Genomic DNA, 72,089 nt, shown 5'->3' with positions numbered 1-72,089 from the left:
TCCTCTTAACAACTTTCCAAATCTAGTCCACGCCTCATATAGAGTTTCATTTGGCTTCTGTGTAAACGTAACAATTTCTGCTTGAAGTCTTACGGCTTTAGATGCCGGAAAGAATTGTTTAATAAATTTTTCAACTAAAACGTCCCATGTATCAATCGCCCCTTCAGGTAACGATTCCAACCAATCTTTGGCTTCTCCCTTTAAAGTCCAGGGAAATAACATGAGATATATCTGTTCATCCTCCACTTCTCGAATTTTAAATAGTGTGCAGATCCTATTAAAGGTACGTAGATGTTCATTTGGATCTTCCTTCGGCGCACCACTAAATTGGCATTGATTAGTCACCATGTGTAGAATTTGTCCTTTAATTTCATAATCTGGCGCATTAATGTCTGGATGAGTAATTGCGTGACCTTGGCCAGTGCGTTTAGCTCTCATTCGGTCTTCCATACTTAAAGGTTCCAGATTCTCCATAATTGAATTTGTTGAATCGGAATCACTAGAGGATTCTGATTTAATGGTTCGTTCCTCAACAATCTCTGTTTGAATGATTGGTGGTTCCAGAGGAAAGTTTAGTGGTTCAGGATCTACGAATCGTCCTTGAATATTCTCCGGATTCTCAATTGTGAGGTCGGGTTCAAAAAATGGATTATCGGAAATTTAAACTGGAGTACTTGGTCGACTGGATGACGATTCTAAAGAAAAATCAACGGCAGTAATATTTTATAAATGTCTTGATCTAGTTACAGGTGGTGAACGTACAAAAGGTGGTGAACGTCTTGCACGGTGCATTCACTGAATATCCTATTAGTTTTTAAAAGGAAAGAAAAATTATAATAAGTTATCCAATCAATAGACTTTTCTGATTTTGCCCACGTTTCGAATAGCCAAAAGATGCAGCAGAGGGGCAGGATTCGTTTGGTCTCAATATAATTGAGGACTGTTTGGCTCCAATAACCCGGTCCACGTACAAATCCAACTATTACTACGAACCAGAAAATTTTGATGTCTATTAATTTAACCATTTAAAATAAATTTTCGCAATTTTAAGAAATTTAGATAAGAAGTAGATTAAAAATCTATGTCCTAAAAACTAGAATGGCGAGAAATAAGAAAGAAAAATAGTTCGTCAGAAAAAGATCGAAAAAGAAAAATAAGAAAGAAAAATAAAAGGTGACGGAAAAATAAAAGAAACTTATAAAACTTAAAAAACACTTGACTAACCTAACCTTATTACTACAACTAACTTAAAATTATAATCGCAAATTGAAATTACTAATTGGAATGATAATTGATACATAGGTAAAAGGCGTCTAAAAATATTAAAGCTTACAAGTAAAACTATATCCCAAATGGCAATATCTTATAAAGGTACTAAAACTTAAAAAGGCGTCGCAAAATTCTAAAGCACCTAAATCTTAGTCTAAAGAAAAAGCACTTAAGGGATTTTACGGCAAAGCCTAAAAATCTAGAAGTAAAAATAACTATGGCAAAAACTATGAGTTAAAAATAAATACGAGCGAAAAATACAAAAATTACGCTAAAACTATTAAAAAGGGACAAAATATAAAAATATACAAAAAGTTGTAAAAAGTACAATTTTTATAAAAATATTATTTTTATATTATTTATTTATTAAAACTATTAATTTTATAAACTAATTAACTAAATAATACAAATTAAATAAATAAAACTAAATTAATTATTTAAAATACTAACCCTAATTAGGGTTTTAATTAAATAATAATAATAATAATTATTACACCGTAATTAATGCAGTTGACAGACTAATCAGACGTGTCAGGTGAGCTCATGCGATCGCATGAGTTCTATGTTACCCAACCATGCGATCGCATGGGCTAGGGTTTCGGGCCAGTTACTGGGCTGCTACAGTACTGGACTCGAGTGTTTTATTTTTTTCTTCTTTGATTTGTGTTTTATTTTTCTGTTTTATATATTTATATAATATATTTATATAAATTAAATAAAACTTATATTTTTATAAAATAAAGATAAAGAAACTTTTATAGAACTTAAATATTTAACAAACTCTTAAAAATATTTATATTTTTCTTTTTCTTTTTATATTTTAGAATATTTAAAAAGTATTTTTACAAAAGCGTATTTTTTTATAAAAGTAAACTTAAAAATAAAAACCTTTTTTTTTATATATATATATAGCGTTGCGCTTCCGGCTTTTAAGCAAGAAATTGAGTTCCCCGGCAGCGGCGCCAAAAATACTTGATGTTTGAGCAGAGTGGTATAAAATACTATTAATTTTTGTAGCGACCCCGACAAATCGTCAAGTGACGGCGTCGGCTACGTGGGTCCCATTACCTGATTATAAGTCTTTAAGATAACGTTTGACCAAAATATGTCGCCTTCATTTCAAAATAAGGATTGTTTCAAAGTTTACAAGAATTGTTCAACCACAAGTTAAGTTACAACGTTATAAGTACGATTGAAATCTAGGCGACACGGTTTAAAGTAAAGTCAAAAGACGCTCCATGAAATGCATGTATACTCGACATCGGATGCAAGTATCAAATAGTGAGCGGAAGCATGTATCACATATCGTGCAAGACCTGAGAAAAACATAGAAATCTGTCAACGAAAACGTTGGTGAAATCATAGGTTTAGTAAGTATTAAACGTTGTTTTTGAACCACAAGATTTTGTATTTCCATAACGTAGATTATCCAAATCATTTGCATTCCAAAAGTGTTGTTATACGCGAGCACTCAATTATCAAAACTTAACCAACGTTACCCCATCACACAGTGCTAGAACCCACACTAAAACACAAAAATATATTTCATCCGCATAACGGTAGCGAACCGTCCGAATGAGGGTTTGTTAAACCCGTATGGCCACACAATATAAGTTCTCGCTTACACCCTGCAAGTGTAACTAATGATAATCGAATTGAGGCATTTTTGTTCTAACTCGCACGTGGAATGTTTGTTTTCACACTTGTGTTCAAAACATAAAAGTAAGTAGTACAAGATGTAACAAAGTATATGTTTTCTCAGCCCACGATGTAAAAGTATAAAAGTTGTTGAAAAGGTGGGACTATGATCTCACCTTGAGCGCGAGAGTTAATAAAGTACTTCAACAAGTAAACGCGTGCAAAGACGAAGCTAGTCTTGACCTAAACATATAGGTTATATCAATATCGGTAAGCACAAACGGTCAAAGATGTTCAATTAGTCCTATGGCTCGTTACGACTCGATTATATTAACACGTGAATCAACTAGTCAAGTTTCATGCAAGTTACAAGTAAATAATCATGTTAGAAAGGTTGCATAAGTATTTGGTTAAGTTTGACAAAAAGTCAAACTTGGTCGGGTCAAAGTCAACGGAAAAGTCAACGGGGTCGGGTTGGGTATCCGACAATTTTTCTAAGTTATATAATCATATATGAGCATGTTGGCCAAGTTTCATGTTAATCGGAGGTCCGTAGCATAGCAAACATTTTACGTCAAAAGATCAAAGGAAACAGCCCATTTTAGTGTATCAGGACGGGGTCCCAAAAATCAGGACGGGGTCCTGATATGAAGAGTGGGACGGCGTCCCAATTGTCAGGACGGCGTCCCAATATGAAGGGTGGGACGGCGTCTAGGTTGTTGGGACGGCGTCCCAAAAGGCTTACAGGTCCTGTTTGCAGAAAACACAAGGCACGAGCCAAACTTCAATCAATCCGAGTTTATGATCCGCAAACAATTAAGACATGTATTTCATATCACCGGAAAGCTCTTTCGACAAGGAACACAACTAGATACATTTCCTAAATCAAATTTATCATTTTAGACAACAAAAATCTCGTCGAAAGTTCGTTAAATGTTCCAAAACAAGGTTTCAAGTTCATCAATTGCAATTCAAGTTTCGGGAATCCAATTTATACATATGATATGCCGTTTTGAAGGTAATGAAATGTGTAATACAACTAAACACTTATCAATAACATTAACAAGCATTCAACGCATCAAAAGTTCTTTTTAAGAGTTGTCAAACCCTAACCAAACCTCAAAATCACTAATCATGTTAATGTAAGGTTTTCATGTCAATCAACACATCAAAACGAAGCTATTGAAGTAACTAACACTTTGAACACACAAACATTAACATCTAAACACATTTCATCATCCAAAATCAAAGATTAAGCATACACTTTTCATTATCAAGCTAGTTACACCTAAACATCAAGATCGAGCATACAAATCATATATTCATGTTATACACGAGCCATAGACACTAACTAACAACATATCAAGTCAAAAACACGAATTTGAGAAATCTAGAGTTTTAGAAATGTTACCCAAAATCGATGAAGTTAGTATCAAATCGTAGAGAATGACGAGAGGATTAAGAATATGTAGTCGGATTTGTTGTGAGCTTCCAAGATTGAATTTAGATGATGAATGAATGGAATGGGTTTGTGTGTGTGTTCTTGAGATGGAGAGAAAAGAGATGAGGGAGATGATGGAATGAAAAATGGGTTGACTAGTTGACCTAGTCAACTAGTTTGCCCATTTGGCAACTCCGGTCCCTCGAGTTTCAAGGCGGGTGCGGGATTTAACCGATCGAATATTTTAAGTTACACGGGAGTACGGGAGATATTGAAATCCGATAACGAGAATATTTAAAACGTTACATAACAAAGGATACGAACCTAGATACGAAGGGTATTATTTAAAAAGAAAAAGACGGGCGTTAAAATAATTTAACGGAAAAATGCGGGATGTTACATTATCCACACCTCAAAAGAAATTTCGTCCCGAAATTTAGTTGGAAGTAGTAGTCGATATCTCTTACTCGAGACTTTACATTGTCAATGTTATGAATAAGTGAAGGCACGTCCTTGAGTGTTCTCATGAATTTGGATAGTTAGGGTATTTCGTTGTATTAAGGTTCGGTTTTTACGATACCTGGTTTCAACAGGTTTTCCTATGAAGAGAAGTTTGTCATCGATAGTTGATGTATCTAGCAGGATTGCACGTTCCTGTTCCGCAGGACACGTTTCTAAGTTTGTTACATGGTACACAGGGTAAGCGGAAACTTAATTGATTCAGAAGTTCCAAACGGTAGGAAGCGGTTCCAATACGCCCCAAGGTTTCAAAAGGGTTAACGTGTCGCGAGTTTAACTTTCCCTGATTCCCGAAACGGATTACACCTTTCCAAGGTGCGGGTTCTCAATATTACACTGTTACAGGGATTTTGTGAGGTTTTCATCTAAGTTTGGTATAACTCTTTTGGTGACTATGGGTTGTCTCGAGCCCTTCTCGGACTTGAATGATCTCAATTGTTGTTTCTTGATGGAGTTCAGATTTCGGTGGTTGATGCTTTGGTTAAATGAACAGGGGTATGACATTAGCGGTCATATAGGGTTTCGGAAAGTGCGTGTGAACACACGAGTGGTATCTACTGTTGTAAGAGTGATCTACTAAAGGTGACAATGCGAGTTTGTGACATGTCTTTCCAAGACGTAAATCATTCGTTTGCTCGGTTCGTCGGTTTGTGGGTGGTACGCGGTACTCATGTCTAAACGGGTCTCCAAGGTTTCTTGTAAAACTAGAAGTGAAACGAGTATTTCGATACGGAATAATTGACAAAGATACACCGTGTTGGAATAGAATCTCTTAAGGTACGTTTGAACAAGTTAGTTAGGGTTCGAGAAAAAAATGTTCGTTAGGACTATTCACCCTCGTGGCGAATACTTAGGTAATATGAGGAATTTCTCTATCCATGGAGAAATGTCACAAGGAGTTTCCTTAAACGGAAATGCGAGCGATAAAGATAGGAGTGAAATGAGGACTGAGAATAGGATGAGCTTACATCTCGAGGTTGCCATAACGTGCCTCTAGTTGTCGAAAATTGAAGTCTGGAAGAGAAACAAGATAGTACACGTAATTGTATAGTTCGGGGTTGAATAATAGTTGGCCGATTATCAGAAACACAAGGACGTTAAGTCAAAGAAGAGTGAAGTATCGTTGGATTGTGTGTTATCTTAAATTCCAGTAATATCAGACAGTAACGGTGAAATAACAGAGGTATGTGTATGGTACGTGATGACGAGAAAGTTGATCGGATCTACAGTTTAGTATTCGAATTCTTCGTGCAAAATAACGAATTTTAGTTACGTAAATTTTGAGTCGAGAGAGTATGCCTTTCGGCGTTCATGTAGAAATATTTCCATGTTTGAGTTCCATCTGTTGCTATACGATTTTAACTAGAAATGTTGGTGTGAAGAATCACGCTCAAGGTTCGAACACGGAGAGGTTTAAAGTTTTCCCTTAGTGAGTTAACGAGTTTAAAAGTCGGGTAACACGAGAAAAGTCAGAAATGAATCTTCGGTGATAACAGGCGAGATCTAAGATTTTACGAATACAAGTCTGAGTTGAGAGAGTTTCATGATTACGTGTGGCTTGATTTCGAGATTGATTGTAATGCCTTGACCATTAACATCATGGTCTAGAAAATTTGACTTCGTTTAACATAAATTCTCACTCGGAGAATTTGGTATAGAGTTGCTCTTTTCTCAAAGTTCGAGCGTAAGATGATGATGTTGTTCGTTTGCCTTCTTTACTTGAATAAGTTAAGATGTCATCTATAAATATGATAACAGATTTGTCTAGATAAGTTGCATACGTGGTTTAGGAGGTTCATGAATACGGACGAAGTCCTAAATAAATCAAACGGTACTAAGAGGGATTTACAACTAACGTTGCGAGCTCGGAAAATGGCTTAGGAGACATCGTCTCCCTTAACCCCCAATTGATGATAACCAGAACGAAGGTCGATTTGGAATACACGGGATCCACGCAAATAATCATGAGGTAATGGATACGAGGAAGAGAGTATTGGTTTCCAACCGAAAGTTACTTAGTTCACAATAATCTATACATAAATGTAGGGCAACAATTTCTCCTTAATGAATAGGTTTTGAGTTCCTTAGTTCTATAGGTGTCGAGTCCCATTTCTTAACGCATATCCTCCGATAAAATTTATAGGCACACAATATTTTCCGTCGGTCACTTAAATCGTCTAAGTAGTATCTGGGGGAAAGAGGTGGAATATAAAGAGCACGAGTCAAATCCTTGGTTATAAAACGTCTAACGGTACTCGAATCGAATAAGTATGAAGTATACGGTTTGTTGTGAAGAAACGTACCCGTGACTAGTCCATCATCGTCTCGGGCATCCTAGGTGTCGATGTTGTAAGTTCAACGGCGCGCGTTGGTTTTTGCTTTATTCTTTGGGCATTCATTCCTAAAATGACCCGATTGGCCACATTTGTAGCAAATACTCGGCTTTGGTGCGTCGGGCCCCTTTTGAGTGGCGGGGGCAGTACTTCCACAATACTTGGCAATATGACCACTACCTTGGCACCGATGGCAAATTAGCTTGCCACATTCACCAAAATGATGCTTGTGGCATTTGTTGCAAAAAGGTCGTGTCCCGGCATAACTTTTCTTGCCGACGGGGGTGAGAGGTTCCTTGGCAAAGTTGTTGTTGTAGTTGCTCGATTGGGGGGCTTCCCATTTTCTTTTGTTGTCACCCGACTCATCCTCAGCTTTAGGTGCCGGCACTTCAATCTCGTCTACCGTTTTGATCAATTGACGGGCCATATTCAGGGCCTCTTGGTGATTACTGGGTTTGGATGACATTACTCCTTGTTTGATGCTCTTGGGAAGACCATCCATGTAAAGTTCAACCCTTAGAGGTTCGGGGGTCACGAGGTTTGGGCACATCAAGGATAGCTCAGAAAATCGTTGATTATATGCCTTTAGGTCGTTCCCGACCGCTTTTAAAGTTCTTAGTTCGTGTTCGAGCTTACGGGTCTCTTCGCGCGGGAAGTATTCGGTGATCATCTTTTTCTTTAAGTCGGTCCATGAGAGAGTGTGAGCTTCATCGATACCCACCGACAGCACATACGTATTCCACCATGTGAGGGCGATACCGGTAAAAGTGTGGGTGGAATATTTGACTTTGTCTTGGTCCCGACAACCGCTTATGCTAAAAACGGCTTCTGTTTGCTCAAACCATCGGGTGAGCACAACCGGTCCTCCGGTCCCATCGAAGGTGTGAGGTTTGCACCCCATGAAAGTTTTGTAGGAGCAACCCTCGTTTGAATTACCGGCTCCATGGTTGTTGTGGTTGTGGTTGTTATTGATGTCGGAGGAGATACTAGCCATAGCCGCACCTATGGCGGTGGCTATCATGCGTTGAAAAACTTGTTCGGAAGTTTCATTACGTGGTCCGCGACGGGGAAGCATTGTTCCTTCAAGACACAAGAATATCGTTGATTAGTATTCTCAATAATACTAATCATGATAGGGAAAGATGATGTAGAGAAAATTTTCCTTGACTCGCCTTAAATTCTTTATGTCATAATGTCGGAATGTCCATATGAATCACCGTAATATAATCCCGGAAATTATATTACCCTGATTCTCATGTGCATTTAACATTACCTCATAAAGTCAAGGTGGCGCGTCAACAAAATTTATCAACGTAAGATCAAGATCGAATACGAGTTAGTTATGATTGAAGAGTTCGAGTATAAATGCACAATAGTCAAGTAATTCCTACTTCAGTCTATATGCCGGTTGTAGTCTAGATTCACCTATGTACCCTATGACTCGGGGTGGACACAAATGAACTCTAAATCCCTACAACCAAGGCTCTGATACCACTTGTAGCGACCCCGACAAATCGTCAAGTGATGGCGTCGGCTACGTGGGTCCCATTACCTGATTATAAGTCTTTAAGATAACGTTTGACCAAAATATGTCGCCTTCATTTCAAAATAAGGATTGTTTCAAAGTTTACAAGAATTGTTCAACCACAAGTTAAGTTACAACGTTATAAGTACGATTGAAATCTAGGCGACACGGTTTAAAGTAAAGTCAAAAGACGCTCCATGAAATGCATGTATACTCGACATCGGATGCAAGTATCAAATAGTGAGCGGAAGCATGTATCACATATCGTGCAAGACCTGAGAAAAACATAGAAATCTGTCAACGAAAACGTTGGTGAAATCATAGGTTTAGTAAGTATTAAACGTTGTTTTTGAACCACAAGATTTTGTATTTCCATAACGTAGATTATCCAAATCATTTGCATTCCAAAAGTGTTGTTATACGCGAGCACTCAATTATCAAAACTTAACCAACGTTACCCCATCACACAGTGCTAGAACCCACACTAAAACACAAAAATATATTTCATCCGCATAACGGTAGCGAACCGTCCGAATGAGGGTTTGTTAAACCCGTATGGCCACACAATATAAGTTCTCGCTTACACCCTGCAAGTGTAACTAATGATAATCGAATTGAGGCATTTTTGTTCTAACTCGCACGTGGAATGTTTGTTTTCACACTTGTGTTCAAAACATAAAAGTAAGTAGTACAAGATGTAACAAAGTATATGTTTTCTCAGCCCACGATGTAAAAGTATAAAAGTTGTTGAAAAGGTGGGACTATGATCTCACCTTGAGCGCGAGAGTTAATAAATTACTTCAACAAGTAAACGCGTGCAAAGACGAAACTAGTCTTGACCTAAACATATAGGTTATATCAATATCGGTAAGCACAAACGGTCAAAGATGTTCAATTAGTCCTATGGCTCGTTACGACTCGATTATATTAACACGTGAATCAACTAGTCAAGTTTCATGCAAGTTACAAGTAAATAATCATGTTAGAAAGGTTGCATAAGTATTTGGTTAAGTTTGACAAAAAGTCAAACTTGGTCGGGTCAAAGTCAACGGAAAAGTCAACGGGGTCGGGTTGGGTATCCGACAATTTTTCTAAGTTATATAATCATATATGAGCATGTTGGCCAAGTTTCATGTTAATCGGAGGTCCGTAGCATAGCAAACATTTTACGTCAAAAGATCAAAGGAAACAGCCCATTTTAGTGTATCAGGACGGGGTCCCAAAAATCAGGACGGGGTCCTGATATGAAGAGTGGGACGGCGTCCCAATTGTCAGGACGGCGTCCCAATATGAAGGGTGGGACGGCGTCTAGGTTGTTGGGACGGCGTCCCAAAAGGCTTACAGGTCCTGTTTGCAGAAAACACAAGGCACGAGCCAAACTTCAATCAATCCTAGTTTATGATCCGCAAACAATTAAGACATGTATTTCATATCACCGGAAAGCTCTTTCGACAAGGAACACAACTAGATACATTTCCTAAATCAAATTTATCATTTTAGACAACAAAAATCTCGTCGAAAGTTCGTTAAATGTTCCAAAACAAGGTTTCAAGTTCATCAATTGCAATTCAAGTTTCGGGAATCCAATTTATACATATGATATGCCGTTTTGAAGGTAATGAAATGTGTAATACAACTAAACACTTATCAATAACATTAACAAGCATTCAACGCATCAAAAGTTCGTTTTAAGAGTTGTCAAACCCTAACCAAACCTCAAAATCACTAATCATGTTAATGTAAGGTTTTCATGTCAATCAACACACCAAAACGAAGCTATTGAAGTAACTAACACTTTGAACACACAAACATTAACATCTAAACACATTTCATCATCCAAAATCAAAGATTAAGCATACACTTTTCATTATCAAGCTAGTTACACCTAAACATCAAGATCGAGCATACAAATCATATATTCATGTTATACACGAGCCATAGACACTAACTAACAACATATCAAGTCAAAAACACGAATTTGAGAAATCTAGAGTTTTAGAAATGTTACCCAAAATCGATGAAGTTAGTATCAAATCGTAGAGAATGACGAGAGGATTAAGAATATGTAGTCGGATTTGTTGTGAGCTTCCAAGATTGAATTTAGATGATGAATGAATGGAATGGGTTTGTGTGTGTGTTCTTGAGATGGAGAGAAAAGAGATGAGGGAGATGATGGAATGAAAAATGGGTTGACTAGTTGACCTAGTCAACTAGTTTGCCCATTTGGCAACTCCGGTCCCTCGAGTTTCAAGGCGGGTGCGGGATTTAACCGATCGAATATTTTAAGTTACACGGGAGTACGGGAGATATTGAAATCCGATAACGAGAATATTTAAAACGTTACATAACAAAGGATACGAACCTAGATACGAAGGGTATTATTTAAAAAGAAAAAGACGGGCGTTAAAATAATTTAACGGAAAAATGCGGGATGTTACATTATCCACACCTCAAAAGAAATTTCGTCCCGAAATTTAGTTGGAAGTAGTAGTCGATATCTCTTACTCGAGACTTTACATTGTCAATGTTATGAATAAGTGAAGGCACGTCCTTGAGTGTTCTCATGAATTTGGATAGTTAGGGTATTTCGTTGTATTAAGGTTCGGTTTTTACGATACCTGGTTTCAACAGGTTTTCCTATGAAGAGAAGTTTGTCATCGATAGTTGATGTATCTAGCAGGATTGCACGTTCCTGTTCCGCAGGACACGTTTCTAAGTTTGTTACATGGTACACAGGGTAAGCGGAAACTTAATTGAGTCAGAAGTTCCAAACGGTAGGAAGCGGTTCCAATACGCCCCAAGGTTTCAAAAGGGTTAACGTGTCGCGAGTTTAACTTTCCCTGATTCCCGAAACGGATTACACCTTTCCAAGGTGCGGGTTCTCAATATTACACTGTTACAGGGATTTTGTGAGGTTTTCATCTAAGTTTGGTATAACTCTTTTGGTGACTATGGGTTGTCTCGAGCCCTTCTCGGACTTGAATGATCTCAATTGTTGTTTCTTGATGGAGTTCAGATTTCGGTGGTTGATGCTTTGGTTAAATGAACAGGGGTATGACATTAGCGGTCATATAGGGTTTCGGAAAGTGCGTGTGAACACACGAGTGGTATCTACTGTTGTAAGAGTGATCTACTAAAGGTGACAATGCGAGTTTGTGACATGTCTTTCCAAGACGTAAATCATTCGTTTGCTCGGTTCGTCGGTTTGTGGGTGGTACGCGGTACTCATGTCTAAACGGGTCTCCAAGGTTTCTTGTAAAACTAGAAGTGAAACGAGTATTTCGATACGGAATAATTGACAAAGATACACCGTGTTGGAATAGAATCTCTTAAGGTACGTTTGAACAAGTTAGTTAGGGTTCGAGAAAAAAATGTTCGTTAGGACTATTCACCCTCGTGGCGAATACTTAGGTAATATGAGGAATTTCTCTATCCATGGAGAAATGTCACAAGGAGTTTCCTTAAACGGAAATGCGAGCGATAAAGATAGGAGTGAAATGAGGACTGAGAATAGGATGAGCTTACATCTCGAGGTTGCCATAACGTGCCTCTAGTTGTCGAAAATTGAAGTCTGGAAGAGAAACAAGATAGTACACGTAATTGTATAGTTCGGGGTTGAATAATAGTTGGCCGATTATCAGAAACACAAGGACGTTAAGTCAAAGAAGAGTGAAGTATCGTTGGATTGTGTGTTATCTTAAATTCCAGTAATATCAGACAGTAACGGTGAAATAACAGAGGTATGTGTGTGGTACGTGATGACGAGAAAGTTGATCAGATCTACAGTTTAGTATTCGAATTCTTCGTGCAAAATAACGAATTTTAGTTACGTAAATTTTGAGTCGAGAGAGTATGCCTTTCGGCGTTCATGTAGAAATATTTCCATGTTTGAGTTCCATCTGTTGCTATACGATTTTAACTAGAAATGTTGGTGTGAAGAATCACGCTCAAGGTTCGAACACGGAGAGGTTTAAAGTTTTCCCTTAGTGAGTTAACGAGTTTAAAAGTCGGGTAACACGAGAAAAGTCAGAAATGAATCTTCGGTGATAACAGGCGAGATCTAAGATTTTACGAATACAAGTCTGAGTTGAGAGAGTTTCATGATTACGTGTGGCTTGATTTCGAGATTGATTGTAATGCCTTGACCATTAACATCATGGTCTAGAAAATTTGACTTCGTTTAACATAAATTCTCACTCGGAGAATTTGGTATAGAGTTGCTCTTTTCTCAAAGTTCGAGCGTAAGATGATGATGTTGTTCGTTTGCCTTCTTTACTTGAATAAGTTAAGATGTCATCTATAAATATGATAACAGATTTGTCTAGATAAGTTGCATACGTGGTTTAGGAGGTTCATGAATACGGACGAAGTCCTAAATAAATCAAACGGTACTAAGAGGGATTTACAACTAACGTTGCGAGCTCGGAAAATGGCTTAGGAGACATCGTCTCCCTTAACCCCCAATTGATGATAACCAGAACGAAGGTCGATTTGGAATACACGGGATCCACGCAAATAATCATGAGGTAATGGATACGAGGAAGAGAGTATTGGTTTCCAACCGAAAGTTACTTAGTTCACAATAATCTATACATAAATGTAGGGCAACAATTTCTCCTTAATGAATAGGTTTTGAGTTCCTTAGTTCTATAGGTGTCGAGTCCCATTTCTTAACGCATATCCTCCGATAAAATTTATAGGCACACAATATTTTCCGTCGGTCACTTAAATCGTCTAAGTAGTATCTGGGGGAAAGAGGTGGAATATAAAGAGCACGAGTCAAATCCTTGGTTATAAAACGTCTAACGGTACTCGAATCGAATAAGTATGAAGTATACGGTTTGTTGTGAAGAAACGTACCCGTGACTAGTCCATCATCGTCTCGGGCATCCTAGGTGTCGATGTTGTAAGTTCAACGGCGCGCGTTGGTTTTTGCTTTATTCTTTGGGCATTCATTCCTAAAATGACCCGATTGGCCACATTTGTAGCAAATACTCGGCTTTGGTGCGTCGGGCCCCTTTTGAGTGGCGGGGGCAGTACTTCCACAATACTTGGCAATATGACCACTACCTTGGCACCGATGGCAAATTAGCTTGCCACATTCACCAAAATGATGCTTGTGGCATTTGTTGCAAAAAGGTCGTGTCCCGGCATAACTTTTCTTGCCGACGGGGGTGAGAGGTTCCTTGGCAAAGTTGTTGTTGTAGTTGCTCGATTGGGGGGCTTCCCATTTTCTTTTGTTGTCACCCGACTCATCCTCAGCTTTAGGTGCCGGCACTTCAATCTCGTCTACCGTTTTGATCAATTGACGGGCCATATTCAGGGCCTCTTGGTGATTACTGGGTTTGGATGACATTACTCCTTGTTTGATGCTCTTGGGAAGACCATCCATGTAAAGTTCAACCCTTAGAGGTTCGGGGGTCACGAGGTTTGGGCACATCAAGGATAGCTCAGAAAATCGTTGATTATATGCCTTTAGGTCGTTCCCGACCGCTTTTAAAGTTCTTAGTTCGTGTTCGAGCTTACGGGTCTCTTCGCGCGGGAAGTATTCGGTGATCATCTTTTTCTTTAAGTCGGCCCATGAGAGAGTGTGAGCTTCATCGATACCCACCGACAGCACATACGTATTCCACCATGTGAGGGCGATACCGGCAAAAGTGTGGGTGGAATATTTGACTTTGTCTTGGTCCCGACAACCGCTTATGCTAAAAACGGCTTCTGTTTGCTCAAACCATCGGGTGAGCACAACCGGTCCTCCGGTCCCATCGAAGGTGTGAGGTTTGCACCCCATGAAAGTTTTGTAGGAGCAACCCTCGTTTGAATTACCGGCTCCATGGTTGTTGTGGTTGTGGTTGTTATTGATGTCGGAGGAGATACTAGCCATAGCCGCACCTATGGCGGTGGCTATCATGCGTTGAAAAACTTGTTCGGAAGTTTCATTACGTGGTCCGCGACGGGGAAGCATTGTTCCTTCAAGACACAAGAATATCGTTGATTAGTATTCTCAATAATACTAATCATGATAGGGAAAGATGATGTAGAGAAAATTTTCCTTGACTCGCCTTAAATTCTTTATGTCATAATGTCGGAATGTCCATATGAATCACCGTAATATAATCCCGGAAATTATATTACCCTGATTCTCATGTGCATTTAACATTACCTCATAAAGTCAAGGTGGCGCGTCAACAAAATTTATCAACGTAAGATCAAGATCGAATACGAGTTAGTTATGATTGAAGAGTTCGAGTATAAATGCACAATAGTCAAGTAATTCCTACTTCAGTCTATATGCCGGTTGTAGTCTAGATTCACCTATGTACCCTATGACTCGGGGTGGACACAAATGAACTCTAAATCCCTACAACCAAGGCTCTGATACCACTTGTAGCGACCCCGACAAATCGTCAAGTGATGGCGTCGGCTACGTGGGTCCCATTACCTGATTATAAGTCTTTAAGATAACGTTTGACCAAAATATGTCGCCTTCATTTCAAAATAAGGATTGTTTCAAAGTTTACAAGAATTGTTCAACCACAAGTTAAGTTACAACGTTATAAGTACGATTGAAATCTAGGCGACACGGTTTAAAGTAAAGTCAAAAGACGCTCCATGAAATGCATGTATACTCGACATCGGATGCAAGTATCAAATAGTGAGCGGAAGCATGTATCACATATCGTGCAAGACCTGAGAAAAACATAGAAATCTGTCAACGAAAACGTTGGTGAAATCATAGGTTTAGTAAGTATTAAACGTTGTTTTTGAACCACAAGATTTTGTATTTCCATAACGTAGATTATCCAAATCATTTGCATTCCAAAAGTGTTGTTATACGCGAGCACTCAATTATCAAAACTTAACCAACGTTACCCCATCACACAGTGCTAGAACCCACACTAAAACACAAAAATATATTTCATCCGCATAACGGTAGCGAACCGTCCGAATGAGGGTTTGTTAAACCCGTATGGCCACACAATATAAGTTCTCGCTTACACCCTGCAAGTGTAACTAATGATAATCGAATTGAGGCATTTTTGTTCTAACTCGCACGTGGAATGTTTGTTTTCACACTTGTGTTCAAAACATAAAAGTAAGTAGTACAAGATGTAACAAAGTATATGTTTTCTCAGCCCACGATGTAAAAGTATAAAAGTTGTTAAAAAGGTGGGACTATGATCTCACCTTGAGCGCGAGAGTTAATAAATTACTTCAACAAGTAAACGCGTGCAAAGACGAAGCTAGTCTTGACCTAAACATATAGGTTATATCAATATCGGTAAGCACAAACGGTCAAAGATGTTCAATTAGTCCTATGGCTCGTTACGACTCGATTATATTAACACGTGAATCAACTAGTCAAGTTTCATGCAAGTTACAAGTAAATAATCATGTTAGAAAGGTTGCATAAGTATTTGGTTAAGTTTGACAAAAAGTCAAACTTGGTCGGGTCAAAGTCAACGGAAAAGTCAACGGGGTCGGGTTGGGTATCCGACAATTTTTCTAAGTTATATAATCATATATGAGCATGTTGGCCAAGTTTCATGTTAATCGGAGGTCCGTAGCATAGCAAACATTTTACGTCAAAAGATCAAAGGAAACAGCCCATTTTAGTGTATCAGGACGGGGTCCCAAAAATCAGGACGGGGTCCTGATATGAAGAGTGGGACGGCGTCCCAATTGTCAGGACGGCGTCCCAATTGTCAGGACGGCGTCCCAATATGAAGGGTGGGACGGCGTCTAGGTTGTTGGGACGGCGTCCCAAAAGGCTTACAGGTCCTGTTTGCAGAAAACACAAGGCACGAGCCAAACTTCAATCAATCCTAGTTTATGATCCGCAAACAATTAAGACATGTATTTCATATCACCGGAAAGCTCTTTCGACAAGGAACACAACTAGATACATTTCCTAAATCAAATTTATCATTTTAGACAACAAAAATCTCGTCGAAAGTTCGTTAAATGTTCCAAAACAAGGTTTCAAGTTCATCAATTGCAATTCAAGTTTCGGGAATCCAATTTATACATATGATATGCCGTTTTGAAGGTAATGAAATGTGTAATACAACTAAACACTTATCAATAACATTAACAAGCATTCAACGCATCAAAAGTTCGTTTTAAGAGTTGTCAAACCCTAACCAAACCTCAAAATCACTAATCATGTTAATGTAAGGTTTTCATGTCAATCAACACACCAAAACGAAGCTATTGAAGTAACTAACACTTTGAACACACAAACATTAACATCTAAACACATTTCATCATCCAAAATCAAAGATTAAGCATACACTTTTCATTATCAAGCTAGTTACACCTAAACATCAAGATCGAGCATACAAATCATATATTCATGTTATACACGAGCCATAGACACTAACTAACAACATATCAAGTCAAAAACACGAATTTGAGAAATCTAGAGTTTTAGAAATGTTACCCAAAATCGATGAAGTTAGTATCAAATCGTAGAGAATGACGAGAGGATTAAGAATATGTAGTCGGATTTGTTGTGAGCTTCCAAGATTGAATTTAGATGATGAATGAATGGAATGGGTTTGTGTGTGTGTTCTTGAGATGGAGAGAAAAGAGATGAGGGAGATGATGGAATGAAAAATGGGTTGACTAGTTGACCTAGTCAACTAGTTTGCCCATTTGGCAACTCCGGTCCCTCGAGTTTCAAGGCGGGTGCGGGATTTAACCGATCGAATATTTTAAGTTACACGGGAGTACGGGAGATATTGAAATCCGATAACGAGAATATTTAAAACGTTACATAACAAAGGATACGAACCTAGATACGAAGGGTATTATTTAAAAAGAAAAAGACGGGCGTTAAAATAATTTAACGGAAAAATGCGGGATGTTACAATTTTAGCAGGAAAATACTATTAAATACGATACAATTTTACACAAGATATTTATTTATTTAGAGAATGGATATACTTAAACCTTGCTACAACACTTATAGGCAGTGTACCTAATCGTACAGTAGTGTAGTTTTTAGTAAGTCCGGTTCGTTCCACAGGGAAAATCTTTAAACAAAGCTTAACGCTATAGTAGTTTACTTTTATAATTTTACAAATATATATATAAGTAATATTATTATTATAAAGGGGGGTTTTTACCGTTTAATGACCGGTTTATCGATTTTAAAACTTTAGTCGCAGTTAAAACCAAATGTAAAATATTAATAATAAATACAAGACTTAAATTAAAGCGTAAAGTAAATAACGATAATGAAATTTCGAATAATAAAAGTGCGATAAAATAAACTTGCGATAATTAAAAAGTACGATAATTAAAAGTGCAATTAAATACAATAACAATAAAAATGCGATAATTAGAAGTGCAATTAAATATAAAATAAAGGAAATTAAATATGAAATAAAAGAATTATGCTTATTTAAACTTCCGTAATCACGATGTTTGACGTGTTGATTTTTAGTTTATTCTCATGGGTTAATTGTCCTTTGTCCTGAATTATTTAATATGTCCGTCTGGTTTTTGTCCATAACAGTCCATCAGTCATAAATATAAAGTGCGAGTGTCCTCGTCAAATTATCCTTATACCCGAAGTTAAATATTCCAACTAATTGGGGACTTAAACTGTAACAAGATTTTAATACTTTGTTTAATAATTACACCAAGATGTCGACTGAGTGTAACCCCAGGTTTTAATATTTTGTTATCAATTATACCAAGTGTCCTTGTACATAATTTCACCCCTGTTTTAATTATTCTAGTGGCTATTAATCCATTCCCGTGTCCGGTTAAATGAACGATTATTCGTACATATAAATATCCCGCCCATCGTGTCCGATCGAGTGTATATGGTAATTTATAGGGACGCCCAATTGTAAATCTTTATATTAACATTAACAAACTATCATTTAGTTAAACAAATATAAAACCCATTAATAGCCCATAGTCTAATTTCCACAAGTGTCGTTCTTTTGTCCAAACCCCAATTATGGTACAAAGCCCAATTACCCAATTTTAGTAATTAGCCCAACATCATGATTACTTCGGATTAAATAAGCATAATAATAACTTAGCTACGAGACATTAAATTAAAAAGGTTGAACATAACTTACAATGATTAAAAATAGCGTAGCGTTACACGGACAGAATTTCGACTTACACCCTTACAACATTTGCTAACATACCCTTATTATTAGGATTAAAATTAAAATTAAAATTAAAATTAAAATATAAATATAAATATTTACGTATAGATATAGAGAGGATGGATATCTTTTTTTTTTTTTTTGCGTTCACCAAACTGCGAATTTATAGGAGATGTGGCCTGACTTTTCATGCCATGCGATCGCAAGGACTTTCTTCTTCCTGGCCATGCGATCGCATGGCCAGCTGGGAGAGCTCACATGTTGCTTGTTTCCATGTGCCGACGTTTTATAAATATAATATAATATATATATTAATTTTAAGAATTAATTATATATTATATTATATTCATATGCATAGTTGACTTGTAATTTTTAGTCCGTTGCGTCGAGCGTTGAGAGTTGACTCTGGTCCCGGTTCCGGATTTTCGAACGTCCTTGCGTACAATTTAATATCTTGTACTTTGCGTTTTGAATCTTGTACTCTTGTAATTTTGAGACGTTTCTTATCAATAATTGGAACCTCTTTGATTGTCTTTTTTACTTTTGAACTTTTTGGTCGTTTGCGTCTTCAATTCGTCGAATCTGTCTTTTGTCTTCACCTTTTATTATTTAAACGAATATCACTTTTAAATAGAACAATTGCAACTAAAAGCTTGTCTTTCTTGAGGAATAATGCTATGAAATATATGTTCGTTTTTAGCATTATCAATACACAACTTCAACAAGGAAGGTACTCCCTGATAGGTTTCGAAATTTAATAATTAACCATTGTCTTTTTAATGCAAGTAGATCAAGAAAATGCAGCATCAATTCCACTATATGTAAGCAAGTTTATAGAAGTATCTTATGTAGACAAGTTTTTTTTTTTCATATCCATATCAAGTGCTTGATGAAATGACAAAAAGAATAATTATAAGTTATTAGCACATAGTAATATACATTATTATTCATTATGTTTTTTCGTTTTTAGTAGATGAAGCTACACCAATCATTTGTACTTTATTCGTTGTTGATTTTTTCTTAGTGTGCAACTTTAAGGGTTTTGATTCATTAATTTGGTAATGTATATATCTAAGGAGTACATAATTGTTTTTGAAAATATATAGATGATAAATTGATGTTTATTAATATGCTATTTTGGGTTTGCAAGGTGTTGGTAGTTGGTTGGCCTCTGGTTAGACCTTTTCGCAAGAACATTCGATCTACGTATTCTAATAACAATGATCAAATTGTTGGCATGCTTAGGTTTTGCATGATAAAAGATACTTGGTGGAAGATGTTGCAACAAAACTATATTTGCTTACATATGAAGTAATGAAGATAAAGATGGTGATTGGATGCTCGTGGGAGACGTTTAACGCGAGTAAGTACATAATTGTATTGTTCACTTAGCATGATGTTACATACTACTATTAGTGTTGTCGCATTTTTTAATTCACCCAACTCAAATAGTTATTGGCTCCTTATTATGTGTGCAAATGGAAAAATAATACTCATAAAACTAAAATAGTACGGAGTACAACTACATTTGTTGTCATACTACTATGTTCTACCGTTGCACATCAAAGCGTAGTTGTCGAACGGAAATTTAAACCATCTGATGGTAGCAAAAAATAACAGCAGTAATTTTAAAGTTCCTAATGGATGCTTACATGCGCTTGTGTTTGAGAAACTTGTGTGATAAAAGGATTGTATCTCTAACGATGGTGGTTGTACAGAATGGCCTAGAAAATTTAGTAATGCATATTAAATGCACTTAAGATATTTGCATTTGGATAGTAATAGTAATAGTAATAATAATAATAATAATAATAATAATAATAATAATAATAATAATAATAATAATAATAATAATAATAATAATAATAATAATAATAATAATAATAATATAATGGAAGTGTGTCCATGTGATGAATATTTGTAAAATGTGATTAGTTAATAATAGAAAGCAAATATTATAGTAGCGCTATGTGCATTGTGCTAGTTTTAAACACACTGTCTTTCCAAAAATTTCCGATACAAATGGAGAAGCCTTCCCACCAAAGTAGTATGTGAAGTACAGATAACATCTACTATCAATAATTCCAACTCTTATATTATGCCATAGATCACACACCTAATCAGTAAATAAACTAGTTAAAAGACTCGTGAAATCACGAGTTCGTAAAAAAATAAAATTTTTAAAACCAACTGTTCAAATTTACTTGCACACAAAAGTGATGTTTACAAATTATCATTTAATATTATAGTATTATGTTGTATTCAGTATATATGTTATTTAGTGATGTGTTCTTGTAATGTATGTAACCAACAATTATGGTTAAAATGTAAAAGTTATAGCAAAATGCACTAACATGTATAAGCATACCAAATAAAATATTGACAGCACAAATGAGCATAGCAGAGATAAGAGAGATCTGAGAATTTTATACTCTGTATTGTGTTGATTTATCTCTATTAATATCGCCCAAGAAGACACATGATAAACCCAACTTATGAGGAATTGTGGAACATCTAACTTATGGGTCTTATATTTCATAGTACTATGTACACTGTATGATCATTTATACTCCTCCGCTTTATCCCATCATCCTTCAAAAAAGGATCTTAACATATTTTTCTCAAATATTATTGTCTTCCCATATCTTATGTAGACCTCTTCATCTACTTTTTCCTCATCTTCAATAAGCCAGATCTTATGGAGATCACTTAACAAATTACTCAACAAAATATGTCTGAATGCACTTGGCTTGCAGATTGATTTACACTTGACTCTTCTACCCAGTTTGTGCTTCATGTCTTCTTTTGTTCATTAAATAAAAATTCAATTCAGTCTTAAAATTAAACAGCACACTAACCTGCCTCAATGATGGCATCATAATATTCATCTAATCTTGGCACATCAACACACTAATCTTCTTCAAAACTCACTAAACAACCCATCAGATTCATATAGAATAAAAACTTTACAACTCATCTTCACATCACAGCACAAATTTGCCGAGAACCTGCAACATAAGTACTACTATAAGAAGTGCGTTATCAGTACCCATATAATTTAGTAAAAAAGCTAAATATAGAGACCATATTTCCATGCTTATGATTGTTAGAATACAAAATAACAATACCATTAATTATGCATACTATTACCAAATTTTTGAACCAACTTAAAGCACTAAGTTTAATATATGCAACAGAGAATATCAGTTTGTAGATTTAACAGACTCAACTTTGAAGGCAATGATTAAGAACTAAGCTACAGTTATTTGTCTAAAGATCACAAATATACTTTAAAGGTACAAAAAATTAAATTAGAACTATTTTGTCTAAGTTAAGTTTCACATCTACAAAAGTTACGATAGAACTATAAGTACTTGAACATAACCAAAAGTTAAGTTTCACATGACTAAAGTCGTAGTAATAATAGTTAATTTCAATTAGCTACAATTCTTGTTGGAAAATTAGTTGCAACCTAATATATCTTATATCTTCTAAATATAACGCATACATGAAACCAACCAAATAACTCTTATTTAAACATCTTTATTCTTGAAATTACTATAGAACCACTAAACCAAATATAACTCATGAAATTGACATGAACACTACCATGTTAAGATGCAACTAACATGCCAATTCCAAGTTAAAATATAGGTGTAATAGAATTCATACCATATGACTGCAATTCTCTTGGGCATTTCATCATACATATACCTTGCACTTTCGTAATAACTATTAATGTTTTCTTTGGAAACCTGGATGCAAAGTGCAACTAAATCTATCACAATATAAAGAAATTACATGAACATAAAATCATCATCAACTACCCAAGTAAAAATTTCTAACAAACACACACAAAACCAATAATAAAGGTCAAACCAAAATCAAGTAAACTGAAGAATAAAGCACATACCTTCCTATTAGTCTATCATCAACCATATAACTGCTAGATTGTTCAATGCTTAGAACCCTCAGCAATAAATAAGTAGGAAAAACAAATTAGAAATTACATATGAACATATGACCACTCAATCTCGGGCGCTTGCTAGATCATTTAAAAGATGACCTGTTCATCTATCAAACACAATAATAACAAAATTTAGTTTTCATATGACCTGTTCATTTAAAAGATAAAATGCAAGAACCAAAGACTCATAGCAAAAAAGTAAACAAAACATTCGAAGCAGTTGCAAACCTTTATAGCCCATGAAGTGAAAAGAAATCCAGGAAACGATAAACATGAAGATATCTATGCATCTGTAAATACAAAAAAATGATAAAGATGAGATTTTGAAATTTTAGTGACAAAACACCCTATTACATATTTTTGATTAATACTTTTAGAACACAATTGAATCACAACAGATATCTCTTTTATTTTAAACATTATAAGAGGAGCATTATCTCTCTCAATTAAAGTATCTAACACCTTAATGACCATAGAATTATTACTAACTTTTAATTACAACCATACATTTTACCGATTAGCTAACAATAAAACTAGATTAGCTAATCATTCATTAAAAAGACTAAAATACCCTCTTATTAAATTAAAATCTACAACAGCTACCATTGAATCAAAAGAACGTGTTTATCAAACTCCAGACACGCTCAAGCTAATACCTAAACCTTCATTATCCTCTTTCGATCGTTCAATCTACAACAATTAAACGATCGATATGTAGATTGAATTAACAATCAAATGATTGTTTGTTAATGAAATTCATAACCTGCGAATACTATCTCAATTTAACATGTTAAATCGCCTACTCCAAAAGGACTAAATTCAGACATGTTAACCCTAATCTCAAAATTCAATCATATCCAAATCGATCATGATCCTAATACGATTACACGCTTGCAAATAAGGAATTTTCACAGATTCAGTCTATTGTAAAAGGTCTTCCTAAGTCTCTCTATTAAATGGAGGAAAAAATGTCATGATTGAAGATTTGTCATCGCACAATTAGGTTATTCTGGTATCAATATGTGATCTTCATTTTTTTAATTCAATTAATACACTTTGCAGTATTACATATATAATTATAAAAACATTTTTATGTTCTATTGTTATACGAATTTCATTATGTTTAATTTATGAAAATTAAAACATATAAAGCTAAAGTGTTAGATCAATATGTGTTTATTGATAAGCTGTGTTTATTGATTCTAAAAAGAATGATTTTTGTTTTTTAAAATCATTTAATTATTGTTAATTTTGATTTAATTAGCAGGTTTGGTAAAAAAATTCCAAAATGATTCTATATTGAAAAGATTTGATCATAACAGCTGTCTGCCCCATAATTTTTGGAGTTTTTTTAGGTAATTATTTAAAAAAATTTCAACAAAATAAATTACATAAACATTTACTAATATATACAGTTGAAATATTAATCATTTCTAAAACTACTCCCATAATTCAGCTAAGTTTGAATTATTTTGATTCAATCTCTTTAGTTGATAATATCGTTCTTAAATACAAAATAATGACGACATTTCTCTCCAATGAGCTCTATCGTTTAGTATAAATACCATGGTAAACAAACACATTATGGGCATCCAAAATTGTTTTCTCTTGTAGCATCTCATCACTAAACAAGAAAATCCCTAATGGCTGCATTGTTGAACATACACCCTTTAACCAATTAACAAAGGATCTGAACGATGTTGTTGTTAGGGTTAAGATCTTTGTAACATGGAAGAAAACCTATTTCAATAACTCAAATTTAGCAATGTCACTAGGGATGATACTACTAGATGCACATGTGAGCCTATGTGTTACCTTTATTTCTTTATCATTTGTTAACATGTTAAAGTATTTTAGATACATGTTTATTTTACTATATTTCAATTTTATTGTTAGATGTATATATTCATTTTGAATTATTTAAAGTTGATTGTATTAGCTATTGTGTTACTAATAGATGCACATGTGAGCGTATGTGTTACTACACGATTTTTATTTAGGTATGGTTAAAAGAAAAGACTTTGGTGTAACTGTATGATTATTCTTCTGTTATTTTGAATCTTAGTACGTGTTTTGTTCCTATGGAACCCATAGCCTCAGTTGTATTTAACGCTATTGTGAACAAAGAAACAACCCAATAAATGATGGTGAGTTTAGTTTTTTTTTTTTTCATAAATATTAGAGGTGATCAAATGGGTGGGTTGTAGCAGCATGTTAGAACGATCAGTTAAGTATTACTACATATTATTTATAGGTCTTTAAAGGGGCGTCTGTGGTTAGATTCTCAACATTAAAAAGATCATGTTAAAAATGAGGCTTAAATGTATTTACTACGTTTAATATGTTTATGAGAATTTTGCTTAGAATATGCATTTCTTTTCATCTTTTGCAGGTTAGTTAGGAAACCATGGTGTGTACATTGAATTGAATTAATGTGTTACTATACGTGAGTGAAGAACTATTAAGATTGATAAATCTGTTGTGAAGCCTGAGTAGTCTATATATAAAGATTCTTATAGTTCATATATGTGATAGCAAGGAGTCTGGAAGTAACCTTCATGGTAATTTTGAATCACGGTAATCACTTTCACTTTTTCTTTTTATCCTCATTTTTTCCAGTCTTAAAGTTTCTTTGTTATCAATTGGTATGGAACTCTGTCTTGATTCAGTTCGAGTGGAGACTGATATGATCTCCTCGACATTTCGATCAACCCTCATATTAAGATGCTTCAGCTGGTGAGCTGATTTTATACAAGGTAGAAAGAAGTTGTTTATTCTATAATATTTTAAACGCTAAAATTCATATATACAGTTCAATCCCTAAAAATGTCCGCGACTTTACAATTTTTGTTGTTAAAGGCTCTAAGAGATGTGGATAATGGAGAATTTAAGCCCACGTTACAAAAATGCATTTTTCTTATTAGAATCCTGCTACTGCTATTGCCATGCTTGGCTTTGGTCTATGTGTCGGTAATGTTATAAAAAAAATCATCATCACATAAAGAATTGTGCTACTGCTACTAATATGCTTTGCTTTCAACGAGAGTGAGTTAAATGATGGGAAGTTGGTTGGTGAGTTAATGACGTTTGCACCATTAGTAGTTCGTGTATTTACATGATTTATGGTTCAAGTCGACATTGTGCTCCTCTGACCCGCCCAATAGGATACCTCGAGTCCTCACCATAACAGAATTTTCGTCTAAATGTTATGCTTGGTGCATGAAAAAATTTCGATCAACAAGCATACGGATTTTAAGAGTAAGTTTTTAAGTGATTATTTTCTTTTGGTTCTCTCTCTTTTTTGGATCCTGATTTCTTTCATGCACTGGTTTCCATGGGCTTGGCTGTTGGAACATATCATCATTCTGGTAAAATGAGGTCAAGGTTATCCCGCTAACTATTAAAATCAATGAGTCGACTTAGGTGCCTTACTATTACTAAACTAATGTAAACTCCTTCATTGCCAGAAGGTTCCTGCTGGATTCTTTTGCTTGTATAGGGATTTTGGAGGTCGATCAAAAATGTATTTATCTTTCAAATTGCAAATACTCACTAAGAAGTGTATTAAGTGACGACAAATAGTCTTCTTCGTTCTAAATGGATTCTGGAAACACATTAATAACGAATTGTATTTCGCTTTTCAAGCTGAGACCGTTATTGTTGCTCTCTATGTTTTGAGACGACCTATTTTATGGCAGCAAAGTATCAAGATATTAAGTGTAAATTTCTCTACACCACCAGCTGTTGATGTTGATTTTGATTTTGATGTTTATGTTGATGTTAATATTAATGTTAATGGTTTGAGTCTTTTCATTTGGGCTTTAGGTTGATTTACAGGTTGGATATATATTGGTTTATTGAATGAATATCTTTACTTAATTGCATCTTCTGACGTTGTCACAAAATTCAAACAAGAAACATTAAAGATATTAAGTAAAGACAATCTAATTGTTGATTGTTGTGTCTAGGCTGTTTATATATGAGAAAAATGTGGAGGGAATGATTAGTCAGAGCATTCATGGATACATGAACCACGTTTCATCTTGTTTTTGACACAATAATGGGTCTGAAAGTTCTCCTGGTGACCTGGTTGGTTTCCTTACAGTCATCAACAGATTACCTTTTTTATACAAACATTCCATTGGAAAACCTTTTGTCGTTTCATACATGAAATATGTTTGTTGTCAAGTTTCTTGTTCGAGCTATTTGAGGAATTATGTTGTCGATGAAAGGATAATTTTTGCTTTTATTATTCTTTATGTTGAGGAATTATGTCAAATTATTATGATTGAGCTTACGATCACAATGTATTATTCAATGCATATATTTGCTATGTGTTCTCGGTCTAGATGCTTTCATAACATTTTTTAGTTTAATGGGTAAAAAGCTTGAATTAAGCAGCTCAAAATTGGATCTCACTAATGCTAAATTAGACTCAAGCTAATGAAATGTAAATTTTTGAAGATCATGTTGTTATTTATTTTGTTATATACATATATGGAACATCTAATGGTAGCCGTAGCATCTATGGTAGCTGTAAGTAACCCTTAATATTATTAAACATACTAAGGGATGTTTGGGAATGAAATTTTTGGAGTTTTTAGCTTCTAGCTTTTACGAAGAAAAAAAACCTCAGATTATGAAAGGTTAAAGTTTTTGTTGGGATGTGATATTGCTTCATTTATACACATTTTTATTCGCAACGTCGGTTTCAATTTGTTGATTTTTCGGTGCTAAGTCGAAGATTTCATGAAGATATATATTAAAGATTAAAATTTTGGTTCATTAATAATATTTGAAAAGTTTTTGGAGTTAATTTGGGCGAAAAGTCAGTTTTTACAAGTGAAATTACAAGAAAGGAGTTGATGTGCAAAAATTAAAGAACTAGAGGGGTAAAATGTGAAAATTAGAGTTTTCGCTTTAGCGAGAATGTTTATGTTAATATCTTCGCTATAGCGAAATTGTTCTTAACCGAGATATTAAGGATTAAAGGCGAATATTTGATTTTTTATTGATTTTGCTATAGCGAAATCTTGATTGGGGATATTACACTATCGCGAGAGCAATGCCGAAAGCTTTTCGGTTACCGAGGAAAGATAACACGAACACGAAAAGCTGGATTTGAACATCTCGCTATAGCGAGATGTATGGGTACAAGATTTCGTGTACGGGAGATTGTATGGATGGAAAATATATCAAATTTAAATAGGCTGGCTAATATTTGACGTGGACCCACTTTGGTTGTTGTAGCCGACATAAAGCAAAAAAAGGAGCAGATCATGGGAGATTTCTAATTATTTATTATTATTCTATCATACTATCCATCTATTTAATCTCTCGACGTATTACTACAAAAAATGGGAGGTTTTTCAATTTATTTTTACTATTGTTCCGTATTGTATTTTTCTGTTCTGGGAGGCTACGACGAAAAGAGGCAAACGGCTGGAACTTTGGTTCTTCAAGCTTAACTTATTTTTAGCTATAACTTGGGATCTTTATTCTACTACAATACAATCGGTACTTTTATTTTAAACATTTATTATTATTTGTAATGATAAATAAATTGTTATTGATTGTTTTGTGTGTTGTTTCAATTTCCATGAGTAGCTAAATCCCTTAGTGTTTGCTCGGATGTAATAGCTTTTGATCGTTGAATTGTTCTTATCTTCATGGATTTAATGTTTGATTGATTTAGTTTTATTAAGTTTGGTCAAAGACCCATTGTTATGCATGCTTTCTACTTTAATTTGATTATACATGTTATAAACTTGTTATTGTGAGATAATAGGTGTTAGATAATGTGTAGTTCGGCACTTCAGTGATCTAGACGGTTAGGGATTTGATTTCAAGTGATTATATTAAATATCTAATCGGTAATTGAATGGTTTTTGGCATCATAATCGTGTAATTACATTGAGTGATCTTCGTAGTTAGGATTTTAAGTGATTTTAATCCGGATCAAATCTTAATAGCTAAATCTCTTTGATTAATAATTATTGTGTTCAATCAAAAGATCCATTATTGTGTGAATCGGTTACTTGACTTTAATTACATAATTTGTTACCTAGTTTACGTGAGTTTATTAGGGATAAACGGATTATGCTTCAACTCTTAGGAGATCTAGACATTTACATGTGAGTCTGAATGGTGATTAATTGGTAATTTAATAGCACAGTCGTGTAGTTGCTCCGAGTGATTGGTGGAATTAAGGTTTTATGTGAGTTTAACCTAGATTGAATCACAATAGTTTAATCCTTTATGATTTGATTATTTGAATGAGATTAATGTGAGTTAGTCAATTTTAGATGATTGAGTTATAATTTATCAGACATTTAATCGGTTTTAATTGAAAGAACAATCCACGTCACTAGTGAATCATTTGAGTGAACACTGCTTCGTCTATCTGGTTATTTGTTTTATTTATTTTTGCGTTATTAGTTTATTCAAACTATCATTTTACAACATAAATCTTCAGAATAACTATCAGTCTTAAAATCTTAAACGCTGCTCCCTGTGAACGAATTCGTAACTTTATTACAATAAGATTAGGTGTGGTTTCACGCATATCAAATTTTTGGCGCCGCTGCCGGGGAGCGGTGTGTTTAAAGATTTTAATAACTCTTAGTTGTTCGATCCTTTCGTGGAATTCGTTTCTACGAAAGTTATTTTCTGTTATTTTATTTTGTTTGGTTTTACGCGCTAGTTTGGTTGTGTTGTGATTGCAGCTAGGTTACATGTATACCATGGCCGGGCAAGAATCTTTGTATGACTTCCTATGGTCAAGAGTAATGAATGATGGTCAACAATTGGGCACGTACAGTGATTCTGGTTATGGGTATGTGAATGATGGTCACATGGGTAATCATGATAATGGGTGTATGGATTTGTGGCAAGCTAATGGTGAGTCGGATGGTTATTGTGCTGCTTATGATGGTTGTTATCGAGATGGGGGTTATGATGATAGTTACATGAATGATTTCGCCCCCATTGATCAACCTTGTGATAATGGTTCCATACCTAATTTTGACTCTTTCGGTCAACCAATGGACTATTGTTATGAAGGGGATGACTCGACATGGGATTCTTCTTAACATCAGTTCCAAGAGACAAAATCAGTTTTAAATGTAAAGGTTGATCCGAGAGATGTTGGTGGAGGTTACCGTTTGGTCAAAGATATTGATCACATTCCTATGTATCTGTTGGAGAGATACAATTTGACGGGGAATTATAACGATATACCCATGTTTCTACTAGAGGAAATTCCAACGGACCCACCAAGGGATGAATATGAGCATGTAACTACTCTTCCACCTACCACCTCAGTGCGGGCGACAGACATTTATTCCTGTGATAGTGATAAGGATGAGGATGTTATGCCTGAGATCTCTGCGGTATATAATGAGCCGGTTGGGTACAATTTTGATAATGAGGAGGTGTTAACATTTGAGGATGAAGTGGTGGAGTCATCAAAGATTATTGAGGACGAGGAACTTGTTTTAGAGGAACCAATTGAGGAGTCACCTATTTATGCGAAATTTGTATATCCTTACGAGGTTAGCACTTGGAATATAATGAAAGATGATCCATTTGGACATGATCCACCCGTGAGAGTTAACCTGTTGTTGCAAGCCGCACTTGGAGGGGAGTCACTTATTGACTCTTGGGTTAGTTTTGTAGTGACCCGAACTTTTCCATGAGTATATATTATATGAGATTAATATTTACATGAATAAATGTTTCCAACATGTTAAGCAATCAAACTTGTTAAGACTTGATTAATTGAAACAGTTTTTGTGTTAACGTTTGACCACTCAGTTTGTCCGATGATTCATGAACGTTATAACTTGTATATAACATGATATTATATATATGAACATATATATATATATATATATATATATATATATATATATATATATATATATATATATATATATATATATATATATATATATATATATATGTTCATATATGTTTAACATGATGAAATGATAATTAAAGTATCTCATTATGTATATTAACAATGAACCTTGTACATAAAACAAGACTACTAACTTAAGAAATTCAAAACGTTATCTATACGTAACGATTATCGTTGTAATAACGTTTTAATATTTATATATCATATTAAGATATATTAGTACATCATGTTATCATGATAATGTAATAATTTAACATCTCATTAAATATAATAACAATGGGATTAATTACATTTAACGAAATCGTTAACTTAAAGGTTTCAAAACAACACTTACATGTAACGACTAACGATGACTTAACGACTCAGTTAAAATGTATATACATGTAGTGTCTTAAGATGTATTAGTACACTTTTGAAAGACTTCATGACACATATCAAAGTACTTCTACTTAGCAAAAATGCTCACAATCACATTCTCGTTCATTTTCATCAACAATTCTACTCGTATGCACCCGTATTCGTACTCGTACAATACACAGCTTCTAAATATATATACTATTGGTACATACACTTCAATGATCAGCTCTTAGCAGCCCTTGTGAGTCACCAAGACATGTGGGAACCATCATTTGGCAACTAGCATGAAATATCTAACAAAAATACTAACTAATGGAGACTATATGTGTACTCCATATTCACGTGAACTAGCACCAACCATAACACTCTCATTTTTCAACTTTCATGCATCAAACAACTCTCACTCAAGTGTTCTCTCATTGTTCTAAGTGTTCTTCATCATCTTCAATAAAATGTAACTCAATCTAGCTCATAAATCCTAACCTAGATCAACTTTCAAAACAACTACTCAAGAACACATCAAGAACACTTTCAAGTTTACAAGTCTACTTCCAAGCTTTCTAATCCATTCCAAGTAATCATCTAAGATCAAGAAATCTCTGTTATTTACATTAGGTTACTATTTTAATTCAAGTTAATGCTCATATTCAAACTTTGATTCGATTTCTATAACTATAAACTATCTTAATTCGAGTAAAAATCTTACTTGAACTTGTTTTCATGTCATGATTCTACTTCAAGAACTTTCAAGCCATCCAAGATCCTTTGAAGCTACATCATTTCTTGTCACTTTCAGTAGGATTACCTACTAAACTTGAGGTAGTAATGATGTTCATAACATCATTCGATTTATATATATATAACTATCTTATTCGAAGATTTAAACTCGTAATCACTAGAATATAGTTTAGTTAATTCTAAACTTGTTCGCAAAAAAAGTTAATCCTTCTAAATTAACTTTTAAAATCAACTAAACACATGTTCTATATCTATATGATATGCTAACTTAATGATTTAAAACCTGAAAACACGAAGAACACCGTAAAATCGGACATACGCCGTCGTAGTGAAACTGGGGGCTGTTTTGGGTTGGATAATTAAAAACTATGATAACCTTTGATTTAAAAGTTGTTCTTCTGGAAAAATAATATTTCATATGGACATGAAACTATATCCAAAAATCATGGTTAAACTCAAAGTGGAAGTATGTTTTTCAAAATGGTCATCAAGATGTCGTTCTTTCGACGGAAATGACTACCTCTTACAAAAATGACTTGTAACCTGTATTTCCGACTATAAACTTATACTTTTTCTGTTTAGTTTCATAAATTTCAGTTCATTATGAAACCATAGCAACTTGATTCACTCAAAACGGATTTAAAACGAAGAAGTTATGGGTAAAACAAAATTGGATATTTTTGCTTGTTTTAGCTACGTGAAACTTTGTAAGAAATCTATACTAACCATAACTTAACTAACTTATATTGTATTATAAATGTATTCTAACATATATTATGTAATCTTGATAGACCATAGACACGTATACAATGTTTTGACATATCATATCGACGTCATCTATATATATTATTTGGAATAACCATAGACACTCTATATGCGGTAATGCTCGAATTAGCTATACAGGTTTGAGGTTGATTCCAAAATAATATATATACTTTGAGTTGTGATCGAGTCTGAGACTTGTATACACTGGGTCATGGATTGATTCGAGATAATATATATTGATTTATTTCTGTATTACTAACTGTGGACAACTAATTGTGGACTACTAACGTTGGACTGTTAACTTAACAAATTTAAAATGTCAAAACGTAATAAAAATGTTGTGAATATATTTCGATCATATGTTGATAAATATATATATATTTGTTATAGGTTTGTGAATCGACCCGTGGCCAAGTCTTTTTCTGACGAAGTGAAAATCTGTGAAAGTGAGTTATATTCCCACTTTTAAAAATTTAATTTTTTTTTGGGATGAGAACACATGCAATTTTATAAATGTTTTACAAAATAGACACAAGTACGTGAAACTACATTCTATGGTTGAATGATTGATATCGGCTAAAAAGTCACGTTTTCACCCAGGTATTAAGGCCCAAAAACAAGAAAGATTCGAACTTTTTGGGAAAAATGCCCACTTCGTCGGTTAGAATTGAAGAACAAGTAATTACGAAGGCGGTTAAAAAAGAATCAAGAGAATCGGAGCTAAAACGAAGATTCTAGAGCAAAAACGGTGAAAGACAAGAAATCAAGTTACAATCCAGTGAACCAAGGCTGACCAGCACCAAAAACGGCCTGCCATACGGCTTGCCAGTATGGGGTACGGCCTGCTAAATGGTCCAGAAAACGGCCCCAAGAAACGTTCTGCCAAGAAAACGGCTTGCCAAATACGGCTCACCAAACGGGTTGCCATACGGCTTGCCAGCCGTTTGCAGGCAAAAACTTTGCTTATTTAAAAGGTCTTTGTCATTCATTCCAACACACACTTCAATTCACTTCTTTCTCTCTCTTGTACAATATTAGTCATACTCTCAAGGTCTTCGACTCCGTGCGGGAAACCTAGTACCCGGAGAAGAACGCTGAAGATTGTATTAGGAGCGGTCTAGAGTCTTGAAGTTGTCACTTTTGTATTCAGAACTCGTTTAATCTACTGGTACTTCTATCCTTTATCTTATATAATGTTTTATGATATTGTTGCCATGATTAGCGAGTAGTTATCTTTAGTGTATGCTATGATGTAAGCAGTTATAATGCCGAAATAATATTATGGTTTGTGTATGCTATCGAAATACTTTCCGATTATGCTTTAAACTCAATCGCTTTTCCAACTAATAGAACGTAGTTATAGGCTCTGTTATTGGGAAGTCGCGAACCCTGATTCAGAGTACACTATCTGTGTCACCCCTTGGTAAGAGAAGTCTATCGGATACAACGTAAGATCGACTGAGGCACACCGGTTGTAGTAAGTCTATCAAGCTTTGGATTTCGACTGAGGACTCTTTCGTAGTGAAACATCTAACTAGACCCTTAGTACACTGACGGTCCTAGACCATGCTAGTGTAGTCACCAAGCATATAAACTTCGTACGTGTACGCTGAAGCACAACGGTTGTTGTAAGCTGTACCTCTGCTAAGTAAGGCCATGGAACCCGGTTAGTGTTGACCAGTACACTGCACCATAATGCGGTCTCAAGCATTGCACCCCGCTCGAGGGATTCTTAGTTAATTAAGGAACTGTTTGTTTAGACACATAAAGGATTGGACCGTTAGGATAACCGAACGTGTTCATGGAAGTCAGCTTGACTTGGCCATGGTGTTCTTTATGGTTGAACTCTTTTTAAGGGCCTAACTATCTTTCAAAACCAATCATTAACGAAAGCATTGAAACACATCATGTCTCTCGGATATGGTAAACCATGTATTCTATTATGCTTAAGAAAGTTTAGACCATTTTGGAATGTTAATACGTCACCCAACCGAGTCGCTCAATTGGATGAGCCATCTGAACGTGTATGCCTGTAGTCAGACTGCACGGGCGTCGGGGGTAAGGGACGTTGCTGTCTATTCAGAATCTTCAAGCCTAACGCAGTACCCAGTGACATGTCTTATGACAGGGGCATTTAGGACCAGTGTAATGAGTACAAGGCCACTGCCTATTCATGAGCCAGGATTCCATAATCTCGGCAGAATAACTGATGAAGTCATAGTATGCACTCACTTTAACCTTATCTGAATTACGAATTTTATCGCATTTACTTTATCTATCTTATAAATTAGAAAATCCTAAATTAAATAACCACTACTCCCTAACTATCTTATGCTTAAATATATGTTCGATTCTACTGATATCTCAAAAATACGACTCTAGGTCATACTTCCCTTACTTATAAGGAGTAGTAAGATTTAGGCCCCGCTAAATATAAATTTAAAACAGTACCCTCTCCCACGAGTGGCTGATCCTGGCGAGCCATGGCCCGATGACACCGCGCAAATAAAAACCGTCCGTTTCGGCCATATCACGGGAGAATACTAAGTTTTTGGCGCCGCTGCCGGGAGCTGGTATCAGGCAATACTGCTCTCTATCAAACTTATTCACAAGCATTTAGTGGTGTCTAAGAAAGACAATTATACATGGACTTGGTTGTTGGATTTTCCGAACAGTCGCCAATTATATTGGGACCAAAAGGATCCTGCCTCTCCGTAGTCGGCCTGGCCACTTGGTTTGTTGAATAGTTCGTGCGGAGCTCTGTTACCGAAATACCAGGGAATCAGTAGCCAAAACCAAAAACATATTCAACCGTAGGATAGTTAGTTAATTAAATTAGATTACCTTAGATTACTTTAGACTACCTTAGATCAAACTAGATAAAATTAGATTACCTTAGACTAGTTTAGCTTACTTTAGATTATCTTAGTTTATTTGCGAAAAATTAAAAACAAAAAGGCATACCTAGTGTATGACCCAAACCCAATCTAGACCAGGGCCGTTGCTATTCGTACCTAATCCAGACGCAATAATCTCTAAAGCACGCAAGGAAGCACGAATCAGAAATCAAATGGCGTTACGCGTTACTTTAGCAGAAAACACCAAACCCTCGATTGAAGGTCGAGGAGGACCAATCAGATTTTTGAAGATTCAAGGACACTCGTTCGAGTTAAAACATCACATCATCCAGCTCATCCAAAATAGCTGTCAGTTTCATGGTTTACCGAACGACGATCCTAATTCTCACCTTGATAAATTCATATCTCTTTCGAACTCCTATAAACAGCCAGGGATAGGAAAAGATATAGTCCGGCTATACTTGTTCCTCTATTCTCTCACTCATCATGCTCAAACTTGGTTTGAAGGACTGGAAAAAGATTCCATCACGTCATGGATGGAGATGGCTACTAAATTCCTAACCAAATATTTCCCTCCTTCTAAACAAACCAAACTGAAAAATGACATCATTAACTTCAAACAAAGTTATGATGAATCTCTTTACACTGCATGGGAGCGATTCAAAACCCTGCTGAAGAAATGCCCTAATCACCAGCTAAAACCGTCAGCCTAAATCTGTACCTTCTACAATGGTCTTACGGTAAATCATAGGACGACAATCGATGCAGCAGCTCAAGGGAATCTGATGAACCAAACCGCAGACGAAGCATGGGAATTGCTGGAGAACATGACAATGCATCATCATGACTGGAACAGTGGTGAAACAACTTCATCATCTGCCCCACTCTCTGCACTTAACAATCAAACGGAGGCCATCAAATCCCTCACGAATAAGATGGAATCTCTTGATAAACAACTCGGAGAATTGAAGACGCAGCCGCAGTAGGTTAACCAAGCTCAGGCTTGTGTTAATTGTACCAACCCGCAACCCACTGAAGAATATCAAGTTGAGTACGCAAATCCTGATGGTTCAGTCTGTTACGTTCAATACCCAGCTCGTCCACCAAATTCCGGATTCAATCAACCACCTAGGGTTAATCAATTTCAGCGAAGCAATCAACCTTTCTGCTATCGCTATCCACCTTATCCAGCCCAACAATCTTAATTGACCTACAATCAACCACTTCCACTCACTGGTCCCCCAGTTGAGGAAAATTCCCCTACCACCCAAATTACAAAAGCAACTAATCCCACTCTCTGAGCTGATGATCAATTGACTCATTTCATTCAAGGACAACAACAGCTATATCAGAGAACTGCAGCCAGACAAGATCAGACGGAGATACTAATGAGAAATCAATTGGCTCTGCTCAAAAGTTTAGAAACGCAGCTCGGACAGTTATCACAACGCCTTGAAACCCGATCGCAGGGAAGATTTCCAAGTAATACTATCCAAAATCCCCACATAGAAGAAGCAAAGCAAATGGATTCCGTGATCCCAGAGGAAGAACCGCGGAGAAGGTCAGCTAGGCTCAAGAACATATCGACATATACTCAGAAGCTGACCCCTGAAACTCCGGTTCGCGTACCTTATCTTGGAAGGCTACAAGAAGAACCATCCAAGCTTGATTCCTTCAAACTTGATGGAAGATTCCTGAACACTATGTCCAAAGTTCCTGATGTGTTAGTAGTGGTATATATTTTTAACCTACAAGTTTTATATTTATTTACGGAAGAAACCTAATTGTTACTACAACACTATAGGCAAGTGTACCTAATCGTATGGTAATATAATTAGGGTAAATCCGAAGTTCGTTCCATGGGAAAGCCTTGTTATTTCTATTTTCTATTTAGAGTTCTAATTTTACTTTTATAGCTAATGGTAATTTTTAGGAGTTTTTACCGTTTAACGACCGGGTTGTCTTTTTATGAGTTTCTACTTATAAACTTAACAACTAAGGCAATCTTAAACTAGAAAATAATAAAAAGGTAAATAAAAATTACAATGGTAAAAACAATTAAAGATTAACTAAACGAGATGAAAATACAATAAAAGAGTATTATGCTTATTTAGCTTCCATAATTATGACGTTTGACTTTTTACTTTTTACTTTTTACCCTGGGTTAATTTTCCTTTGTACCCGTAGAATATTTAAGATGTCTACCTGGAGTTGTCCAGCGCAGTCCTATAATTACAAGCATCAAATGCGAGTGTCCTCGTCATTCTATCTTGTAACCACATTTAAATATTCTAACTAATTAACATTTAAATGGTATGACGCGGTTGTCACGTATGTCAATAATTATACCAGTTGTCACTGAATATAACCCACCTTAATTTTAACTAGTCTTTTAATTATTAATTCATTCATGTGTCCGTTTCAATGAATAATTCTCTATATATATAAATAATCCATCTTCCGTGTCCGGTCAACGTATGTGATTATTTATACATATATCAAATTAAAAGTATAAGTGTAATGTGTTTAACAAGTCGTCACTTAGTTAATTAATTACCATACCCATTAATAGTTAAAATCCCAATTTCCCTTAAGGCCGTTCTTTATTTAAATATTAACCGTTGTACAAATTTAGATTAACCCATTTTCTATTTTTAGTCAAACATCACAACTACTTGGGTTAAATAAGCATAATAATAAATTAGCTATGAAACATAATAAAAGGGTAAATAAAACTTTGATGTATTAGCAGAGTGGTATAAAATAGTTATTAATTTTAGCAGGAAATACTATTAAATACGATACAATTTTACACAAGATATTTATTTATTTATAGAATGGATATACTTAAACCTTGCTACAACACTTATAGGCAGTGTACCTAATCGTAAAGTAGTGTAGTTTTTAGTAAGTCCGGTTCGTTCCACAGGGAAATCTTTAAACAAAGTTTAACGCTATATTAGTTTACTTTTATAAAAATACAAATATATATATAAGTAATATTATTATTATAAAGGGGGGTTTTTACCGTTTAATGACCGGTTTGTCGATTTTAAAACTTTAGTCGCAGTTAAAACCTAATGTAAAATATTAAATAAATAAAAGACTTAATTTAAAGCGTAAAATAAATAACGATAATGAAATTGCAATAAATAAAAATGCGATAAAATAAAATTGCGATAATTAAAAAGTACGATAATTAAAAGTGCAATTAAATACAATAACAATAAAAATGCGATAATTAGAAGTGCAATTAAATATAAAATAAAGGAAATTAAATATGAAATAAAAGAATTATGCTTATTTAAACTTCCGTAATCATGATGTTTGACGTGTTGATTTTAGTTTTATGCCCATGGGTTAATTGTCCTTTGTCCTGGATTATTTAATATGTACGTTTGGTTTTTGTCCATAACAGTCTATCAGTCATAAATATAAAGTGCGAGTGTCCTCGTCAAATTATCCTTATACCTGAAGTTAAATATTTCAACTAATTGGGGACTTAAACTGTAACAAGATTTTAATACTTTGTTTAATAATTACACCAGGATGTCGACTGAGTGTAACCCAAGGTTTTAATATTTTGTTATCAATTATACCAAGTGTCCTTTTACATAATCTCACCCCTGTTTTAATTATTCTAGTGGCTATTAATCCATTCCCGTGTCCGGTTAAATGAACGATTATTCGTACATATAAATACCCCGCCCATCGTGTCCGATCGAGTGTAAATGGTTATTTATAGGGACGCCCAATTGTAAATCTTTATATTAACATTAACAAACTATCATTTAGTTAAACAAATATAAAGCCCATTAATAGCCCATAGTCTAATTTCCACAAGTGTCGTTCTTTTGTCCAAACCCCAATTATGGTACAACGCCCAATTACCCAATTTTAGTAATTAGCCCAACATCATGATTACTTAGGATTAAATAAGCATAATAATAACTTAGCTACGAGACATTAAATTAAAAAGGTTGAACATAACTTACAATGATTAAAAATAGCGTAGCGTTACACGGACAGAATTTCGACTTACACCCTTACAACATTCGCTAACACACCCTTCTTATTAGAAATTAAAATTAAAATTAATATATATATATATATATATATAAATATATATATATATATATATATATATATATATATATATATATATATATATATATATATATATATATATATATATACACTTTACGTATGATGAAGAGAAAAAGGATGGTTAAATGGTGCACCAAAGCTCGATTTTTATAGGCCTGTGAACTGGAAAAGTTGGCCATGCGATCGCATGGGATTTCTTCCTCCAGGCCATGCGATCGCATGGCCGTCGGTGATAGCTAAAAATCCTTGTTTTCTTGTTTGTCGACGTTTTAATAAATAAATATAATATATTAAATAATTATAAGAATTATTTAAATATTATATTATATTTATGTGCATAGTTGACTTGTAATTTTTCGTCCGTTGCGTCGAGCGTTGAGAGTTGACTCTGGTCCCGGTTTCGGATTTTCGAACGTCCTTGCGTACAATTTAATATCTTGTATTTTGCGTTTTGAATCTTGTACTCTTGTAATTTCGAGACATTTCTTATCAATAATTGGAACCTCTTTGATTGTATTTTGTACTTTTGAGCTTTTTGGTCGTTTGCGTCTTCAATTCGTCGAATCTGTCTTTTGTCTTCACCTTTTATTATTTAAACGAATATCACTTGTAAATAGAACAATTGCAACTAAAAGCTTGTCTTTCTTGAGGAATAATGCTATGAAATATATGTTCATTTTTAGCATTATCAAATATTCCCACACTTGAGCGTTGCTTGTCCTCAAGCAATATCGTCTTGAAATACTAGAATCACTTCTTTATTCTTCACACTTTGTACATCAGTGATTTCTATACGGCGGTATAAACAATGATAGTAACGATAGAACCATGGTTAAAGGTGGGTGTGTCATCCACAGTTGCCTCGGGTTTAGGTCAATGACACTTGCAATCAAATAGCCGATTTACTTTCGGTTTCCAAAGCAAAGTGCACATTTGAAAGGCGGTTTACAGTCCCACATGACTATGAAAATGTAGATCCTTAAGAAAATTGGATCTTTATGAAAATATTTGATCTTTTGAAAATTCAAGCTAGCTTTTACCCTAGATAAGTTTTTCGGAATAACCCTTTACCGGTGTTTGCAAAATATTTTTGTGGGTTTGGTGGGTTTTAGATTTGAAAATTTTAGCTCAAAACTTGCGGTTTTGTGTCACCCACTTGCTAACCTTGTATTTGGAAAGCAACACGTCCAGTTTACTTGTCCCGTATATTACCTTTCGATAAACTACCGTCCGGTTGTAAAGGAAAGCGTTGAACAAGCAACCGTTAAGGCAATGTCCCCTGACATGCTTTTAATTATGGTTTATAACGTGTCGGATGCAATTACTATCCTTGGTAGGAGCAATAGTAAAGCTCACCCTTATGATTTTTCGGTCTGGCACAAGGTCCTGTCTTTGACCACTATGCAACCACCGTTCTTACGGTTGACACCCGATTTGGTTCAGGTGACCTAATGAATTCCAGGTGAATTCCTAGGATTTTACGTTCAATGGTAATGAACGCATTGAAAATGGGTTTTCAGAAAATAAATCGGTTTTAATTTGATCAAAATATTTTCTCGTTCAAGCTCGAGTTTAGATATCATCGAATTCCATGAGTTTGTAATTCTCAATCTTTAAGGTCAATCTCAAGGATTGAGTAATATCAGGCGTAAAAGCTGATTTTTGATCTTTTAAGGAGATTATCCTTTCTGGAGATCTGATTCATTAGTCTTATCAAGCTAATTTGCACGGTGCCTCCCCATTGTACGAGATAAATCCTTCTCATGGTTAGGATAAATCTGACCACTTGGCGACCCTGTTTAATGCTGAGGTCCGTGGATTTCCTGCTGATTTTAGAGATGACTTTTCTAGATTTTTCGTCAATCTACAGCTGGTCTGGACGACAACTTCTTGACCTAAATCAAGAAGCGCGTGTCTTTTTCGGAAGACTTTACTTCCTTTTAATGATGGAATTGATTCATCGTGTAGATCCATCTCTTCTTTTCTTTCATCGGGTAAAACAGTTTAGTTTAGTCCAAAGCAAAAGTATTTTCAGTTATTTGTACAAAAATATGTGATATATGTTTTGAATAACTTGGAGAATTTTCCCACACTTGGCTTTTATTTTCCTATTTATCGTCCTCTATTCTATTTTAAATAAATTTTAACATTTTGGTTTGTTTCTCAATTTATGTCCTTTCCGAGGTAACAATAATTTCGGTGTTAACACCTAGTTTTATCGTTCATAAATATGTATAAACATGATTTTGAGTTCATTTAATTGAAAATTTTGAAAAATTTTACTAGAATTGGGTAGTCAGTATATAAGACTAGGGATGTTCTTTATTATCAGAGAGCACTAGATTCTAATACAACTACTACGTTACTAGTATTTTTAATGGTAACCAAGTGTATAAAGATAAAAATTTTAAAAATCCGAAAGAATTTAACCCCTTTCCACACTTAAGATCTTGCAATGCCCTCATTTGCAAGAAATCAGTACAATTTAAATTATTGAGGGTGATTAGCGTAGAAATGATTAAATTTTACCAAAGTTTCCAAATATATTGGCGTTTGTTTGCTGAATGATAAATGGTGCATAGCATTTTTTCATTTCGTCTGTTGTTACATCACATTTATTTGTCATCTTGTCGTCAAAATTAGTAGCTTTTGCTGAACTTAATGCCAGTCTTTGAAAATGCGCTGTTTTACCCTGTTTTGAACAATCGACAATATACATACATACAAGTATAATCATGCATGGCAATTTGAAATGGGACTTAATATCCCACTTTCAAATTCTAAATATGAAATATTAGTACACAATAATAATAAAATAATAAAAATTACACAAATTTATCCAATAATATAAGTTTAAACATGAAAAAGTTAAAAGATAAAAACATAAAAATCATAAAAATAACCAAATGGAACTAAATCAGTCTGGATAGGGGTTCCAGTTCATCTCATCGGGTGGGTTCCATTGTTGGTTATAGGTGTTCTGATAGGCTTGGTCATAGTCATACCGGTTAAAGGGTGGTCGGATATCGGGGCTATGTGGCGGAAAATGAGCAGGTCGAGTAGGTACATAGTTATTTGGTACCTGATATGATAGCTGGCTCATGATTTGGTGCTGATACATACTATGTCTTGCTCGGAGTTCCACTGCTCATACATACTATGTCTTGCCGCGTTCGTCATTGCTTCCTCATCTATACGAACGTGGACGTCAAGAATAGCATCTCGAAAGACATCCCTAATGTCTTCCGCCTCCTCCATTTCCTCGTCTGAGCCTCTCTCTACCTGAGGATGAGATCCCTCATAGGGTACTGCCTGGTTACGTCTACTTTTCAATACCTTAGCACCCATATAAACTTTCAATCCTAAGGGCTCAACCTGTTCTCTACAAATCTGTAATGGACCCCCTTGGTTCCTATCAACACCTAAATACTCTTCAATGAGAGTAACAAAAATACCTCCTCCTATTATACTCCCGTCCTGCATTCCCTCTACCATTTTAGATAAATAAAAAGCAACACAGTAAGGGATATTGACAAAGCTTCTAGGATCCCGAATACACTTTAGGTAGAATAAATCATATAAGGTAATTTTTTCTTTATTATGAACTCTTTGTGTAATCGAGTTAGCCAAAAATCTATGAATAATACGAAGCTCGGCTCTGTCAATATGTGTATAGGAGTGTCCTCCTGCTCGTGTAAAAACATCAAAATGTGACATACACCTCCAAATGGCATCAGCGTCAAAGTTACTATCTACCCGTTCACCATAATGAATCAAGTTTGTACAATCGGGTAATAGCAACTCACCAGGAGTATATATCTGTAAGGCCCTGGCCATGTCCAGCATGGACATTCTGTACATCCTACCTCCAAGGATAAACCTAAGAAATCTTCTATCATCTATCCTAACTATATTTGTATCAAGTGATACAGTACTCATCAACTCAACACACCATTCCTTATATACAGGTCTACGAATGGTGAAAAGACGTTCCCAATCTGTAAAAGAAGAACTGCCATACCTTTGAACTAAAAGCTGTCTAACACGGTCAGCTAGATGGACCGTTTCCAAAGGGGCCCAATCAATTACCCTTGGCACCTCTACATTTTTTGTTACCAATTTGAATTTGTTCCTTTGATATGTCTCGTAATCTCTCCATCTTCTATCAAATCTCAGATTAGGATGTAAAGTGTGCTCAGGAATCGTTGGGAATTCTACTGGCGGCCTCATTGGGAATACTATGAATTCATCAACAAACTGTACTGGATCATAATAAGGTATGTGCTGATCAGGCTGTTGTTGTTCCTGTTGTGGTTCTTGTTCGTGTTGCATTTCTGGCTGTGGTTCTTGTGCTGGTGCTGGTCGTCTAGATGATGATGCTCCTGAACCTCCAGTATCGGCTCTCTGTAAAACACATTAAACACAAAAATTGTGCATCCAAATATGCATTAGTGTTAGCAAAATAACAACTTAAAACAATCACTATAACATGTTAAATCAAAATTAAACTTATACACATTTTCACAATTTTTCACAATTCTACACTTTTCAAATAAGCACATATGAGAATGTATACAAAATTCATAAGCATTTAACTCAAATAACATGTCAAAATATTCATTACTAATAATTAAACAAGTCTCAAATGGCAAATATATCAAATTAATCAAGTTCATGAATTTTGGACTTAAAAAAGTCCACTTTAATATCCAAAAATCATGTTTAGGATCATTGTTTGGATCATTTAACTATCTAAACATGTTAGACTACTCAATTTAGCAATAATTCATGACAAAAATCGGCCATAACCTGTTTATATCAAAAAGCCCCAAATTGCTCAAGAACACAAACCCTAGATTTCTAAAAATTTTGAAGTTTTTGGCTTCAAATCATGTTAAATAGCATCAATCTAGGTTATACATGCATAAAATACTAACAATTTAACACTAATTACACTAGAAATTAACAAAATTGCATTAGGTAAAAAATTGGTAATTATCACAAAAACTAGGAATTTATAGAGTTTAGGGGTGTAATTTTTACCAATTTGCTGAAGAATGAGAATCTAGGCATGATTAGAGCAAGAAAAATGACGAATTACGGTGGAAAAATGGCGAAAATTGGTGAATTTTTGGGTGAGTTTCGTGAATGTGTGTGTGTTGTGGTGAGGAAGACAGAACAGGCTGCTGTATGTATCAGGCCTGGATTTCAGCTCCATGCGATCGCATGGAGTTGAAGTGTAAAACCCATGCGATCGCATGGGGGTCCGGGTACAGTGTTTTCAGCTTTTTTTTTTTTTTTTAGACCTTATACTTTATAAAACTTATAATTAATTAAATTTTAAAAATTTTGTTTTCCTTTAGGAGCGAGGGCGTTTCGGATCGTTGTCCTAGTCTGTCCCTCGACAAAATTTTAAAATTTGTCAAATCAAAGCGCGGTTTTTAAAAGTAAAGATTTTTGGGTTTTTTTTTTTTAATGTTTTTGGCATACTTTAATTCAATAAGATTAAAAATAATGATAATAAAAGTTCTCGTCCCTCCCTCGGGTAAAGCAATTTCGGTTCAAAAACCTAGTCTTCAACTTATGACGAATTTTAAAAATCATATTTTTAACTTAATGAGATAATGTAAATTTTTGTTTTTAAATTCACACAACTTAAATATAAAATTCAAAATTAATATTAAAAATTCACACCAAACTTAAAATTTGAAATGCATAAAATTAAAAATTCGTATTTTAAAAATTAAAAATTCACACCAAACTTAATTTAAAAATTCAAATATTTACAATTTTAAAAATATTGTTTTTACAAAGTTTACAATATTAATTTAAGATTTAAATATTAATTTTAAAAACATGGTAAAAATAAAATTAAAAATCTTTTTGGCTTTTTATCCCACTTTAATCAATCAAATATTATCAAAAATATGCGCCCCTCTTTTCGGTAAAGTAATTTCGGTTCCAAGACCTAATTTAACTCATGACGAATTTTTGAAATATTTTGGGTTGATTGATTAAAGATATTTATACCTTAAGAATAAACGTTAAATTTCGCAGTGATGTAATAAATTTTTGAATGATATCAATAATTTCGGTCGCCAAACCTAATTTTATTCAATACCAATTTAATACTTTTTAGCGAACAAATTAGCGTTTATTATCAAAAGGTTAAAAATAAAAATAAAAATAAAAACTGTACAGACATACCTGTGAAATAGATTTCTTAGTTATATGATCTATCCCATTCATAAGATAGTCGGTTTAATTGGTTTTCCATGGCTACATAGGCGTAACCTCGAGCATTCAGTGTCTTTTCTTCTAAACATATGAACAGTCCGTCTCTGCATAAAGTAACAAATTCGGTATTTGAATAGGTTTGATTATTTGAACATTTACCTCCATGTGACCATTTTCCGCATTTGTGACATCTTTCTAGGTGTCGTGCTCTTCTTTTCGCTGCGGATTTTGATTTTCCTTTACCAAATTGTAACTTATTATCTTCGCATCTGGATTGTTTTCTAACTCCGTCCATTCTTTCTCTGATTACTGATACTAATTCATTCGGAAGTATGTCATTATTACGTTTAGTGATCAAAGCGTGTAGCATTAGACCATGGTTTAGTTCACAGGCAGTCTTCATTTCGTAAAAACCTAAAAAAAAAAAAAAAAAATTCAGAATGGGGGGAGAAGACTAGTTCTTTAGGGTCTGCTAGGGAAAGACCATTCGGGTTCCATTTTCGAGAATTACACGAAAATAGACAATCTAACTCTAACAGAAATACATATTATCCTTTAAAGACTTGATTCTCCCCACACTTAGTTAGCTGTGGTGTCGAAATTGTGATTAACTTCGTTGTCGACTTCCATCGGACCATGTATGTAATGTTTAACTCTGTGACCATTAACTTTAAATTCAATCCCATTTGAATTTATTAATTCTATCGTTCCGTATGGGAAAACTCTTTTGACTATGAATGGTCCAGACCATCTTGATTTCAATTTTCCAGGAAATAGCTTGAATCGTGAATTGAAAAGAAGAACTCTGTCTCCTTCTTTAAATTCTTTTGAACTTCTGATTCTTTTATCATGCCATTTCTTCGTTCTTTCCTTATAGATTAACGAATTTTCGTATGCTTCATTTCTTAATTCTTGTAATTCGTTTAGTTAACTTAATCGTAGACGTCCAGCTTCATGTAAATCAAGATTACATGTTTTCAAAGCCCAAAATGATTTGTGTTCAATTTCTACTGGAAGATGACATGCTTTTCCATAAACAAGTCTAAAAGGTGTGGTTCCAAGTGGAGTTTTGTAGGCTGTTCTAAAAGCCCAGAGTGCATCCTCCAATTTAATGGACCATTCCTTCGGATTTGATCCTACGGTTTTCTCTAGAATACGTTTTAAGGCTCGGTTGGTATTTTCAACTTGTCCACTTGTTTGTGGATGATATGCGGTGGAGATTTTATGAGTTACTCCATATCTTTTACGAACTTTCTCAAGTTGATTATTACAGAAATGAGTACCCCGATCACTTATCAAAGCTTTCGGTGTTCCAAACCTTGCAAAAAGACGTTTTAAAAAGTTGACTACAACTCGTGCATCGTTAGTTGGGAGAGCTTGTGCTTCCGCCCATTTAGATACATAATCAATGGCTACGAGTATATATAGATTATTATGAGATTTTGGAAATGGACCCATAAAGTCAATACCCCAAATGTCAAATACTTCACATACTTGGATGACATTTTGTGGCATTTCATCACGTTGACTTATTTTTCCGGCCCTTTGACAAGCATCACAGGATTTGCAAAGAAGGTGTGCATCTTTGTAAATTGTAGGCCAATAGAATCCAGCATCATAAACTTTTCTTGCTGTTAGTTGAGGCCCATAATGCCCTCCTGTTGGTCCTGTGTGACAATGGTTTAATATTTTACTAGTTTCATCTCCAAATACACATCGGCGTATTATTCCATCGGGACAACTTTTAAACAGATGTGGATCTTCCCAGAAATAGTGTTTTATATCACTGAAGAATTTCTTTCGTTTTTGGTACGATAATCCTTTTTCAAGGAATCCACAAACTAAGTAGTTTGCATAGTCTGCAAACCATGGTATTTCATTATAATCTATCTTCAATAGATATTCATCAGGAAAGTTGTCTTGTATGGCCGATTCATTTAGGACTTCTAATTCGGGATTTTCAAGACGAGAAAGATGATCAGCGGCGAGATTTTCTGCTCCTCTTTTATCTCGGATTTCAATATCAAACTCTTGTAAGAGTAAGATCCAACGGATTAATCTTGGTTTAGCATCTTGTTTTGAAAATAGGTATCTAAGCGCAGAATGGTCGGTATAGACTACCGTTTTTGCTAGAACGAGATATGATCGAAATTTGTCAAAAGCAAAGACAATAGCAAGGAGTTCTTTTTCAGTAGTTGTATAGTTCGTTTGTGCTCCTTGTAACGTCTTACTAGCATAATATATAGGTTGAAATCGTTTTTCAATCCTTTGTCCTAAAACGGCTCCCATTGCAAAATCACTTGCATCGCACATTAGTTCAAATGGTAGATTCCAATTTGGTGTTATCATGATCGGTGCATTAGTGAGTTTCTCTTTAAGAATATTAAAAGATTTGATACACTCATCTGAAAAGATGAATGGCGCATCCTTTTCTAGGAGTTTATTCATAGGAGTGGCAATTTTAGAAAAATCTTTTATGAAACGTCGGTAAAAACCGGCATGCCCTAGAAAACTCCTAACTCCTCTAACATTGGTGGGATGTGGAAGTTTAGCAATTACATCTACTTTAGCTCTATCCACTTCAATTCCTTCTTTTGAAATTTTATGTCCAAGAACGATGCCTTCTTTAACCATGAAATGGCATTTCTCCCAATTAAGTACTAGATTTGATTGTTCGCATCTAAGAAGCATTCGTTCCAGATTAACTAGACATGATTCAAATGTATCACCGAAGACTGAAAAGTCATCCATGAAAACTTCCATGCATTCTTCTATCATGTCGTGAAAAATCGCCATCATACACCTTTGAAAGCTTGCAGGGGCGTTGCAAAGTCCAAATGGAATGCGTTTGTAAGCAAAAGTACCATAAGGGCACGTGAATGTGGTTTTTTCTTGATCTTCGGGTGCTATTGGAATTTGAAAATATCCGGAAAATCCATCTAGAAAACAATAGTAACTATTTCCGGCTAATCTTTCCAACATTTGATCAATGAAAGGTAAGGGAAAGTGATCTTTTCTGGTGGCGTCATTTAATTTTCTATAATCAATACATACACGCCATCCTGTTACAGTCCTAGTAGGAATAAGCTCATTTTTCTCATTTGTAATGACAGTCATGCCACCCTTCTTAGGCACGCATTGAACTGGGCTTACCCATGGACTATCAGAAATTGGATAAATTAAACCTGCATCTAGCAGTTTAATAATCTCTTTCTTAACTACATCTTGCATATTAGGATTTAGTCTTCGTTGGCGTTGCACATACGTTTTATGACCTTCTTCCATAAGGATTTTATGTGTGCAATACGAAGGACTTATTCCTTTAATATCATTAATCTTCCATGCAATGGCTGGTTTATGAGCTTTCAACACAGAAATGAGTTGTGATTTCTCATTTTCAGTAAGAGAAGACGATATTATTACAGGTAATTCAGATTCACCATGTAAATAAGCGTATTCCAAATGGTTTGGAAGTGGCTTTAACTCTAATTTCGGAGGTTCTTCTATCGATGATTTGTATCGATATCTGTCTTCTTCTTTTAGCATTTGAATTTCTTCTGTTGTTGGTTCATATCCATTAGCTATAAGTGTAGCTAACATTTCAGCTTCATCAATTGGTTCATTACCTTCTCCTAAAGAACATTCTCCTGTTCCTTGTAATTCTGGAAATTCTTCTAATAATTCTGCATGTGCATCTATAGTTTGAATATAATAACATGTATCATCTGCAGATTGTGGTTGTTGCATTGCTCTATCAACTGAAAAGGTAACACTCTCATCCTCTATACTTAGGGTCAGTTTCTTACCGAACACGTCTATCATTGCTTTAGCCGTGTTTAAGAATGGTCTTCCTAATATGAGAGGAACTTGAGAATCTTCTTCCATGTCCAAAACAACAAAATCTACTGGAAATACTAAAGTACCAACTTTAACTAGCATGTTCTCCATTATCCCTCTAGGATATTTTATTGATCTATCGGCTAGTTGTATGCTTATTCTGGTTGGTTTCAATTCTCCAAGGTCTAGTTTAGTGTATAGTGAATACGGCATTAAATTTATACTAGCACCTAAGTCTGCCAATGCTTCTATTGAACTAAGACTACCCAGAAAACATGGAATTGTGAAACTTCCTGGATCAGATAATTTTTCTGGTATCTTATTCAACAGCACTGCTGAACAATTAGCATTCATAGTAACAGCCGAGAGTTCTTCCATTTTCTTTCTATTTGAGATTAGATCTTTCAAGAATTTAGCATATCTAGGCATTCCTGAAATCACATCAATGAAAGGAAGATTTACATTTATCTGTTTAAACATATCCAAGAATTTGGATTGCTCGGCTTCAAGTTTCTCTTTCTTCATTTTACTCGGGTAAGGAAGTGGTGGTTGGTATGGTTTAACATAAGGTTTATCCTTAACTGTGTTATCTTCATTAACCTTTTCAACTACCGGTTCTTTTTCCTTATCTTGATCAGGTTGTGGTTTTTGTGGAGTAGGAATAGTTTCATCAGAAGTTACAGGTATTTCCGGTGGTTTAAGTGTTGTACCACTTCTTGTGGTAATGGCTTTAGCTGTTTCATTCCGGGGGTTAGCATTTGTATCACTAGGTAGACTTCCCGGTTTTCTTTCACCTATTAACCTTGCTAGGTTACTTACTTCTTGTTCCAGATTTTGAATAGAAGCTTGTTGATTTCTAAATGCTTGAGCATTTTGTTCATTGGTTTGTTTCTGAGATGTGAAAAACTGTGTTTGAGTTTCAACTAGCTTTGTCATCATATCTTCTAAATTCGGCTTTTTATCATCGGTTTGTTGTGGTGGTTTGTTTTGAAAATTCGGTCTTTGCTGATTGTAATTATTATTAAATACTTGTTGATTGCTAGGACCTTGTTGGTTGTTGTATGGAATATTTCTGTTATAATTCTGGTTTTGATTGTAAATCGGTCTTGGCGGTTGATAATTATTCTGATAATTATTTCCGGGCCTTTGGTTTATGTATGAAATATTCTCTCTTTGTTCCATTGTTAATTCAGTACTGAGACAATCTTTTGTCAAATGTGGTCCTCCACACTGCTCACAACTAATTCGTATTGAGTGAATATCTTTAGTCATCTTTTCCATTCGTCTCTCCACAGCATCTATCTTTGCGGAAATGGAATCTAAGTCATGGCTAGAATCGGCTCTAGCTGCTTTAGATGATCGAATGATATCTTTTTCTTGGTGCCACTCATGTGAGTGGGAAGCAGTGTTATCAATAATTTTGTAAGCATCAGTTTCGGTTTTCTTCATAATAGAACCACCAGCTGCTATATCTATGTCTTTCCTTGTAGTGATGTCGCATCCTTGGTAGAATATTTGTACTATTTGACAGGTGTCTAAACCATGTTGCGGACATCCTTTTAACAACTTTCCATATCTTGTCCATGCCTCATATAGAGTTTCATTTGGCTTCTGTGTAAACGTAACAATTTCTGCTTGAAGTCTTACGGCTTTAGATGCAGGAAAGAATTGTTTAAGAAATTTGTCAACTAAAACATCCCATGTATCAATCGCCCCTTCAGGTAACGATTCCAACCAATCTTTGGCTTCTCCCTTTAAAGTCCAGGGAAATAACATGAGATATATCTGTTCATCCTCCACTTCTCGGATTTTAAATAGTGTGCAGATTCTATTAAAGGTACGTAGATGTTCATTTGGATCTTCCTTCGGTGCACCACTAAATTGGCATTGATTAGTCACCATGTGTAGAATTTGTCCTTTGATTTCATAATCTGGCGCATTAATGTCTGGATGAGTAATTGCGTGACCTTGGCCAGTGCGTTTAGCTCTCATTCGGTCTTCCATACTTAAAGGTTCCAGATTCTCCATAATTGAATTTGTTGAATCGGAATCACTAGAGGATTCTGATTTAATGGTTCGTTCCTCAACAATCTCTGTTTGAATGATTGGTGGTTCCGGGGGAAAGTTTAGTGGTTCAGGATCTACGAACCATTCCTGAATATTCTCCGGATTCTCAATTGTGAGGTCGGGTTCAAAAAATGGATTATCGGAAATTTGAACTGAAGTACTTGGTCGACTGGATGACGATTCTAAAGAAAAATCAACGGCGGTTATATTTGCTAAATGTCTTGATCTAGTTACAGGTGGTGAACGTACAAAAGGTGGTGAACGTCTTGCTCGGTGCATTCACTGAATATCCTATTAGTTTTAAAAAGGAAAGAAAAATTATAATAAGTTATCCAATCAATAGACTTTTCTGATTTTGCCCACGTTTCGAATAGCCAAAAGATGCAGCAGAGGGGCAGGATTCGTTTGGTCTCAATATAATTGAGGACTGTTTGGCTCCAATAACCCGGTCCACGTACAAATCCAACTATTACTACGAACCAGAAAATTTTGATGTCTATTAATTTAACCACTCAAAATAAATTTTCGTAATTTTAAGAAATTTAGATAAGAAGTAGAATAAAAATCTATGTCCTAAAACTAGAATAGCGAGAAATAAGAAAGAAAAAGAGTTCGTCGAAAAAGTTCGAAAAAGAAAAATGGTTGAAAAATAAAAGGTGACGGAAAAATAAAAGAAACTTATAAAACTTAAAAATACTTGACTAACCTAACCTTATTACTACAACTAACTTAAAATTATAATCGCAAATTGAAATTACTAATTGGAATGATAATTGATACATAGGTAAAAGTCGTCTAAAAATATTAAAGCTTACAAGAAAAACTAAATCCCAAATGGAAATAACTTAAAAAGAAACTAAAACTTAAAAAGGCGTCGCAAAATTCTAAAGCACTTAAATCTTAGTCTAAAGAAAAAGCACTTAAGGGATTTTACGGCAAATCCTAAAAATCTAGAAATAAAAATAAATATGGCAAAAACTATGACTTAAAACTAAATACGAGCGAAAAATACAAAAATTACGCTAAAAGAGTACAAAATATAAAAATATACTAAAAATTGTAAAAATTATAATTTTTATAAAAATATTATTTTTATATTATTTATTTTATAAAAATATTAATTTTAAAATTTAATTAAACTAAATAAACTAACTATATAAATTAAATAATAAAACTAAACTTAATTAATATTAAATATAAAACTAAATAGGGTTTTATAATTATAATAATAAATAATACCCGTAATTAATGCTGATTCAGGGCTACAGTTGGCGTGTCAGCAGGGCTCATGCGATCGCATGAGTCCTCAGTTGCCCAGCCATGAGATCGAATGGGCTAGGGTTTCGGGCCACAGAGTGGACTGCTACAGTACAGGCCGAAATTTTTTTTTTTTTTTTGTAAAATATAAAATATATTTATAAATTAAATAAAACTTAAATTTTTACAAACTAAAAAAAATAGAAATAAAGAAACTTTATAAAACTTAAATATTTACCAAACTCTTAAAAAAATATTTATATTTTTGTTTTTCTTTTAATATTTTTGAATATTTAAAACGTATATTTACAAAAGCGTACTAAACATAAAAATCTTTTTTTTTTATATTAGCGTTGCGCTTCCGGCTTTTAAGCTAGAATGATGTCCCCGGCAGCGGCGCCAAAAATACTTGATGTTTTAGCAGAGTGGTATAAAATAGTTATTAATTTTAGCAGGAAATACTATTAAATACGATACAATTTTACACAAGATATTTATTTATTTATAGAATGGATATACTTAAACCTTGCTACAACACTTATAGGCAGTGTACCTAATCGTAAAGTAGTGTAGTTTTTAGTAAGTCCGGTTCGTTCCACAGGGAAATCTTTAAACAAAGTTTAACGCTATATTAGTTTACTTTTATAAAAATACAAATATATATATAAGTAATATTATTATTATAAAGGGGGTTTTTACCGTTTAATGACCGGTTTGTCGATTTTAAAACTTTAGTCGCAGTTAAAACCTAATGTAAAATATTAAATAAATAAAAGACTTAATTTAAAGCGTAAAATAAATAACGATAATGAAATTGCAATAAATAAAAGTGCGATAAAATAAAATTGCGATAATTAAAAAGTACGATAATTAAAAGTGCAATTAAATACAATAACAATAAAAATGCGATAATTAGAAGTGCAATTAAATATAAAATAAAGGAAATTAAATATGAAATAAAAGAATTATGCTTATTTAAACTTCCGTAATCATGATGTTTGACGTGTTGATTTTAGTTTTATGCCCATGGGTTAATTGTCCTTTGATCTGGATTATTTAATATGTCCGTCTGGTTTTTGTCCATAACAGTCCATCAGTCATAAATATAAAGTGCGAGTGTCCTCGTCAAATTATCCTTATACCCGAAGTTAAATATTCCAACTAATTGGGGACTTAAACTGTAACAAGATTTTAATACTTTGTTTAATAATTACACCAGGATGTCGACTGAGTGTAACCCAAGGTTTTAATATTTTGTTATCAATTATACCAAGTGTCCTTTTACATAATCTCACCCCTGTTTTAATTATTCTAGTGGCTATTAATCCATTCCCGTGTCCGGTTAAATGAACGATTATTCGTACATATAAATACCCCGCCCATCGTGTCCGATCGAGTGTAAATGGTTATTTATAGGGACGCCCAATTGTAAATCTTTATATTAACATTAACAAACTATCATTTAGTTAAACAAATATAAAGCCCATTAATAGCCCATAGTCTAATTTCAACAAGTGTCGTTCTTTTGTCCAAACCCCAATTATGGTACAACGCCCAATTACCCAATTTTAGTAATTAGCCCAACATCATGATTACTTCGGATTAAATAAGCATAATAATAACTTAGCTACGAGACATTAAATTAAAAAGGTTGAACATAACTTACAATGATTAAAAATAGCGTAGCGTTACACGGACAGAATTTCGACTTACACCCTTACAACATTCGCTAACACACCCTTATTATTAGAAATTAAAATTAAAATTAAAATTAAAATATATATATATATATATATATATATATATATATATATATATATATATATATATATATACTTTACGTATGATGAAGAGAAAAAGGATGGTTAAATGGTGCACCAAAGCTCGATTTTTATAGGCCTGTGAACTGGAAAAGTTGGCCATGCGATCGCATGGGATTTCTTCCTCCAGGCCATGCGATCGCATGGCCGTCGGTGACAGCTAAAAATCCTTGTTTTCTTGTTTGTCGACGTTTTAATAAATAAATATAATATATTAAATAATTATAAGAATTATTTAAATATTATATTATATTTATGTGCATAGTTGACTTGTAATTTTTCGTCCGTTGCGTCGAGCGTTGAGAGTTGACTCTGGTCCAGGTTCCGGATTTTCGAACGTCCTTGCGTACAATTTAATATCTTGTATTTTGCGTTTTGAATCTTGTACTCTTGTAATTTCGAGACGTTTCTTATCAATAATTGGAACCTCTTTGATTGTATTTTGTACTTTTGAGCTTTTTGGTCGTTTGCGTCTTCAATTCGTCGAATCTGTCTTTTGTCTTCACCTTTTATTATTTAAACGAATATCACTTGTAAATAGAACAATTGCAACTAAAAGCTTGTCTTTCTTGAGGAATAATGCTATGAAATATATGTTCGTTTTTAGCATTATCAAACTTACATACAAATTCATAGCTTTCATTAACTTCACGCGGTAGAAATCTTGAATTACAACACCCGTACAATACCAAATAATAACACCCTTATTTAACTACGGAGTAAATATTAATTACACTAATACTAACTAAATATTACGGAGTATATCTTCTACATTTTTTCTGCGTTGTGTGAGGGAGACAGTAGTCTAAGTCCTTCCCCTAACTAGATATTGAATTGGGATATTTATCCCCAAAATTCGCAGATCAGAGGGACAAGGACCAGAATTTTTATATTTGTTTAATACTTGTGCCAATTGAGTCAAATTCCACCATACCTAACATGATCATATTTGTTTGATACTTGTGCCACTTGAGTCAGATTCCATTATCCATGTGATCTTCAAGCATTTTTAATTAATTTAAATGGCCCACTATCCTTAACTTTTGATGAAGCAGATTTTAGGCCTTTTTTCGTAAACTTGAGGCTAGAATTTTAAGTAGACATCAAAATGAAAGTTGTAGCATTCTGAGTTACGGATGTCTGGGCTTTGGATTCACCTTTTTTCGAGTCTGTGTGATTTAGTTATGATTTTTCTCGTGTAGGCGCGCAGAATTGGTGATTTTAATCTTTTTAACTTGTAGTCTCGAGGCACGATTTTTTTGGTCTTTTGTTGCTCATCGGAAATCTTCGTTTTGACTTCATTTTGAGCATTACTTCATTGATAATCCATAATAACATTTAATTCGACGCTTAAAACATTTTTACCAATTACAACCCGAAAACTACTCGAATACACATAAAATCACAACATTAAGGACTGATATTGCAACTAAATATATGTTCATTATGAACAATATCAAATCCCCACACTTGAACATTGCTTGCCCTCAAGCAATTCTGTACTAAATATACCCCGAAATAATAAAATCACACTTCACACAATTTACTCCTTTATTTTCACACTATACATGATATGATTTTCTTTCCCAAGTCACATGTACCATTTTTCGTCAATTCAATTCATAAACAACGATCAAGTTTCAAATTAATGAAACTTAAGGGTCGTAGTTAAAGTCCTACGTGACTTAGAAAATTTTGGATCCTTAGGAAAAATAGGAACCTGATGAAAACGTTTTGTATTTTGAAAATGCATGCTAGTTTTTACACTAGACACGTTTTCCGGTTTAACCCATTACCGGTGTAAGTTTTCATAAACATTTTTGTGGGTTGTGGGTTTCATATTTTCTTTTGATTTTAAGCTTAAAACTTTCGGTTTTGTGTACCCACTGCTAACCCTGTATCGGAAAGCACACATCCAGTTTACTTGTCCCGTATATTACCTTACGGCAAACTACCGTCCGGTTGCAAAGGAGAGCGATGAACAAGAAACTGTTAAGGCGATGTCTTTTAAGACATTGCATAAAATCATGGTCAATATCATGTCGGATGCAATTACTATCCTTTGTAGGAGAAATAGTAAAGATCACCCTAGAAGTTTTTGGTCTGGCACAAGGTCCTGTCTTCGACCATGCTATGCAACCACCGCTCTCACGGTTGATACCTGATTTGGTTCAGGTGACCTAAAGAATTCCGGTGAATTCCTAGGATTTTACGTTCAACAGTAATGAACGCATTGAAAATAAGTTTTTGAAAACAAATCAGTTTTATATTTTTCAAAACATTTTCTCGATCAAGTTCGAGTGTAGATATCATCGAATTCCATGAGCTTGTAATTCTCAATCTTTAATGTCAATCTCAAGGATTGAGTAATATCAGGCTTAAATGCTGATTTTTAATCTTTAAGCAGATTATCCTTTCTGGGGATCTGATTCATCAGTCTTATCCAGCTGATTTGCAAGGCGTCCTCCCCATTTTACAAGATAAATCCTCTCATGGTTAGGATAAGTCCGACCACTTGGCGACCCTGTTTGATGCTGAGGTCCGTGGATTTCTAGCTGATTTTCGAAAAACTTTACAAGGTTTTTCGTAGACTCTACAACTGGTCTGGACGACAACTTCTTGACCTAAATCAAGAAGCACGTGTCTTTTTCGGAAGACTTTACTTCCTTTAAGGATGGAGTTAAGCTATCCTGTAGATCCATTTTTATTTTTACGGGTAAAACAATTATATAGTCCAAAGAAAAAAAACACCTGCAATAATAATTCTTTGCAAACATGTGATAGATAATAACTTGGAAGATTCTCCCCACACTTGGCTTTTTTCATAAATCTTTTCATTACTAATAAATAAATTCAAGCGTTTGGTTTGTTTCTCAATTTATGTCCTTTTAGAGGGTAACAATAATTTCAGTGTTGACACCTAATTTTATCATTCATAAATATATATAAACAATAATTGAATTCATTTAGTTAAAATTTTAAAAATTTTAAAATTTTTCTCAAAATTTAGAAAATAAGCCAAGTATATAAACCCGAGAGAATTTATAACTCCTCCCCACACTTAAGGTCATGCAATGTCCTCACTTGCATGAAATCAGACTACAACGATAAATTCACGAGGGTATATAGTGTAGAAAGATAGTTAAAGATACCACAGAATTGCAGGATGACAGATGGTGCGCAACATCGTTCATTCCTTCAATTCCTATCATACACATGTTTTTCGTCAAAATAGTTGCTTTTTTGAACTGTTTGCTAGTCTCTGAAAATGCTCCTTTTACCTGTTTTTCACACAAACAAACAAAACACACAAAAACACACAAAAAAATTCACTAAAGCCTTGTGCATGTTTAATTCTGAGTTGTTGCACTCGACTCTTCCCCGAATTTTAACGTTTAAGTGGGGCTGGATTTCCCCACACTTATCTGACGACAAGTGAAGTCGGTGGAAAAAGTTCCATGAATTAAAATAGTGAGCCAGTTATTTACATCTCGGGTGGTATATAATATATCAATTAGTTTAGAATTATAAAATTCTAAACCTCCCCGAGTGTCACTTTTTAATTCTCCTTTAAGTGTAGCTTTCAGAATATGGATTAGTCTCTTTTCTGGTTCTTGGTCAAATGGATCGTTATACACTGACGCACATATTTCTTTAGGGTGGACAATTTCAAACAATTCCTCCTCCGGCTTAAAGTCGTCACCTCTTTTACCCGTTTGGGTAGAATCTGAGGTGTGATCATCTAATGAAGGTTGTGGAAGATTCGTGGAATGTTTTGGAATGGTAGATTGTGGGATCGAAGTAAATTCTTCTTCATTAACGATCATTATCGGTCCCACTATTTTGATCTCGGGAGTAAAATTTTCAACGTTATCGTTTTTCCAAGAGTACCAATTTGTCACCCTTACTTCTTCTTCATCCATTGATGGATTGATGATTTTGTCGGTAGAGGCTAATGTGTCGGTATGTTGTGAAATTGGTAAGACTGAATAAAAAGTATCATCGGGATAGTTGGTGATTTCGGAGCTTTCGATTTCAACAAAATTCGATGATATGAGATTTTCTTGCACAATACTCCTCAGATCAACAGGTGTGTAGTCTGATAGAGTTTCAGCTTGCCTATTTGCAAACTCTCTCTTTTGTTCATTTTGAGCGTTAAGTTCTTCGAGTTTGATTTTCATATAATCTAAAAAAATTTCAGACACATAATTTTCCTCGTCTTCTGGTTGTTGAATCTGGAGATATTCTTGAGAATAATCCCAAGCTGAATTACAATCCTCATAATTATTCCATGTGGGTTCCGGGGGTGCATAATTTTCCATAGGAACATAATAATTACATTCCCATGTTAAATGATAATCTCCACATATTTCACAACCAGTTGTTGTTTAATCATTCGTGATCCAAGATTGACCGAACGAATTTTCATCAACACTCATTTGAGAGCATTGATTTAATTGATTTTGGAATTCAAAAAGAGTTTCCAAGGCCTTTTCTTCAAAAATTTTCACTATTTTGTTATGACCAAATTTTAGCTACAATCTTAAAGTCTAATTTTTTTTTTTAAAAAAAAAACACTAAATTATTAAAAACTAAAGTAACTAATTAATAATACTAAATTAATTAAGGCCTAATGGATTAAATATTAATAAAAAAACTAAAACTCTAATTAAATTAAATTAATATTAATTATTAAACCTAAACTTACATGTCGATCTGTAAGCAAATTACAAAAACTAAAACTTAAACCTAAAATTGCTAGTCATTCGTATAGCAAATTATAACTTCGATGATTTTTTTTTTCGAGTTTATAGAATCTAAAATAAATCTAAACTTATCTAAATTACAAAGTTATAAATAAATCTAAAGTTAACTAAAAATGTAAATAAAATTCTATCTATTTTTTTTTTCTTTTTCAAAATTTATAACTATTTTACAAAAACTAAAAGGAATAAAAATAAAGTTAAAATTCTCAAAAAGAAAATTAAAATAACGCGCTTTCCCCGGCAGCGGCGCCAAAAACTTGATGTGTTCGTAGTGGTATATATTTTTAACCTACAAGTTTTATATTTATTTACGGAAGAAACCTAATTGTTACTACAACACTATAGGCAAGTGTACCTAATCGTATGGTAATATAGTTAGGGTAAATCCGAAGTTCGTTCCACGGGAAAGCCTTGTTATTTCTATTTTCTATTTAGAGTTCTAATTTTACTTTTATAGCTAATGGTAATTTTTAGGATTTTTTACCGTTTAACGACCGGATTGTCTTTTTATGAGTTTCTACTTATAAACTTAACAACTAAGGCAATCTTAAACTAGAAAATAATAAAAAGGTAAATAAAAATTACAATGGTAAAAACAATTAAAGATTAACTAAACCAGATGAAAATACAATAAAAGAGTATTATGCTTATTTAGCTTCCATAATTATGACGTTTGACTTTTTACTTTTTACTTTTTACTTTTTACCCTGGGTTAATTTTCCTTTGTACCCGTAGAATATTTAAGATGTCTACCTGGAGTTGTCCAGCGCAGTCCTATAATTACAAGCGTCAAATGCGAGTGTCCTCGTCATTCTATCTTGTAACCACAGTTAAATATTCTAACTAATTAACATTTAAATGGTATGACGCGGTTGTCACGTATGTCAATAATTATACCAGTTGTCACTGAATATAACCTACCTTAATTTTAACTAGTCTTTTAATTATTAATTCATTCACGTGTCCGTTTCAATGAATAATTCTCTATATATATAAATAATCCATCTTCCGTGTCCGGTCAACGTATGTGATTATCTATACATATATCAAATTAAAAGTATAAGTGTAATGTGTTTAACAAGTCGTCACTTAGTTAATTAATTACCATACCCATTAATAGTTAAAATCCCAATTTCTCTTAAGGTCGTTCTTTATTTAAATATTAACCGTTGTACAAATTTAGATTAACCCATTTTCTATTTTTAGTCAAACATCACAACTACTTGGGTTAAATAAGCATAATAATAAATTAGCTATGAAACATAATAAAAGGGTAAATAAAACTTACATACAAATTCATAGCTTTCATTAACTTCACGCGGTAGAAATCTTGAATTACAACACCCGTACAATACCAAATAATAACACCCTTATTTAACTACGGAGTAAATATTAATTACACTAATACTAACTAAATATTACGGAGTATATCTTCTACATTTTTTCTGCGTTGTGTGAGGGAGACAGTAGTCTAAGTCCTTCCCCTAACTAGATATTGAATTGGGATATTTATCCCCAAAATTCGCAGATCAGAGGGACAAGGACCAGAATTTTTATATTTGTTTAATACTTGTGCCAATTGAGTCAAATTCCACCATACCTAACATGATCATATTTGTTTGATACTTGTGCCACTTGAGTCAGATTCCATTATCCATGTGATCTTCAAGCATTTTTAATTAATTTAAATGGCCCACTATCCTTAACTTTTGATGAAGCAGATTTTAGGCCTTTTTTCGTGAACTTGAGGCTAGAATTTTAAGTAGACATCAAAATGAAAGTTGTAGCTTTCTGAGTTACGGATGTCTGGGCTTTGGATTCACCTTTTTTGGAGTCCGTGTGATTTAGTTATGATTTTTCTCGTGTAGGCGCGCAGAATTGGTGATTTCAATCTTTTTAACTTGTAGTCTCGAGGCACGATTTTTTTGGTCTTTTGTTGCTCATCGGAAATCTTCATTTTGTCTTCATTTTGAGCATTACTTCATTGATAATCCATAATAACATTTAATTCGACGCTTAAAACATTTTTACCAATTACAACCCGAAAACTACTCGAATACTCATAAAATCACAACATTAAGGACTGATATTGCGACTAAATATATGTTCATTATGAACAATATCAGTTCCCAACCAGAAGAGATACATCCGAAGGCTTCTTTCTACAAAGGAGAGGATACCAGACTCTAACAAAATTTCACTGAGTGAAGAATGCTCTGCATTACTCAGAAACTCTCTACCACCAAAGCTAGGAGATACGGGCCGATTCATTTTCTCGTGTTCAATCTACCAATCTGGAACCATTCATGCGCTAGCAGATTTAGGAGCAAGTATCAACCTAATCCCCTACTCTCTCTACAGGAGATTAGAGTTATGAGATTGTCACCAACCAAAATGACAATCCAACTTGCCGATCACACAATTCGATATCCTAAGGGCATAGTTGAGAATGTCTTGGTGATCCAGTCGTATGGCAACCCGTTTGGTGAGCCGTATTTGGCAATCCGTTTTCTTGGCAACCCATTTCTTGGGGCCGTTTGCTGGACCGTTTGGCAGGTCGTACCCCATACTGGCAAGCCGTATGGCAGGCCGTTTTTGGTGCTGGTCAGCCTTGGTTCACTGGATCGTAACTTGATTTCTTGTCTTTCACCGTTTTTGCTCTAGAATCTTCGTTTTAGCTCCGATTCTCTTGATTCTTTTTGCACCGCCTTCGTAATTACTTGTTCTTCAATTCTAACTGACGAAGTGGGTATTTTCCCGACAAAGTTCGAATCTTTCTTGTTTTTGGGCCTTAATACCGGGATAAAAACGTAACTTTTTAGCCGATATCAAATATCCCACACTTAGACTTTGCTTGTCCTCAAGCAAACTCTCATTTCCTTAAGAATCTTTTTGGAATTTTTTTTCTAATAGCCTAAACGGTTTGCTTTTATTATAAGAGCAAAAGATAAGGTGAGTCATCTATGTTAGGATTGAAAGTATCTCTGCAACCATGCGAGGAGGTTACGTGACATAGGCTAGCTTTCATGGGTCACTCAAATCACTCAAGTGTTTAGGGTTCCCTATAGATCTAAGAAATGAAAACGCTCATAGTCAGTCATGCTGCACCCATCGTCATAGGCTTGATAAACACTCAAATCCTTGCTGCTAATGCGAGAACGGTAGTAATCTCAGCTTTATGGGTCATTTGTCAATGATGGAAAAGGAATTTTGGAGTGGTAGTGAAGTTGTTTTTGAGGGGTGAGATAAAGGGTAATGTAGTCTTTATACAGACTTTTATTCGGATAGATAGGAGTGCTGAAGTATTTTGAGAAGCACTTTTGAACTTTTCTTCATTTGATAATCATTTTCGGTCGAGTTCTCTTCGGGATTTCTCTTATTTAGTTCTGCTCCTTTTTTAGAACCATATATATATGTATATGTATGTATATATATATATATATATATATATATATATATATATATATATATATATATATATATATTAAGATACTTCATCTTGAGAAACTTTTAGGCGGTAAACTTTTTCAAGACCTTTGCCATGATACTTGAGAGTTTTATAACATCGGGTTTTCGAAAGGAGTTCTCTTTTTCTGGATTTTTTGAGTAATAGTAAAGGTGATGTGGAGTAGAAGTGGTGAAGGTGCGGAAGGCTTATGTTTGACAAATGGCTAGCTCTTTTGATTACAACCGAATCACATTTCGCTGCTTGGAGATGTAGATCTAAAGCAAGTTCTGATTCTGAGCACAGACATCGGCACTCTCAACGAAAAATAGTGAAGCATTAAAGATGAATGCTGGTCTTATTTAGGGTGCCTCACCATAATCAATTTAGGTCGATAATGCCTTAGTCATGCAATGCTCTATTAGAGATTCCAATCTAACAAGATTTCCACCTTACTTAAGCCTTATTTTTATTGACAAACGTTTTAGGTTTTCAAAAATACTTCTTTCGAAAAGGGTTTCTTTTACAAATTTTTTTTGAAATTTGGCTTAAGGACTTGGAATCTTCATAATGGGTTATTATAATACAGCATAAAAAGATACCAACATCCCACACTTAGATGAACATTGTCCTCAATGTTCCTAGTGTATCCCACACTTAGGAGTTTTAGTTGAAGATTTGGGAGTATTTGTCTAGTGCTTTTATTGGGTGTTATCCCACACTTAGTGATAAGCTAGGATGTGGCATAGTTTGAATCTTGAGCTAGTAGCGAAAAAAATACCCCTAGCAGATGTGGCTGGCTTCCAATCCTTGCGTCTTTATCGGCTCATTTGTCATCCTTTATTCTTCTACTCTACTTTATTGCACGGGTTACCTCCCGAGAAGTGCTTTTGTTTAAGGTCGTTGGCTCGACCGTAGTGATGCTTCAAAAAGCAAACATTCCTCGCTGATGGTTGTGATCTTGTTCTTCTCGAGGGAATGTGAGTCTTGGTGGATAAATCCTGAGAAAGTGTCGGACCAATAGTGGTAGCAGATCCGGTACTTCTCTTGAAGATCTTCTGAAAGATAAGTAGTGCGCAGTTTTGGCTCTTGATAAGTCTTGAAGTCCGATAAGAATATGATCCACGTCTCTGCTGGTTGACCCATGAATGTCAATCATAGAAGCAGTGCTGGTGGTGATTATTTCTCTGACGGGATGCTCATTTTGGAGGTCTTCAAATAATGTCAGAAACTGTATCTTTAGAATTTTGAAGTCTTCAGAACGGTGATCTCCATAGTAGGAGTCTGTTGCTTTGCACAGATTAATTAAAAGATGAAGTCAGAGAGAAGTGAACAGCAATCCTAATCCGAGTATTAATTTCACCGTCTTTGAGTACATCTCCCGACATCCAGCTTTAAATATGAAACTTGGATCTGCGGATTCATGGAAGATACGTGATATCTACTTCGTAACATAGGTGGCAATGTTGACTCGGTCTGGTTCAAGATGAGAGAACAGATTGTTTCGCCTTGCTTCCTCCATAACAGCGTCTCGTAACTCTTTGATAATTAGATCAACGTGGTGATCAATTGTTACGTAAATCACTAGTATGTCTGGTGTGCTTTCGAAATTATCCCTTTCCAAAAGAGCGAAAAAGCTGTGAATATCCTCGATCATTTGCAAATCAGAGTGATAATTCGGGCGTCCGGTGGAAAGATCCATATGCTTCCGGATGTGAGTCAGTAGTGCTCGTTGGTTTCGTGAGAACGGAAGTGCAGATCCGGCTAAGGCATTATAAACCTTAGAGTAAATGATCTTCTGATCTCGACAGAATCTTGTTTCAAGAATAGTACGAACCACTGAATTGTGCTCTCGTTACCTTTCTTCGTGATAGATATGATCGTGAAGAGAATTGATAAAGTCTTGAATGCGTTCTTCTAGGATTTCAACATAATTGTCTTCTCTTCGGAGATAGAGGTGGTGTTCTTCTCTGATAGCCATAATTCGTTCTGTTAAGCGTAGCGAAAAATCAATGGTTGATTTTCGAATGGCTTCGAGGATGTCTTCAAATTCATCGGTATCATTGATGAAGGTAATCATGTTTGCGTGTGTGGATATAACCGGAATTCGATCTGAAGAAGTGTCCGGCTCCCCTTGATCTGGTTCGGTTGGCGAGTGTGAGTTATTCAAAATGTCTTCATGTTGCTCTTCCTCGTTATCATCGGTGTATTGTTCTTTTGAGGATGCGTCTGATGAACGGGTTTCTTCAATATTCTGATTCTCCACTTTGATACTTGCAGGATCAATTTCTATATCCTTAACCTCAGCCTTGTCGGTCTTCTTCTTGAAGCAAATGATTAAACTGTAATCTTCCGTTTCAAGCCTCATTATTTCTTCATGACACTCAGTGCTTGGAGCGGGTATTTTCGCAGTTTCTTTTACGTCTTCCATTTCCTCTTCCTCCTAAGATTCCTCCTCTTCCTCTATTTCTTCGCTGGGATCCTCTTCTTCCATTTCTAGGTCGTCTATAGACTGTGATTCGACACCCATCTCGATATCATTGGCTGGTGGTGAAGACTGGTCATCGGAAGTGATCCGTCTGGTGGAAATAGCAAACATCTCTGCCTGTCCATAAAGATCGGTTGGTCGGTCAATTTTGAAGGTAACGCTCTCCCCATGCGATCGTAAGATCAAGGTTTGATTGTATACATCAATGACAGTCCTAGCCGTATTCATGAAAGGTCTTCCTAACACTACTGGTGTGTGTAGGTCTTCCATAATATCCATTACTACGAAATTCGTAGGATACAAGGCAAAAACTTTGCTTATTTAAAGGGTCTTTGTCATTCATTCCAACACACACTTCAATTCACTTCTTTCTCTCTCTTGTACAATATTAGTCATACTCTCAAGGCCTTCGACTCCGTGCGGGAAACCTAGTACCCGGAGAAGAACGCTGAAGATTGTATTAGGAGCGGTCTGGAGTCTTGAAGTTGTCACTTTTGTATTCAGAACTCGTTTAATCTACTGGTACTTCTATCCTTTATCTTATATAATGTTTTATGATATTGTTGCCATGATTAGCGAGTAGTTATCTTTAGTGTATGCTATGATGTAAGCAGTTATAATGCCGAAATAATATTATGGTTTGTGTATGCTGTCGAAATACTTTCCGATTATGCTTTAAACTCAATCGCTTTTCCAACTAATAGAACGTAGTTATAGGCTCTGTTATTAGGAAGTCGTGAACCCCGATTCAGAGTACACTATCTGTGTCACCCCTTGGTAAGAGAAGTCTATCAGATACAACGTAAGATCGACTGAGGCACACCGGTTGTAGTAAGTCTATCAAGCTTTGGATTCCTACTGAGGACTCTTTCGTAGTGAAACATCTAACTAGACCCTTAGTACATTGTCGGTCCTAGACCATGCTAGTGTAGTCACCAATCACATAAACTTCATACGTGTACGCTGAAGTACATCGGTTGTTGTAAGCTGTACCTCTGCTAAGTAAGGCCATGGAACCCGGTTAGTGTTGACCAGTACACTGCACCATAACACGTTCACAAGAATTGCACCCCGCTTGAGGGATTCTTAGTTAATTAAGGAACTGTTTGTTTAGACACATTAAGGATTGGACCATTAGGATAACCGAACGTGTTCATGGAAGTCAGCTTGACTTGGCCATGGTGTTCTTTATAGTTGAACTCTTTTTAAGGGCCTAACTATCTTTCAAAACCAATCATTAACGAAAGCATTGAAACACATCACGTCTCTCGGATATGGTAAACCATGTATTCTATTATGCTTAAGAAAGTTTAGACCATTTTGGAATGTTAATACGTCACCCAATCGAGTCGCTCAATTGGATGAGCCGTCTGAACGTGTATGTCTGTAGTCAGATAGCACGGGCGTCGGGGTAAGGGACGTTGTTGTCTATTCAGAATCTTCAAGCCTAACGCAGTACCCAGTGACATGTCTTATGACAGGGGCGTTTAGGACCAGTGTAATGAATACAAGGCCTCTGCCTATTCATGAGCCAGCATTCCATAATCTCGGCAGAATAACTGATGAAGTCATAGTATGCACTAACTTTAACCTTATCTGAATTACGAATTTTATCGCATTTACTTTATCTATCTTATAAATTAGAAAATCTCAAATTAAATAACCACTACTCCATAACTATCTTAGGCTTAAATATAGGTTCGATTCTACTGATATCTCAAAAATATGACTCTAGGTTATACTTCCCTTACTTATAAGGAGTAGTAAGATTTAGGCCCCGCTAAATATAAATTTAAAACAGTACCCTCTCCCATGAGTGGCTGATCCTGGCGAGCCGCGGCCCGACCACCGCGCAAATAAAAACTGTCCGTTTCGGCCATATCAATGATCGAAGCCGAATATGCCCCTTTTAGTTTGGTAGCCTAAGAATTAGTAAACCAGTCTACTAATTGACGTGAATCCTAAAGATAGATCTATTGGGCCCAACAAACCCCATCCGTTGTTGCAGATGCTTTAGTACTTCGAAATTATCATGTCCGAAGGATGTCCCGGAATGATGAGGATATTCTATATGCATCTTGTTAATGTCGGTTACCAGGTGTTCACCATATGAATGAATTTTTTTTATGCAGATTGCTATTATGCATGCAGGTTGTTTATGAGAAGTGGAAATATGAAATCTTGTGGTCTATTAATTACAATTTAATATATATAGGCTAAACCTATAACTCATCAATATTTTTGTTGACGTTTTAAGCATGTTTATTCTCAGGTGATTATTAAGAGCTTCCGCTGTTGCATGCTAAATTAAAGACAAGATTTGGAGTCAGCATTCTTGTATGATAATATTTAAAGAAAAACTGCATTCAAAAAATAAATTGTTGTAATATATTATCTTAACCCATTATGTAACGGTCATATGTAAACGTTGTACTTTAGATTGCCATTATTTGGCAATCTACACTATGTCTTTTAAACCTTTATCGATAAAGTAAAGGTTATGGTTTGTATTAAAAATCGAATGCAGTCTTTGAAAACGTCTCATATAGAGGTCAAAACCTCGCAACGAAACCAATTAATATGAAATGTTTATAATCGATATGAATGGAACATTTCAGTTGGTATCTGAGCGTTGGTCTTAGAGAATCATAAATTTGCATTAGTGTGTCTAACCGAGTTTATTAGGATGCATTAGTGAGTCTGGACTTCGACCGTGTTTACTTTAAAAACGATTGCTTAACACTTTTGTTGGAAACTATATATTTTTACATGTAAATATTATGTGCTATATTAATCTCTTAACGTGTTTGATATTATGTGATAGATGTCTACCTCTAGTACAAATCCCATCGACTCACCTAATAATAATGAAGAGTCGAATGTATTTTGGGAAGATTCACAAATTCTGGAAGAAGAGGAACCGGAAGAAGAGGAACCAAAAGAAGAGGAACCGGAAGAAGAAGAAGTTCCGGAGGAGGAAATGATAAAAATCACAGAAAAACCGTTAAATGAAAGAAAATCTTCAACCAATGGACCAAAACTAAAAATGGTTTGTGGTGTTTCCGCTGTTGAGGAAAAATATTAGGAAGATTACCAATTTTCTGATGAATCGGTCCCGATGAGGATTCTGATTATGTTATAGAAATTACCCAGGCTCAATTTAATAAAGCAAAAGAAAACAATAAGGGAAAAGCCATCAAAATAGAGAAACCTAATCCTAATCCCGATGAACTCTATGTTAACATGAAATACCCTGATGGGGTGTACCGTAAACACCCGTATTTCTTAAATTTTAACTATAACCCGGGAACATCTAAGCCACCAGGTTTTTCCAGACCATTTGTGAAAAGGACGGCTCGTATTAGAGAAGCACCATGTATCCCTAGGAAATTAGCAAAACGAACCGAGTCCGAGGAAGAAGAAACAAGTGATTCGGAATAAAGAGTTGTAATCATACTGTGTAATATATGTATGATAACGTGCTTGTACTTTTATGCTACATATAAAATAGCAGTATGGTATGATTGTAAAATATTGTATCAAAAGTTTAAGAGTGAAGTGTTAATGAATTAAGTTTTTCATGATAGAATATTATTTCGATAGTAGTAGTTAATTTTTGCGCTAGCTATTAAGTATGAACTTTAACGGGTAGGTACTACCCGAACTAAAATTATAAAACGCGAATATGAAGAAAAGTCTTTTATAAATAAGTTCATATTATGCTACGAAATACTATTGACTACTCCTAATATTCTATATGATTAACTTAACTCTTTTGGCTAATTTTGAAGGAAATGGCACCGATTACTCGACAGAACTTGAATATGAGCGAAGAAGATTTCCGTGCATTCCTTGCTACAAACATAGCCGTAGTACAGGCTGCAATGCAAAACAACAACAATAACTCAGGGTCTAGCAGTGGAGTTAACTCCACAGGAAACCGTGTAGGATGCTCCTACAAGGCTTTTACTGCCTGTAAACCTCTGGAATTCGATGGAACTGAAGGACAGTAGGACTGAAATGATGGACCGAGAAGGTCGAATCTGTGTTTGCTATAAGCAAGCTAAAGAAGAAAAGGTAAAGTATGCCACGCATACCTTCACAGGTACTGCGTTAACATGGTGGAATACCTATCTCGAGCAGGTGGGACAAGATGCTGCTTACGCGCTACCATGGTCTGCATTCAAACACTTGATGAATGAACAGTATCGCCCCAGAAACGAGGTCAATAAGCTCAAGGTAGAGCTTAGAGGATTACAAACACAAGGATTCGATATTACCACATACGAACGAAGATTTACGGAATTGTGCCTATTGTGTCCAAGAGTGTTCGAAGATGAAGAAGTGAAGATCGACACATTTGTAAAAGGGTTACCAGAAAGGATTCAAGAAGATGTAAGTTTACACGAGCCCGCGTCCATACAAAAGGCAAGTCGAATGGCTCACAAACTCATAAACCAGATTGAGGGGAGAATTAAAGAACAGGCGGCCGAAGAGGCCAACATGAAATAAGTCAATAGAAAGTGGGAGGAAAACACTGACAAGAGTCACCAATACAACAACAACATCAACAACAACAATCACAACGCCAATCGCAACAACTATCCCAACAACCGTAACATCAACAACAACAACAAAAATCGCAACCCCAACAACAACTATAACAACCGTTTCAACAACAACAACAACCACAACAATAACCATTCCAACAATAATAACAACAAGAATCAGAAACAGCCATGCCAAAGGTGTGAAGAGTACCACCAGAATGGGTTCTGCATGACATTTTGCACCAAGTGTAAAAGAAATGGCCATGGTGCGACGAAGTGTGAGGTCTACGGACTAATAATTAACAGAAATAAAAGAACAAATAATGCCGCCGTAGTTTGTTTTGGATATGGAAAACCGGGAAACTTTAATAGAAATTGCCCGCATCAGGGGAACACTAATGGGCAGGGCCGCGGTAGAGTTTTCAACATCAATTCGGCAGAAGCATAGGAAGACCCGGAGCTTGTTACGGGTACGTTTCTTATTGACGATAAATCTGCTTATGTTTTATTTTATTCGGGTGCGGATAGAAGCTATATGAGTAGAGATTTTTGTGCCAAATTAAATTGTCCATTAATGCCTTTGGATAATAAATTTTTACTCGAATTAGCAAACGGTAAATTAATTACAGCAGATAAAATATGTCGGAATCGAGAAATTAAACTGGTTAGCGAAACGTTTAAGATTGATTTGATACCAGTAGAGTTAGGGAGTTTTGATGTGATAATTGGCATGGACTGGTTGAAAGAGGTGAATGCAGAGATTGTTTGTTACAAAAATGCAAATCGCATTATGCGCGAAAAGAGAAAACCCTTAATGGTGTACGGAGAGAAGAGCAACGCGAAGTTAAATCTTATTAGTAATTTGAAGGCGCAAAAGCTAATAAGAAAAGGTTGCTATGCCGTTCTAGCACACATTGAAGAAGTCAAACCCGAAGAAAAGAACATCAATGATGTTCCCGTCACAAAAGAATTTCTCGACGTATTTCCAAAAGAATTACCGGGATTACCTCCGCACCGATCTGTTGAATTTCAAATAGATCTTGTACCGGGAGCTGCACCAATAGCTCATGCTCCTGACAGACTTGCACCCAGCGAAATGAAGGAACTCCAGAGTCAATTACAAGAGCTTTTAGAGCGTGGTTTCATTCGACCAAGCACATCACCATGGGGAGCTCCTGTTTTATTTGTCAAAAAGAAGGATGGTACATTCAGGTTGTGTATCGACTACCGAGAGTTGAACAAACTTACCATCAAGAACCGTTACCCACTACCGAGAATCGACGACTTATTTGATCAAATACAAGGCTCGTTGGTTTATTCGAAGATCGATTTACGTTCTGGGTATCATCAAATGAGGGTGAAGGAGGATGATATTCCAAAGACTGCTTTCAGAACGCGTTACGGTCATTACGAGTTTATGGTTATGCCGTTTAGTTTGACTAACGCATCAGCTGTGTTCATGGACCTCATGAACCGAGTGTGTAGACCATATCTTGATAAGTTTGTCATTATTTTCATCGATGACATACTTATTTACTCAAAGAATGATCAAGAGCACGATGAACATTTGAGAAAAGTGCTAGAATTATTGAGGAAGGAAAAACTGTACGCTAAGTTTTCAAAGTGTGCATTTTGGTTGGAAGAAATTCAATTCCTCAGTCATGTAGTGAACAAAGAAGGTATTCAGGTTGATCCGGCAAAGATTAAAACCGTTGAAAACTGGAAAACCCCGAAAACTCCGAAGCATATACGCCAATTTCTAGGATTGGCTGGTTACTACAGAAGATTCATCCAAGATTTTTCCAAAATAGCAAAACCCTTGACTGCATTAACCCATAAAGGGAAGAAATTTGAATGGAAGGATGAGCAAGAGAAAGCGTTTCAATTGTTGAAGAAAAAGTTAACTACGGCACCTATTTTGTCATTGCCTGAAGGGAATGATGATTTTGTGATATATTGTGACGCCTCAAAGCAAGGCCTCGGTTGTGTATTAATGCAACGAACGAAGGTAATTGCTTATGCGTCCAGACAATTGAAGATTCACGAGCAAA

The 72,089-nt window shown here is 35.0% G+C and overlaps 1 non-coding gene across 1 annotated transcript; it reads right to left on the bottom strand.

Annotated features, from left to right (window-relative positions):
- Positions 1-36,054: 36,054 nt before the first annotated feature.
- LOC139887008 (small nucleolar RNA R71) lies at positions 36,055-36,161 on the bottom strand. The gene has a single exon (XR_011772863.1). It is a non-coding gene; the product is annotated as a small nucleolar RNA R71 (small nucleolar RNA).
- Between the last annotated feature and the right edge of the window lie 35,928 nt (positions 36,162-72,089).

This window comes from Rutidosis leptorrhynchoides, chromosome 1 (assembly GCF_046630445.1).
Source record: "Rutidosis leptorrhynchoides isolate AG116_Rl617_1_P2 chromosome 1, CSIRO_AGI_Rlap_v1, whole genome shotgun sequence".
NCBI classification, from domain to species: Eukaryota; Viridiplantae; Streptophyta; class Magnoliopsida; order Asterales; family Asteraceae; genus Rutidosis; species Rutidosis leptorrhynchoides.
The sequence above is the reverse complement of the archived record's forward strand: the minus strand, read 5'-3'. Positions and strand labels throughout refer to the sequence as shown.